Source organism: Canis aureus, chromosome 37 (genome assembly GCF_053574225.1).
Source record: "Canis aureus isolate CA01 chromosome 37, VMU_Caureus_v.1.0, whole genome shotgun sequence".
NCBI classification, from domain to species: Eukaryota; Metazoa; Chordata; class Mammalia; order Carnivora; family Canidae; genus Canis; species Canis aureus.
The window spans coordinates 23,417,653-23,474,670 of NC_135647.1; the positions used below are offsets into that span (position 1 = coordinate 23,417,653).

Here is a 57,018-nt window from a genome sequence, read left to right on the forward strand (position 1 = left end):
CCGCAGGCACCTGACCTCTGCCCCTATCAGCAACGTACCTGGCCCTCGCCCCGCCCCTCACGCACCTGGCCCTCGCCCCGACCAGCAACGCACCTGGTCTCTGCCCCATCAGCAACGCACCTGGCCCTCGCCCCGCCCCGCACGCACCTGGCCCTCGCCCCGACCAGCAACGCACCTGGCCCTCGCCCCGCCACGCACGCACCTGGCCCTCGCCCCGACCAGCAACGCACCTGGCCCTCGCCCCGCCACGCACGCACCTGGCCCTCGCCCGGACCAGCAACGCACCTGGCCCCGCCCCGCCGCAGCTCGGCGACCACGCTGCCCTGGGCTCGCCCCGCCCCTCCCCTCCCCTCCCCGCCCCCGCCCCGCCCCGCCCCGCCCCGCCCCGCCGGCGCCCGAGGCCCGAGGCCCGAGGCCCCAGCCTCCGCCGTCCCTACTGACCGCGGCGCCCACCCACGGAGGTACGTGTCTGTGCGGGACCGCCCCGGCGGGCACCGAGGGGTCCGTCCTCGGCTCCGGGCTGGGAAAGCGTCCACGCGGGTCCGTCCTCCGCTCCGGGGCCGGGCAAGCGTCCACGCGGGTCCGGGCTCTGCCTCGGGCGGGCCAGTGCTGCAGGCGAGGCGGAGCCACCTGGGGCGGAGCCACCGGGGCAGGGGCCTGCGGAGGGGCGGGGGCTGGGGCGTGGCCCGGGGCGGGCGCGCGTGGGGAGGCGGGGCGGTGCCCGAGCCCTGGCTGCGCCGGGTGGCGAGCGGCCGTTTGCTTGGGGCTCGGGTTCCGTGGAGGAGTCCGGCGGCGGCGGCCAGTGGCGCGGGTGGTGAGTGGGGCTGGGCGATGGGGACCGCGCCGAGCCACAGGTGACCTCGCCAGACCCCGCGGGGTGGGGGCTGGGAGAGGGGCCGGGGTGGGTCTGATTCCTGCGCGCGCCCCCCCACCCCCCCGTGGACTTTGCAGGTCAACGTAGGCCTGAGATCCTCGTGAGCATCGTCCCAGGTCCTGTTAGTTCTGTGTTTTTTATTAGATTCCCCTTCAGGGAAAATGTTGCAAGACGTGGTCTCTTCAGGGCTAAGAGGACATGGGAGAGGTTTTAATCATACTTGGGGCTTGTGTGCAACATGAAACTGGCACGTAAGTTACTTTTTCCCCTCTTTCTCCCCATGAAGCTCAGTTTTAGGTTACTTTTTCCCCTCTTTCTCCCCATGAAGCTCAGTTTTAGGTTACTTTTTACCCCCTTTCTCCCCATGAAGCTCAGTTTTACGAAAGAGAAGTATGGGAAATTAATAGTCACATGCTGCTGGGAGTGGATGCGGGGATGCTGGTGGGAACTGGGTCAGTGTCCACAGTTCTGCCTCCTAGGCCTGACGGCAGGAATGGGACCTGCGAAGGCGTCCGGCTTCCCCCCTGTATGGTTTAGGACCCATGTGTGAGATGAGAGGAGATGAGAGGGCAAAGGTGACCTTTGGATCCAAAGGCACTGTGGTTCACAGGAGCGAAGCTGTTATCAGTATTACAGGGGTGTGACTCAGTATTTCATGACTCCTTGGGAGTGATTGTATCCTTTCCTGTAAGTCATCACAGAGAAGGGATACAATATTAGTCAACTTGGCCACATAAACTATTTAAAATTACATGAAACCAGTTCCAATCTAACGCATTTTATTACAAGTCAGCATATTAGGTATAGTTAGCTCCATCTATAACGGTGAAATTAGAATGAGTGGAATCACCATTCTTTCCTGTCTGTATCCTAAGGGCACCCTCTATCACACCAGGTGTTTTAAGATCTGGAGAAAGACCACACACACCTTACATTTCCAAGCTTTGCTGACCTGAGACCAGGCCTACACATCAGAAGAAAGGAAATAGTGTATAATTCTACCCATTTGTTGAATACCCACTGCTTGCCTGACATTAGTTTATTTAATCCTCACAGTAAACTGTAAACAGAAGGAATCATCTCCTGTTTGCAGATTGGAGAACTGCTGTTCAGAAAAGTAAAACACACAAGTACGCACAGTACACCAGAAAACAAAGGTAGGGACAAAGCAGAAGCCCAAGTCTCCATTCAGCCAATCTTTAAATGGTTATTTTTTGTAGGAAATTAAGGCATCCTTAATCCAAGGAGGCAAGAAGCACAAATCGTGGCACTTTAAAAAATTAACACTTGATCCGTTGACTCCAATCAATTGTGAGCATTAATTGCTCAAAGTTAACTGATGATGCAACAGGGAAAAATATGGTGCTAGGAGAGATTTGTTAGACTTGTTTTGAACACACACTCGTACATGAACTCATACAGTTTTTACGTTCATGATTGTTTTTATTTTTTAAAGGTACACTGTTACTGAAACAGGAAATAATTTTGAAATATATAATGTATTTTGCATGTGCATGTATGTGTTGCGTGCCAAGGACATTTTTGGGCATCTTATATAAGCTCAAGTGGTAGGGACTTGGAAAGCCAGGGTCAGGTGTTGAGTTTGCAGTGTGATCTGTGAAATATGCATCCTTGTTATTGGCGTGTTTATCGAATGGATAAGAAATCTTGCACTTCCTTAAAACAAAATAGAAATCCCACACTATAAAAATCTCACTTGATTGTTTATGATTTTCTTTGATATTTGGGATATTGTGGTGAGTGGTAAACTATTTAAAGTTGAGTTTATTTTTCTTTGTTTTTTTTAGGATTAAGATCCCTTTGATCTTTTTATAATTATTAGGAGTTTGTATATCATTACAAAGTGATCATGAAAATTGTTTCATGATTATGTATTAGTGGTATGTAATGAGTGAATTATTATTTTCAAATCCACATTTCAGGACGAGAAGGATTTCAATAAGTAGCATTCAGTGCTTGGGCATTTATTTCACAGTCAAGAGAGGAACTGGATAGTAGCCGAAGAAATAGCTTTTAAACATTAAAATATTATTTTGCTCTATTCACAAAAGTAGTTAGTAAATTCGTGAACATTTGTATTTAGTTCCTTTCTCTCATAAGACCCTGGTAAAAATGACAAAGAGCTTTGAAAGCATTAAAAGCAAAGGATGGGGCAGCCCAGGTGGCTCAGTGGTTTAGCACCTGCCTTCGGCCCAGGGCCTGATCCTGGAGTCCCGGGGTCGAGTCCCACATCAGGCTCCCTGCATGGAGCCTGGGTTTCTGCCTCTCTCTCTATCTCTCTGTGTCTCTCATGAATAAATAAATAAAATCTTAAAACAAAACAAAAACAAAGGACAAGGGAAATGAGAGAGGGAACAAACAGCTAAGAGAGGTCAGAACACCAGGAAATCAGGTCTCTCCCATACAGGGTCTGATGCCCAAACTCAGGGACCCCTAGGCCCTAGGGCTGACGAGGGGGTTACAGATCCAGTAGAAGTTCCCCACCCCTACCCGGCATGCTTCCAGAACACCCCAGCAGCCAGACCAGGGGGTTCCTCCATTTGCTGGACAACAGGAACAAAACCGACTGATCCCTTGATGACATTGCATCAGCCCCCAGCTGACCGCACCCCCCCCCCCCCCATGTAAACAATTTCCAACATTGTTTTGTGTTTTCCTCTGAAATGTAACCGATACCCCAGGATCGCCAGGCCTGTGTAAGAGGCCTCCGTACGAAACAGATGTAGGTGAAATAAAGCCAACACCAGCCACAACCACAGAGAAGACTCCAGAGAAAGAGAGATGGTGTCGGGAGCAGAAGACAACTGGGTGAAACCGTAGTGCTGTTCTCCAAGGAACTGCAACACAAGGCTCTACAGAAGAAACAGTAGAGAACAAGGAGAAGTCCTTGGAAACTAAAAAGATAATGACTGAAATTAGAAAAAAATCAGTAGAATGTTAGAAGATAAGGTCATGAACATCTTATCTTCCAAGAGATGGAACAAGATGTCATCATGATGGAAAATGCAAGAGAGGGAAGATCAGAGCAGCGCTTTCTACCTCTGCAGTAAGCAGCCTTGCTCATCCCAAAGTACCATACAAAGACCTTTTTCTTTTTTTTTTTTTTTAAGATTTTATTTATTCATGAGAGAGACAGAGGAAGAGGCAGAGACACAGGCAGAGGGAGAAGCAGACTCCATGCAGGGACCCCCCGGGTCCCCGGGGTCACACCCTGAGCTGAAGGCAGCCGCTCCACCGCTGAGCCCCCCTGGCGTCCCCAAGTACCTTCTCCTGTGTGTGCCATGACATGAAGACGCTCAGGCAGTAGCTGCTGAGATCAGGCCAAGAGTCCTGGTACCTGACTAATAGGGGGTACAGGAAAGGAGAACAGAATCAGTCTGGAGGGAACTGACAAGCGCCTTGAAAATTTTCCCCAGAGAGGAAGGACGGCTTGGATTGCGGATGGGAAGGTCCCACCACGTTCACAGCAAAATAAATAAACCGGGCCCATCTTCAGGACGCATTGTGACACCTTAGAGGATCCGGGAAGGAAGACCTTGGGGTCCCACACAAAGGAGGTCGCCGGCACAGAGGTCTCTCAGGGAGGAGGGCTGCGTGGTGTGCCCTTGAGCCGTGTGCCCGGGAGGAAAGAGAAGGCTGAAAGGGTTGCGCCCCGATGAAGGTCCGATGGACGCCTGCAGGTGCAGTCATGCGGGAGGAAAGTCAGGTGTTTGCAAACCTGATGGGCCCGTGTCTGTTACAGCAGGTGTAGTAAGGACTTGAGAGGAAACCTGGCTCCAGGCTTTGCCCGGGTGTGGTCCAGACAGCAGCACCCAGGCCCCCGTACTCTTCGGAGATTCAGATTTTGTGCTTTACACGCTTCTCCATTAAGAGAAACCAGGAGAGGGGCAGACACCTCATGTCTTTGGACTGGAAAAAAAAAACCAAGATAGAATGCTAAGAACTAGGATGTTGGCGGTCAGCTTGTCAAGATAAAGTGACCAATGGAAACAGACCCCCCACTGGCCCAGTTATGGCAGTTTGAGCACCAGGAAGAAAACTGAGATCAGGGACACTGGGTGGCTCAGCGGTTGAGCATCTGCCTTCCGCTCAGCGCATGATCCTGGGGTCCCGGGATCGAGTCCCACGTCAGGCTCCCTGCATGAGGCCTGCTTCTCCCTCCGCCTGTGTCTCTGCCTCCCTCTCTGCATCTCTCATGAATGAATGAATAAATATTTAAAAAAAGAAAAAACTGAGATCAGCCAATGCATTGTTTGTAAAAATCCCCGAGTCCATCCATAACTTCCAATGAGGCAGACAAAATGAGCTTTAAAAAGGCACAAAAGAATTTCAGTAATGTTTCAGGAAATGTGCTGTGCGATGATCCATCTGTGATTGTCATGTAAACAGCTCCGTTATCCCAGGTTCCCAGGTTAAACAAGTGCAGTCTAAAGGCCTAAAAATTAAACTTAGAGCCAAGTTATACAACCCAGATGGAGGAAAACTCAAATAATAACTTCATTTTAAGGAAAGATACTTAGGTTATGAGGAACAAGTGTGGTGGTTTGGCAGAGGCCTTGTAAAATCCCAGCAAAGGGGAAGTGGAGCTCAGAACTCCCCCACCTACTGGAATGCGCTTGTCCAGCAGAAGGGTGAGTGCTGAGCTCACAGTGACCAAGAACCAGGCTCCCGGCGTGGGGAGGGGATGGTCCCTTAAAGTTGAGCCCCAGAGAACCATTAAAATGCACATCACTGTCACCTTAGGAAACGTCTAAGAAGATAGGACAAAGATAAAATACATTAAACCCATCGTGTTTGTGCTAGACTTTTTTTTTTTTTTTTTTTAGATTTTATGTATTTGTGTGTGGGGGGGAGAGAAAGAGAAAGAGAATGAGAACAAGCAGAGGGAGGGGCAGAGGGAGAAACAGACTCCCCGCTGAGCAGGGAGCCCAGTGCAGACTCATCTCAGGACCCCGAGCCAAAGGCAGGTGCTTAACCAGCTGAGCCACCCAGGCGCCCCACCTTTGCACGGATATAGAAATGAGTTCTGTAACCACAGCTTTGTGTATTTTTAAACCTGTTTGAAAGTCTTAGGTGGACTTACTGGATTTGTAGGTCTTGATTTATAAGGCTTACGAAGGCCTAAATGTTTACTAAGGTTTGCTTTAAAAATTTTTAAGTTTGCTTTAAAAGATGTCAAAAGCATTTTAAAAATCTGATATATTAAAACATAACCAGTAAATATTTGAGAACAGTAATTTCTTTGCTGTGTGAACAATGTGCTTTGAGAATTTTTTTTTTTAACTAGACTGCTGAAGAATGGACTATTAATTAAAGTATTTTAGTGGGGAATGTTGTTCCCTGTCTGTGAAAATTCGTTTTGAAGGTGAAAGCCCTATACTCACCAGTGAGTTGAGACTGTGGGTGAGGGGAAGGGGACTGATGATTCTGCGTATCTGAGCAATGAAGCAGTGGAAGGATCTGACTGATGTATAGAACATTCCGGGGAAGGTTGGCATTGCTACATAGAAAACTAAAGAAATGAGGGGAAAAAGGCAATATTAACATAAGGAAAAACACCGTTCAGTAAAAGAAAGGAAGTGCAAACCCTGCCCCCTAAAAATGATAGAGGCATGTTGTAGAAAATGTGAAAATGCAGAAAAATAGAAAAAAAAAACATAAAAATTACCATAAAGTTTTAGTGTACAATATTTTCTTCCCATTTCTCTGTCTTTAAATTATGCTTGTGTGTACTTTCCTTCCTAGTTTACATGGGTAACGTTTAAAAGTTACAGTGTTAGATCTTTTTTCTTTTATTTTCTTTTTTAAAAAAAAATATTTGTTCATGAGAGACATAGAGAGAGGCAGAGACACAGGCAGAGGGAGGAGCAGGCTCCATGCAGGGAGCCCGATGTGGGACTCGATCCCGGGACTCCAGGATCACGTCCTGAGCCAAAGGCAGATGCTCAACCGCTGAGCCACCCAGGTGCCCCTAGATCTTTTTTTTCAACTTAATTTTGTACAGCCTGTGACATTAGTATGACTTAAAAAAAAATAATACCTCTATTACTGGGGTGCCTGGGTGGCTCAGTCCGTTAAGTGCCTGCCTTCGGCTCAGGCCACAATTCCAGGGTCCTGGGATCTAGCCCCACGTTGGGCCTCTGCTCAGTGGGGAGTCTGCATCTCCCTGTCCCTCTGCTGCTCCCCCTGCTTCTGCTCTCTCTCTTTCTGGGTCAAATACATAAAATCTTACAAAAACAAAACAAAACAAAAGATTGCCATCAGCACAGGAAGTTGTAGTGGAGGGGTGGTATAGGATCACACATGTCCCCTGTTGTACAGAACAGCAGACCCTTGTTTCCAATCCAGTTATTCTGGACATGTTAATATCCAATTTTCTCAGCACTATTTATTGAAAAGACTCTCTTTTCTCCACTGGATATTCTTGGCTCCCTTGTCAACTCTTAGTTGATTGTATATGCTCAGGTTTATTTCTGGATTCTTGATTCCGTTCCATTGGCCTATTGACAGTTTTTATGCCAGTACCATACTGTTGATGACTGACTTTATAATATAGCTTGAAATCAGGAAGTGTGATATCCTCTGCTTTGTTTTCCCTTGGGATTTCTTTGGCTATTCAGGGCCTTTTGTGGTTCTATATAAATTTTAGGAATTTTTTTTTTTCAGCTTCTGTAAAAAATACCATTGGAATCTCGATAGGGATTGAATTAAATCTGTAGGGGATCCCTGGGTGGCTCAGCGGTTTGGCGCCTGTCTTTGGCCCAGGGCACGGTCCCGGAGTCCCGGGATCGAGTCCCACGTCGGGCTCCTGGCGTGGAGCCTGCTTCTCTCTCCTCCTGTGTCTCTGCCTGCCCCCCCCCCCTTCTCTCTCTCTCTGTGTCTATCGTAGGTAAATAAATAAATAAATCTTAAAAAAAATTGTTGAATTAAATCTGTAGATGGTATTGGTAGTATTCACATTTTAACAGTATTAACTCTTCTAATCCATGAACATGGGATAGCTTTCCATTAATTTGTGTCTTCTTCACAATGTCTTTTGATTTTCAGCAGATATCTTTTGCCTCCTTAGTTAAATTTATTCCTAAGTATTTTTATCATGTTTAATACTATTATAAATGATACCTATTGTTATTTTTCAAGAAATTTTATTGAGAGTGTATGTAAATGCTACTAATTCTTGTATATTAATTTTCTGTTCTGCAACTTTAAGAAGTCATTGATGAGATCCAACAGTTTTTGGTTGAGTCTGTAGGATTTTTTATGCATGTAAAATCATGTCTATATATAGAGATAACTTCACTTTTTCCTTTCTAATTCTGATACCTTTTATTTCTTTTTCTTGCCTGATTGCTCTAGCTAGGACTTTGAGTAGTCTGTTAAATAGGAGTGGTAAGAGTGAGCAGCCTTGTCTTATTCCTGATTTTAGAAGAAAAGCTTTTTATCCTTTCACCATTTGAGTATGAGGTTAGCTGTGGGCTTCTCATATTTGGCCTTTGTTAGGTTGTGACATGTTCCTTCTATGCCTAACTTGTTAAGAGTTTTTTTTCATAACGGGACAGTAAATTTTGTTGAATACCTTTTCTGCGTCTCTTGAGATGATCATATCATTCTTTTCTTTCATTCTGTTAATGTGTTATATCATATTGATTGATGGATTTGCACATGTTGAACCATCCTTGCATCCCAGGGATAAAGCCCGATAAAGCCGGCCTGATCATGGTAAATGATCTTTTTACTGTGCTGCTGAAATCAGTTTGCTAGTATTTTGTTGAGAATTATTACATCTGTATTTGTCAAGGATGTTGGTTTTCTGTAGTTTTCTTTCCTAATGGTGCCTTTTTCTGGTTTTGGTATCAGGATAATGCTGGCCTATAAAATGAGTTTAGGAGTGTTCCCTTCTCTTTGAGTTTGAAAAGTATTGGCACTAATTCTTTTAAAGCTTGGTGAAATTCACCAGTGAAGCTTTATGTTTCTTTGCTTTTCTTTGTTGAGAGATTTCTGATTACTAATTCAGATCTCCTTACTAGTAATTGGTCTATTCAGATTTTTCTATTTCTTCCTGATTCAGGTTTGGTAAGTTTTATGTTTCTAAACTTCTTCCATTTCTGCTATGTTGTCCAATTTATTGGTTGCTCATGGTAACCTTTTATGATCCTTTGAAGTTCTGTGATAGCAGTTGGAATGTCTTTTTTTATTTATAATTTTGTTGATTTTGGGTCCTTTCTTTTTTTCCCTTTGGTTAGTCTAGCTAAGGGTTTGTCAATTTTGTTTGTTTTTTTCAAAGAACTGACTCTTAGTTTGGTTAATCTTTTCTGTTTTTCTTTTCTGTATTTCATTTATTTCTGCTCTAATCTTTATTGTTTCCTTTCTTCTGCTAACTTTGGACTCAGTTTCTTTTCTTTTTCTTGTTCCTCTGGCATAAAGTTAGATTATTTGGGATGTTTCTTCTCAACATAAGCATGTATTGCTATAAAGTACCTTCTTAGAACAACATTTGCTGCATCTAATAAGTTCTGGTATGTTATGTTTTCATTTTCATTTGTCTCAAGAAACAGTTTAATTTCTTCTTTGATCCATTGGTTGTTCAGGAGAGTGTTGTTTAATTTCCATGTATTTGTAGATTTTCCAGTTTTCCTCTATTTATTTCTAGTTCCCTGCTACTATAGTTAGCAAAGATACTTGGTATGATTTCAGTCTTCTTGGATTTGTAAGACTTGTTTTGTGGCCTAACATACAGTATGTCCTAGAATGTTCCATGTGCACTCGAGGAGAATGTGTACTCTGCTGTGGTTTTATATATGTCTGTTAGGTCCATTTGGTCTATAGTGCTGTTCATATCCACTGTTTCTCATGTTGATTTTCTGTGTGGATGATCCACCCATTGTTGAGAGTGGCCTATTAAAGTCTCCAACTATTATTGTATTGCTGTTTATGTTTCCGTTTAGCTCTATTAGTTGTGCTTAGTATATGTAGGTGCTCTGATGTTGGATGCATAAATATTTATAATTGTTATGTCTTCTTGATGTATTGATGCCTTTATCATTATGTAATGACCTCCTTTGTCTTTTTTTTTTTTTCATTTGTAAAGTCTATTTTGTCTAATATAAGTATAGCTACCTCTGTCTTCTTTTTTTTTTTTTTTTTTTTTGGTAATTCTTTGAAATGTTCCTTTCCATCCCTTTACTCTCAGCCTGTGTGTGTTTTTAAGGCTAAAGTGAGTTTCCTATAGTGGGCATATTGTTGGATTCCCCCCCCCCCTTTTTTTTAATCGATTCAACTATTCAGTGTCTTTCATTTGGAGAATTTAGTTCATTTACATTCAAAGTAATTATTGATAGGTAAAGACTTACAACTGCCATTTTGTTAATTGTTTTCTAGTTGTTTTGTAGATCCATTGTTCCTTGTTTTTATCCTTTTACTGTCTTTTTTTGTGTTTTGGGGTCTTTTGATATCATTGTGCTTTTACTTCTTTCTCCTGTTCCTTTGTTTAGGTACTACAAGAGTTTCCCCTGTGGTTACAAGAATTACAGAAAATATCTTAAATTTATAAACCCTATTTCAGACTGATAATAACTTCAATAGAATTCATATAGTTTATGCTTTTACTTCTCCCTCTCACATTATAGATTATTATTGCTGTTACTTACATTTTTTATGTTGTGTAACTAATAACAGGTTATTATAGTTATTTTTTGTTACATTAATCTTTTTTTGTTATTATCTTTTTTTTTTTTTTTTTTTTTTTTTTTTTTTTTTTATGATAGTCACACAGAGAGAGAGAGAGAGAGAGAGGCAGAGACACAGGCAGAGGGAGAAGCAGGCTCCATGCACCGGGAGCCCGATGTGGGATTCGATCCCAGGCCTCTAGGATCGCGCCCTGGGCCAAAGGCAGGCGCTAAACTGCTGCGCCACCCAGGGATCCCTGTTATTATCTTTTAAACTAGGGTTATAAGTGAGTTATGTACCACTATTACTATGTTGTAGAATCTATGACTATATATTTTTCATACCAGTGAGATTTATGCTACCTTTCTGTGTTTTTATGTTAGTGTTCTTTTACTTCTACTCAGAGAATTCCCTTCTGCATTTCTTGGAAGGCAGGTATGGTGGCAGTGAAATCCCTCAGCTTTTGTTTGTGTGGGAAAGGCTTTATCCCTTCTTTGTTTCTGGAGGAGAACTTCACCAGGCATAGAATTCTTAGTTGACAGTTTTTGGGTTTTGGTTGTTGTTGTTATTATTGCTGTTTTTCAAATTTGAATGTCGTCCCATCCTCTCTTGGCCTGAAAAGTTTTTGTTGAGAAATCTGTTTCTGGTCTTACTAGGGTTCTCATAAATATGTAATTTCTCTCTTTTATTGCCACTCTTAAAATTATTTCTTTGTCTTTATCTTTTGACAATTTAATTATGGTGTGTCTCGGTGCAGCCCTAGTCAGATTCATCCTATTTGGGGTCCTTTGGGCCTCATGGATGCAGACATCCATTTCTCTCCCCAGGTTTTGGAAGTTTCCAGCCATTGTTGCTTTAAGTAAACTCTCCGTCCCTTTCTGTTTCTTTTCTCCCTCTGGAATTCTCATGGTGCAAATATTGCTTCTTTTCATTGTGTCCAATAATTCCCATGGACTTTCTTCACTGTTTTTCATTTTCTTGCTCTAACAATAATTTCCAATGTTCTGTCCTCTAGACCAATGATTCTTTTTGTCTGCATGACCAAGTCTACTTTTGTAACTGTTGAGTTCTTTGGTTCAGTTGTTGTACTTTCAACTCTATGATTTCAATTTTTTAGGATTTTTTTTTTAATTTTTTAGGATTTTTTGATGGTTGTTATTTCCTTGCCAGACTTCTCATTTTTTTTTTTTAATTTTTATTTATTTATGATAGTCACACACACAGAGAGAGAGAGAGGCAGAGACACAGGCAGAGGGAGAAGCAGGCTCCATGGAATGGGAGCCCCACGTGGGATTCGATCCTGGGTCTCCAGGATCACGCCCTGGGCCAAAGGCAGGTGCCAAACCGCTGCGCCACCCAGGGATCCCCAGACTTCTCATTTTGATCATGCATTGTTTTCCTGATTTTGATTAGTTGTATGTCTGCACTTTCTTTTAGCTCACTAAACTACTTTAAGAGGATTATCCTGAGTTCTTTTTATGACAGTTCATAAATCTCCATTTCTTTTAGGTCTGCTTTTGGAACTATTTTAGTTTCCTTTGGTGGTCTCATATACCTGATTTTTCATGATCCTTGATTCCTTATGTTGGTATCTATGCATTTAAGTAATTGGGTTCCTCTTCTAGACTTTACAGATTTGTTTTGGCAGAGACAGTTCTTTACCAGTCAGCTCAGTTTGATTTCTGGTTACATCTGCTGCTAATGTCTTTGGGCAGGTGGGGTCTGCTATTATGGTCTATTTTGGGGTGAGGCAACTGTTCGAGCTCTGAAGATGGAGATGGTGAAGTGTGCCACTGGCTGAGCATAGTTAGATAGGACTACTGGCTTGGTTCCCTACCTAAGTGAGGCTATTGGATGGGCTCAGAGTTGCTTAGATTTTCTGGTCGGGCTTACTAGATGGTCAGGACTAAGTACCGTATTCAGTTGTGATTTGGGCTATGAATTAACTTCCCTGCCCTGGCAGGGTAGCAGGCCAGAACCCAGGGCCTATACACAATTCATTGTTTGGGAGACTAAATCAGGCCAGAGTGTGCACTGAGTTCCATACTCAGGTGAGGACACAGGTTTTACTCTGCAGATGGGGAAAGCCACAGGCTGTGCTCTCTATCAAGTGCCTCTGTATGTAGGAATGTTGAATGGGCCACCGAGCTGCTCATGTGCTCTGTTTGGGTTCCCCGATTGGATGGGCTGAAGGCTGTGCTCAGTGATGAGTGGGGCAATGAATTAGATTCCCTCTTCCAGTGCAGTGACAAGAAGCAGCTCTAGACTTGGTAAAGGCTCTTACCAAGTTGTCTTAACTCAAACTGATCCGCACCCCAAATTCCCTGTGGAACAGGACCACTGGCTTTGCTCTGTAACTTCTCAGCTCTGTTCTTCTCTTGGCTCAACACTTCTGGGCTGCACAGCTCCCAGGGGCTGTCTCCAGCCCTTCTGGTCAGATGGGGCCAGAAGACCCTGTCCACAGCAGGTGGGGCTGTGGTTCAGCTCCTTTGCCTGGGTGGGAAAGGAGAAGGCTGCTCTCAGCTACTCTCAGTTTCCCAAATAGGCTGTCTGGTTGGGAGCGTCCTGGAGCTACCCTCAGTCCTCCGTGAGCTTACGCCTCTGCCTCTGTATGGTACTGGGTCTGCTGTGGGGCCAATCAGCTCTGCCTGCCTGCCTCTCAGCTCGAGCTCCACTGGGCCACACAGTGTCAACTCCACGGATTGTCACCAGGCCTTCTGGTCAGATGGGGCTGGAAGGCACTCTCCGCAGCGGGTGGGGCTGTGACTCAGCATCTTGCCTGGGTGTGGGCAAACTGGGCTCTAGGACCAGCAAAACTCCTGGTTTGCGAATCTGAATCATGCAGATCTCCACCCCATGGTGTGCCCGGGTCAGAGTGTACCCCTGACTTAGCTCCACAGATAAAGCCTCTGGTGGGATTGTGCCCTGGACACTGCAGGTATGACCTTGGTTGCCAAGATCCGTGTGCTGGTGGTTCCAAGCCCTGTGCTCTTCTCCGTCGCGGGTGCCCAGGGGTTGAGCCACGCAGAATCCCCTGCAGCCTCTGTAGTGCGAGGTCAGAGTAGGCACTCCTGCAAAACAGGCCCGGTGCTGGGGGGGCTGTTGTCCCCTCCGGGTGCTCTCTTCCCACTGGAGAAACCAGAGGCTCAGGGAAGACCTCTCCACATGGCTGCCCTGTTCTGGGGGATCCGCCTCTCCCAGCTGTCCGATGCAGTCTGTTCTGGTCTCCGCGGGGCAGGGCTGCTTAGCCTCACCCCACGTACCCCATGTTCGAGGAGAGTCTCAGTGCTGCCTTGTTCTTGATGTAGGTTCTTCTTCTGAGGGGGCGTGAAGCCAGGAGCGACCTGTGGGGTCATCTTGGTCTCTGCATGGTATGTGCATCGGTGACTCTGGTTTTATCTTTACTTAAATCCCTAGACGTGCAGTATTTGGTTCGGGCTATATGAATGATTTAATGACATTTTTTTCTTGCTTCCTTAATTTTTTATACAATTCTAAATTGCGCTCTGGAAATATCGGTGTACCGATTTGTAGCATCGTTTACACAGACTAGGAAGGAACTATCTTAGTCACTGTTGGCCAGGTGTCTTTAATCGGCTCTCCACCTCTCCTTTTTGTTTTTGGAAGTCAGTGTCCAGAGAGTGATCTCCAGAGCCTTGCAGACCGGGGTTCCTGCCTCCCCTCTCCTCCTTGGGTAGCCTTGTGACCACAGGGACAAGATAAGAGAGCCAAGGCTCAGTTCCTTTGCTTGTCAAATGCCCATGTTCTCCACCAGCCTTAGAGAGGTTTAAGTCTTTTAGGAAAAGTGCTAATGTAGGTCCCAGTGTGTAGTACAGACTCAAAAAGGGATATTTATTATTTTTTTTCTGAAGTGAAAACTTTTTAATATAGTTCTTAGTTATTGTTTCTGTTTGGGAAGTAAGGGAACCGCTTCTAATATTTTCTCATCAATGATGATGGCTGACAATTCTCGTCATATTAAGGAAATATCAGGAAGTGTCATTTTCCCATTTGTTTCAAGGATGTTTATTATGAGCGGGCAATTCAGTATCTCATGATTAACACACTTTGTGCTCTAAGACTGCCTACGAAGCATCACAGATTTCAGGTTTTCTTTTTTATTTAGCAATTTGTATAGGGCGGGGGTGTAATTTTACCTTTGATAACTATCAGTCATTTGCAACCGAGAAATAGAAGCTGTTAGACTTCACTGTGGGCTTTGAAGAGGGAGCCACGCTCGGGCTCTTGCTTCTGCATTCGTGTGGACCATGGGTAGGCATTGGCGAGGGGAGGGGACACGGATTGTCTGGCACATCCTCTTCCTCATACAGGGAGCGGAAATCCAGTAACACACTCAGAGTCCCAGAGCCAGTCCCAGAGTCCCAGGGCCCAAACCTCGCCTCCCCCCGACTCCCGCCTCTTCCTCTGAGTGTCCTGGCTTGTTCTTCTCCGGGTCAGTATTTGAAACAAGAAGACTGGAGCTACTCTATGTTGAGGAACTACTTATCTTTCAGCTTTCTTTCTTTCTTTCTTTCTTTCTTTCTTTCTTTCTTTCTTTCTTTCTTTATTTCTTTCTTCTTTCTTTTTTTTTTAATTTCTTTTAATCTTTCACCTTTCTTAATTCATGAAGGGGCTGTGCAGCCTGTCAGTAGGGGCGGAGCCACCTGGGGGCAAAGCCAGAGGTGCTTGTCCCCAGGCAAGAAGAAGATTAGTGGTGGCCCACAGACACTTGTCTGGGTCTTGACCTTTCCTCGTATGAGGAATGCTTGGGACTGTGCTCCTTGTCCTGCGGTAGCTCCTCTTACAAGCTCTTCGTTGTTAGACCTGCTTTAACAGTTGTTTCTTCTAAAATTGGTAAGCAGGGAGCATTTGCTGATATAAAATCCAAATAAACAATATAACTTTGCATCAGTTTCGTGTAATGGCTCCTTTTGTGTGTGTTAGTGTCCCCAAATCCCGAAGCTATTTCTGGGTCATCAAAGAATCAGTTGTATTGAGAAGAATCTTAGTCACGCGCATGTTCTATCCTTGTAGCAATTTCCCGCGGGCACAGGGAGTCCGCGCCCCAGCTTTTCTGTATAATGAACAGAATTTGAAAACAAAAGGTCTAAACAAGGACGGTAAATAAAATTGATCAGATGTGTCCCTTACAGTATTATTTATCTGCAGCTCTTGTAACAAATTACCCCGAACTCGTGCGTTTACTCCCTCGGGCTTCTGGAGGCCAGGAGGCCCGCAGGCCCAGCTCTCCCGGAGGAGGCTCGGGAGGAGAGGCCCCCCCCCACCCCCCCAGCTCCGGGCTGCTTTCTCCTGCCGGACCTGCGTGTGTCCTCCCTGGTGGAGGGAGAGGGAGGAGCAGGCTCCCCGATGCGGGGCGATCCCAGGACCCGGAAACCATGACCCGAGCTGGAGGCAGGCCCCTGCCCACCGAGACACCCAGGCGCCAGGACCCTTCCTTCAGTCACGTCTACAGTCTCCGTCGTACAAGGCACAGTCTGCCTGGGGAAGGGGGGGGGGCCTGATACTTGTGCAGATAGAGGAGCCCGCAGACGCTGCTCCCAGGTCTGCCCCCCACCTCTGTGGCTCCTGCCTCCTCACCGGAGCCCCTGGCCTGCTTCAGGCTCGTCCTGGCGCCTTCCTCTAGGGACATCGAGAGCCGCCGTGGAGAGGCCGTCTTGGCCTGAGTTCAGCCGTAGCTATTGGGTTTCTCAGCCTGGATTTATCACTTCACCTCCGTGATAGTAGGTCTTTCTGGAGACCTGCCTGAAGACCCTCGGACCTACCCGGTCCCTGCCTGCCCAGGGTATTCCTGTTCCGGACCCGGCCTAGGTTGCCAGGGTCATGGCCACGGGCCCTCCGTGCCCGACAGGTGCAGCCTGACCCCTGCCCTCGGAGGCCCGTGTCGGAGTGGCGTGGGCATGCACCTGCTGCCATGTGCCCTCGTTGTGAGAACAGGGGCCGAGGCCTGGGCCTGTGGTCAGTGGGAGGTCTGGGGAACACGGCCGTAGTGTGCGCGTCGACCCAAGCAGAGGTTTCAGAGGAGAGGAAACCAGAGGGTCAGAAGTCCTTGGTTTTAAGAGTCTCCTACATCTTTGCCGGTGGTTTGATTTATCTTTTATCTTCAGGCTCCAGGTTATCCTAAAATGGGGTCTTCCCACATTATAAAAACATTCAACCATCCTTTTTGTGCGTGACCTTGTGGTTGGACTGATCATTTTGAATGATTTTTAAATATAGGCCCACACAGCACCCCAAACAGTATAGAAATGGAAGCAAAAGCCAATAACTCCTTTCCTGATCCCACCCGCAGGGAGTAACTGGACTAAGGCATCAAGCGCGTAACCTTCCACGCTTCCTCTGTGCTCGCAGCCAAGCGTACAGGTGTCAGTCCCCCTGCCTTTCTCCCCCACATAACAGGATTGTATTATTAATATCATTATTCAGTTTTGTTTTTTACTTAATATTGGAAAAATGCAAAATAATTTTGAGGGGCCCCTAAAGAAAGAGAGTTTTCTGTACATCCCTATTTCCCCACCGAACCAAAGTGGTAACTGTCGATAACAGAGTGGTATATAGTCAGCGTGGAAGCCCCTATTTATGCAAAACCGATTTTATTTGACTATCCATTTATTTTGGAATGTGATACTGATCTTAAAACCATTCTTTCAGGCTCACCATGGATACTCTTTCGGAGGCAAATGGCACCTTTGCCATAAGTCTTCTGAAAAAGCTGGGTGAAGACGGCTCGAAAAATGTGTTCTTCTCACCCATGAGCATCTCCTCTGCCCTGTCCATGGTCTTCATGGGCGCAAAGGGAAACACTGCAGCCCAGATGTCCCAGGTACGTGCCCGGATGTTTCTGGACAACAGTAGATACTATTAATTTATCGGTTGAGCTGGTCTTGCACTTACACAGCCAAGGTTTGCTCCCGACAGATCCCTCTTCTGGCGTTGCAGGATGGGGACAGAGTTGCCAGGTGACAGGTTGGGCCCGGGTGAACAAGCACCTGGAGCGGTGCCTCGGCTCTGTTAGGGAGGAAGTGGTGTGCTCCATCCCGGAGAATGAGTGATGTCACCACCCTGACGGTGGTTGATGCCTGAGTTTGAGTTTGTGAGTAGGGATACAGTCGCACGGGTCCGTGCTGCGTTGTGTGATAGTCTTTGGATATTGTCAATTGCTTTCAGTTGTTAGAGATTTTTATTTCAATTTTCTCCTATAAGTGTAAGATCCTATTAGAATGGCACCGGTCCGCCAAAATGTCTTCAGTAGCATTTCAGTTGTTTGTTGTTGACTAACCAGTACCCTAAAACTTAGTAGCTTGAGATGACAGTTGACTGGTGCGAGACTCTTGGTGTGTCAGGTGATGCTTCTGCTCTGCTTGGCCCCAGCTGGATCACTGGTGTGGGATCTTGGCTTCTTCCGTGTGGCCTTTGCCACTAGGCCTCCACGGGGTGTCTCCTTGGCAGGGTAGCCTGGCTTCCTTACGGGATGGTACCCAGCTTCCAGGAAGACCAGCTTAAATGCACAAATGTTTATCAAGCCCCTGTTATATCATGTCTGCGAATGTGCCACTGGCTCACACCAGTCATGTGGCCGAGCCCAGAGTCAGCCCAAGACGGGGGCTGCGGGTATGGCTCACTGGGGCCACTGAGGACTGCCATAGTCCACCCTCTGGCCCCTAATGATTCCAAGCCCCCAGCAGGTGAGGTACACTCATGCCATCCCAAGACCCCAGAGTCTCATCCCATCATGGGGCCAGGCTCAGGCTTGAAGTCCACGAGGAACAGGGCTGTGAAGTTCCTTGGTATGGCTCCTGGGTGTGGAGTTTTGGGACACTCTCTTCGAAAATGTTCCATCCAGACTGGATGTCCCAGTCTGCTCGGGCCGCCAGAGCAAGGTAACAGACCGAGTGGCCCAAACAACAGAAAGATATTTCCTCACAGTTCTGGAGGCTGGAAGTCTGAGATCAAGGTGTCAGCAGAGTCGTTTCGTCTAGTTTGGGGTTTCTGTCTCTCTGCTTACACCCCACTTGCTGGCCGACAGCGTCCTTAGGATGCTCAGGAGCATCAACGGCCGCAGAACAAGGCGTCCCACGCTTCGTGGCCGGAAATAACAAAGACTGTTTCTCAGATCCCGTGGTCTGACCCACGTGGCGCCAGCTGAGATCATCACGATCCCGGAGGGCCTCTCACATGTCCGGGGCCTCCATTCTCCGGCAGGTTGTCCCCCACCCCCCACCCCCCGCCGTGTCAGCTCTCCAGGCCTCTCCGTGAGGCTTCGAGGCTTCCACCCGCGGAGCCTGGGCTTCCCCACATCCCGCTGGCCGGGGCCAGGGCAGTGCATGGAGCGGCCCGGCCCGGTGAGGCCCAGGCCCAGAACCGCGTGGCTCCCGCTGCACCCCGCGCGGGGAGAGTGGCCTGCGGTTGCGGAGACGGGGCCTGGTTGCGGCCGACCGCGCAGAGGTGCAGAGGCGACACGCGACACGCACGAGCACACGGCGCGGGGCGGGCAAGGGCAGCGGCCTCCGGGCGGGCTCTGGGCTCCGGCCCGACTCCCCGCGGGAAGTGCTTTCAGTCTTGAGTTGTTTGAAGCTTTTGGGCTGGATCTGTGCGGTTCGAGGCCGAGCGCACTGTCGCGTCCACTCCCCGAATTCAGGGCACGTTCTGTTTTGGGTTTCAGACACTTTCCTTAAGTAAAAGCGGCGGAGGCGGTGATGTCCACCAGGGCTTCCAGGCGCTTCTCAACGAAGTCAACAGCGCCGAGGCGCGGTACTTGCTGAGAACTGCCAACAGGCTCTTCGGGGAGAAGACCTGCGGTTTCCTCTCGGTGAGTCCGCTGAGTCCCGCTCGCCCAGTGAGGGGCCCTGGGGCCAGGGCAGGCGGGTCCTGCGGGTGGCGGAAGCCCGGGCGTCCTCTCGCTGACCTCATGCTCCCTCGAGCCCGGTTTCAATTTTACCTTTTGTGAAATGAACCTTATAACAAATACTGTCCAGATTTTTGGGAAGCTTAAAGGAGCCAATTATAAAAAGAGCTGACATGGACCAGACACAATTCAAGGTGAGTTGGGCCAGGGGCACCTGGCTGGCTCAGTCAGAAGAGCATGGGACTCTGATCTGGGAGTTGGGAGTTCAAGCCCCAGAGGTTGGGTGCAGAGGCTACTTAAAAATAAAACTCTCAAAAAAAAAAAAAAAAAAGATGACTGGACCGAAACAAGTGATCAAAATGAATATTTCTAATTGTCATTTCACACACACTGATAATTTTTTTAATGCACTGCGATACTTGTTCGACTTTTTACATGTGTATTTTTATTGTTTTTCTCTGCTGCAGAATTTTCATAAAGCTATTTGTCTAATTATACTGGTTCTCTTTATTCATAGTGCTTTCATGCTTTTCTTTTTCATTTTTCAAAAACTACTCAAGTAATATGTGAGTATATTTCTGTTAAGTAATGAGTATATTCCTGTTCTATAAAAACATAAGTAAAACGGACAAAGCGAGAGTCCTCACAACCTCTTCCACACCTCATCCCTCCCATTGTAGATTTGGCCTGTATCCCCTGTTCGTGCAGAAATCTGTGTGGTGGGGGTTTTCTCTGCACGACATCATATGCCATAATGTTGTTTTGTGATTTTTTTTTTTTTCACCCAGCACCGTGTCTTAAATTCTCTGGATATCGGGGGTCTACCTCTGTTTAACTGTCATCTGCTATTCCGGAGTCTGGGTGTCCGGAAATGCACAAAGTCCACCACTCCCCCCATCGAGGGGCATTTAGACAGTGAATATTACCATACGTGACCTGTGCCGATGTACGTGCTGCTCCAATGTGGGTTCGTAGGAGGGAGGAAAGGAGTGAAGCTTTGAAGTTGTAGGCAGTATTGCCAGATTGTCCAAAATGCTGTGGCTACTTCCATTCTCTCCAGGGATGTTAGCAGAGCGTTTACTTCCACTCGCCATCATCAATGCTGCGTGTGGTTAACCTCTTACATTTTGACTGTTAGTGAGATCGGACAACTTTCCTTTTTGTATTATTATTTATTTATTTATTTATATGTTTTTTAAGCTTTTATTTTTAAGCAGTCCCTTATACCCAATGTGGGGCTTGAATTTATTTATTTATTTTTCTGTATATTTTTTTTATTGGACTTCGATTTGCCAACATACAGCACAACACCCAGTGCTCATCCTGTCAAGTGCCCCCCTCAGTGCCCATCACCCAGTCACCCCATCCCCCCCGCCCACCTCCCCTTCCACTACCCCTTGTTCGTTTCCTAGGGTTAGGAGTCTCTCATGTTCTGTCGAACAACTTTCCTTATGTTTAATGATAATTTTTTATCTTTTCTAAGTATTTCCTTTGCACACTTTTTATTGGGCTATATATCTTTTTCTTACTGATTTTTGAGTTCTGTGTTTGGGGTATCAATCTTATTCTATCATGATTTTGTTCATTCTTTTCTTTTTTTTAAGATTTTTTAAAAATTTATTTATTCATAGAGACACACACACAGAGAGGCAGAGACACAGGCAGAGGGAGAAGCAGGCACCATGCAGAGAGCCTAACGTGGTACTGGATCCAGGGTCTCCAGGATCACGTCCTAGGCTGCAGGTGGCGCTAAACCGCTGTGCCACCGGGGCTGCCTGTTCATTATTTTCTAAACTTGTTTCAGACTCAAGTTGTCTTAAAATAATTGGAGTAAAGTAAATGTAGTCAAGCATGAGGTCAAACATTGGCAAGATTTGTTCACCACGGTGTCATTTTTTTTTTTTTTTGTCACAGCGTGTCTTATCAGCCTTAGGCAGTTGCCATCTTTCCATAAGCCTTTGGTATAAAGAAGAACAAAATTTCCAGTAAACACAAAGAACGAGTGGTTGGTTATCTTTAATCTTCTATCTTTTAGGGTGGATACTTTAAGAAAAGCATTGGTGTTTCAAATCTCTTTTGTTTTTTTTTTTGTTGTTGTTGTTTTTTAATTTTTTTTAAAATTTTTATTTATTTATGATAGTAACAGAGGGAGAGAGAGAGAGAGGCAGAGACACAGGCAGAGGGAGAAGCAGGCTCCATGCACTGAGAGCCCGACATGGGATTCGATCCGGGGTCTCCAGGATCGCGCCCTGGGCCAAAGGCAGGCGCCAAACCGCGGCGCCACCCAGGGATCCCTCAAATCTCTTTTGATATAGAAATAGAAGATAAAGGGATTACAAATGTTTCTCAGTTATTTCTTATTAATTTACTGTTCCAAGAATCCAATACCAGTCAGTGTATAATGAGATATCCCTTCAGTTTGATTAGTCATTGCTTATCAAGTGGTACCTTAAATAGCAAGAAGTTATTTTTTTTCAAATGTGTTCAGAAGTCGTAGAAATCACCCAGGGGTGTGACACTTTATTTTAATACATGAGGGCCCGGGTTGCCTCCAGAGTATTTTCTTACATTGAAAGACTCAAAAATTTTCAGTGGCTTGGAGCAACAGGACAGCAGCAAAGATGGCAGAGCAGAGACTACACGGGGGCTCAGTGAAATGCGGCCCCTGGACCACCTGGTACAGTGTCTGCAACACGCTGAGACCTCAGTGGCGCTCTAGAGAACTCACTCCCCTGGTCCTCAGGGGAATGCTGCATCCTCACGTACAGGGGAAGACAGGAAAGCTTAGAGAAACTGTGACTTTCTTTGTTTTGTTTTAAAGTCACATGGCTAACAGGTTGCAGGACCTGCGTTGGTAGCTGCTGTGCCACATTACCTCTCCCAATGCTATCTTGAAGCAGAAACGTGAAATCCTGTAATAGAAAACCGGTCCTGAAAAGGGGAGTTAAATACCTAGCCGTAAGCTGTTCAAAAGAAGGATCGAGGAGCCATCCTGTAGCGTGCTGGCCACAAATTAGTTCTTTCAGTCCGTTAACTTTTCTTTTTTTTTTTTTTTTTTTTTTTTAGTCCGTTAACTTTTCTATAAGGTTTTTTGCTTTCATGTGGCATGATGTACGTATCCAATGACATCATCACCATTTCATAGACTGTATTAACAGGACGTGGTTTCGACCTCTTTTTGAAGTCGCTGGCCCTCTAGGGTAAAGCCATCCAGACCCGTAGGCACTAGGCACACGTATCTGTTGCCTTGCCATGGGGGTAATCGAGTCACAGCACAGAACTCAGTTCCTCAGTGGCCCCGGCCATGTGCCAAGTGCTGAACAGCTGTGTGTGGCCCATCTAAAATGTTCCCCGGGGGCGCCTGGCTGGCCTGGCCCGGGAGTGTCAGCCTGTGTGGCCCAGCGCGGCCCAGTGCGGCCCAGCGCAGCCCAGTGCATCTGCACTTGCCTCCCTGGTGTGCTGCTCGGCCCCCAGAGAATCCGGCAGCGCCTGCGGTCTGTTTGGGTCGGACCCCTGCGTCACTTGGGCCACAAGCTAGGGTTAACTGTGGCTGGAGAGTGAGACAGCGGGCTTTCGGTGGGCTCCCCAGGCTCTCCCCATGCTCGCGCCCGGTTGCGCTGCCTGCCTGCCGGTGTGGCTCAGCAGCAGCCGGGGGCCGGGTGGTCACGGTGCGCTCTCTCTCCTAGTCTTTCAAGGATTCCTGCCGAACATTCTACCAAGCCGAGATGGAAGAGCTCGACTTCTTGAGTGCCTGCGAGCAGTCCAGGGAACACATCAACCGCTGGGTGGCCGGAAGGACGGAAGGTGAAGACGCGCGGTGGCTCTGTCCTCAGAGTGTCCCCCCGGCCTCGCCGGCCGCCCCTTCACAAGGCCACCGACACCTAAACAGGGCTGACGCCTCTCTCCGAGGAACGCAGCGCCCAGACTCTGCCTCTGACGTATCACCAGCCTGGGCCCACTTTCTCTAGCTCTTCCCTCTTGTCCTTAACGAGTCTGTGAGGCCTCTCAGTAATCCATACGCCTCTTCTAGAACAATCTGTCCTGGTGGCCCTGGCGTTAACACATAGTCTGTCTTTTCACAAACTCCGTAAAGAGGAGGACAGATCCGGGCCTTCCGCCGCCCGCCGCCCAGCATTGCTTGCGCTGCGCCGACCACCGTGCGTGATTGTGGGGCACCCGGCGGAGTCCTTGTCGTCCTGCGGCTCAGAGTTTGAGCTCTTCTGGGCACTCTCTGCTGCCTCTCAGCTTCCTGATGCTCCCTCAGATTCCTCTCTTTGGTCACGGGCACCACGCATTCCTCTCAGTCTCACTTGTGGCGAGTTCACCACGCACTTCAGGTTTTGCTCAAGTGATGCTATTGCTCTTTTCAGGGCTTTTCTAATAGAGGCTCTGGTGCTGCTGTTGTTTTAAGGACCAGAGTCCTCCTACGTGGTTATATCTGGGGACACCGAACTCCTCTTATCTACCTCACAAGAGGATGGCCCAATTTAAATATTGTGCCTGACGCATGCCTCAGGAAATGTCTTTCCTAAATTTAAAAGCCAGTGAGTCAGCTTACAGCGTTGTATTAGCTTGGGATACACAAGATAGTGCCTCAGCCCCTCCGCACCGTCCTCCGTGCTCCTCAGGGTGAGGGCCCTCCTGAGTCCCCTTCACCTCGCTCACCCCTCCCCTGCCAAGGCCCCCTCTGGTCACCACCAGTTTGTTCTCTAGAGTTAAGAGTGCGTTTCTCCTTTCTTGCTTTGTCTCTTCCTCCCCCCCCTCCTCCCTCGTTTGTTTTGTTACTTAGATTCCACACAAGAGCGAGATCACGGGGTGTTTGCCTCTCTCCAGCCGTGGGGAAGTCCTTTCAGCTCACTGGTTCTTTCATTCTGCTTTTCAGGTAAAATTGTGGACCTGCTGTCTCCAGGTTCAGTTGACCCAGAGACTAATCTGATTCTCGTGAATGCCATCTATTTCAAAGGAAACTGGGATAAACAGTTTAACAAAGAGCAGACCACGGAGAGGCCATTTAAAGTCAGCAAGGTATGGGCAGCCCGGGTGGCTCAGCGGTTTAGCATCGCCTTCAGCCGGGGGGTGTGATCCTGGGGACCCGGGATCGAGTCCCACATCAGGCTCCCCGTGTGGAGGCTGCTTCTCCCTCTGCCTGTGTCTCTGCCTCTCTCTCTCTCTCTCTCTGCATGTCTCTCATGGATAAATAAATAAAATCTTAAAAAAAAAAAATCCAGCAAGGTGAATATTTTGGAATGATGAAGGAGTAACATGCTTCCTGCACAGCCTTGGGTGCCAGCAGCCAGGCTCCCCGGTGTGCCTCCTCATCGGGCTCCCCAGTCCCCTGCCAGACTGTTGCCAGGTGTTCTGTCTTATCACACATCCTGTGTCAGTTGTCAGGCGGAAGGGCTCTCTTGGCTTCCTGAGCGTTTGAGGTTTAAACTGCAGAGTATGATGTATGAGGCTTATTGTATAGCTGGATCCTGCCCATTTGTCCCCGTTTCTCTACATTCCCAGCAGTACCTGTGTGCCCTTCCTTCCCAGCAGCGTCTGGAAGCCCCCCCTGCAGGGATGTCTGTCTGCTATCTTCTTTGGATAATAAGGATAGCAAACACTCAGTTTGGTTTAAAAACAAGCAAACAGGGCAGCCCGGGTGGCTCAGCGGTTTAGCGCTGCCTTCAGCCCAGGGCGTGATCCTGGAGACCCGGGATCAAGTCCCACGTCGGGCTCCCTGCATGGAGCCTGCTTCTCCCTCTGCCTGTGTCTCTGCCTCTCTCTCTCTCTGCCTCTCATGAATAAATAAATAAAATCTTAAAAATTAAAAAAAAAAAAACAAAAACAAGCAAACAGAAGGACATGTATGTAGGGTAGACAGCAAGCAGAGTATCTCCAGCCTTGAAGATACTATCTGCTGGTGGCTTTATATCTTTTCTGTCACTGAATTTAGTGTATTCTTTCCTTTTTTTTTTTTTTTTTTACTTACCTTTCATTTTAGAGTTTTTTGCACATATATCTGAGTAGACAAATTAGACCAGTTGCAGCCTATTCTTGATCGTTGACCATAACTTAGATCTTCTAAGCAGACGTGAGCCTGAACTTCCAGTCTCTCAAGAAATATATTTCCCTTTGAGCTTTATTGTGAAACGAACGGCCCGGGGAGATTATTTCTCTCCTTGAAATTAATTTTTAACAAGGTGTGTCTTAGGGCCTGATTTCATCTCCCCTCTCAGAGGCCTGTGGGCAGGTGGGCAGAGAGTGGGGCTGCCTGGGAAGCAGCTGTCTTCCGTGCCTGGCACACGGCCTTGTGCCCTGGCCACACTCACAGCACTGCCCGCCCCCACCTCCCATGCGGGCGGGAGGAAGGGAAAGGACGAAGGGTGACAGCAAACGCCGCCTCGCCTCCTTCGGGGCTCTGACCTCTTATTCAGAGAGAAACCTGCCTTCTGTATCTCGCAGGCCCCAATTATGTCGTGTGGCTGCTGCTGGCTGCAGGGAGGTGGGGACTTCCAGCTGGCTTCCTAATCTCTCCCGTGGAGAAAGGCAAAAGGAGCGCAGTCGGTGTTGAGCACAGCCGTGCTGATTTATGTATTTTATGCTATAACCACAGGGTCGAGTAGATGGGACACAAACCGTATGGTCCATACAGCTGAAAATATTTTCTGTCTGGCCTGTTAGAGGAAAAGCGTGCTGATGGCTGGCCCTGGAGGTGGACAGGGCGCTGAGGGAGGAGGAGGCAGGTGTGGCTGAGGCCGGTGCAGGCTCACCTTGGAGGGCACAGGTGAAAAGAAACAGAAGTGTCTTCCATTTATGACACCGACTCACGTGCTGCCCCGTCGCAACAGTCATAGGTCTTAGACTCCACACAAGTCAGCGGCCCAGGAGGGCTGTTGGCTGGGATGTGCTCCCCGTCCTTACTGTGCTTTTCCCGCCTCGCTGGGACACACTGGGGACAAATGCATTCTTCTCCCAGTAAGATGTGTTCACTTCGCCTGGTCCTTTGGGTCTCCTGGTGCTTCAGGGGTCCATCCCTTTATTCTGCAGATGCTGGTGGAGGGCCAGGCACGGGGCTGTCGCGGTGTGGGCAAAGCCAGTGCACACCCCTCTCGTCTTCCTGGGGCGAGACAGTGAGCACACGCGGGAAAACCGGAGTCACGGAGGAAGGATGCAGCCCGTGGCTGGGGTGCAGTTTCAGGTTGTGGCCCTCACCGAGCAAGGAGCACAGCGACGCCAGGGCGTGTGCCGTCCAGGTTCTGGGCTCGGGCTCATCGGGCAGACATGGAGCAGGCTGGGTTTGCCCTGGAACCATCGGGGGCCCCTGTGACTAGAGCAGACAGGCAGAGACGGACGGGAGCCGAGGGCACGGGGACGAGCTCTTGTCACCGTCGTAGGCCCCCTAAGGACTAAAGCTTTTTTACTCCCTTGGAGTAGAGGGGGAGCCGCAGAGAGGTGTTCGACCAAAGACTGGCTTGATCCCATTTATGTTAATATTTCGAACGTCTTGCCGATATGGTTTGCTATTGAGTCCGTTGTGGCGTGAAAGTCCAGAGTCAGGGATACTCCACAGAGGTTTTGGCAATGGGATGAATGGCGTTGCCATCACCTGAGATGGGGAAAGTTGTAGATGGAGCAGACTTGGAAGGGACTGTCAGGAGCCCATTGTGACGTGTGACGTTGGAGGTCTCTTTAGTGTCCAAATGCAGGTGCCAGATACGCAGGAAGATCTATGGGTGCGTGACCTATCTGGGCAAGCCTAGAAGGCTAGAAATATAAATTTGGGGATTCTGTTTAAAGTCACATTATTGGGGACACCTGGGTGGCTCAGCGGTGGAGCATCTGCCTTTGGCTCAGGGTGTGACCCCGGGGTCCCGGGATCAAGTCCCACGTCGGGCTCCCTGCATGGAGCCTGCTTCTCCCTCGGCCTGGGTCTCTGCCTCTTGCTCTCTCTCATGAGTAGATAAATAAAATCTTAAAAAAAAAAAATAAAGTCCCAAGATTGAGCTCACCAAGAAGCAGGCGCCGAGTACCCCCAGAGTTTGGATTCGAGGCAAGGAGGGTGGACTAGCAGAAGAGGGGGACCCATGTGGTACCCTGGAAGCCAAGAAAGTGGGTGTAGAACCCGTGGCGGCCACTTCTGGTGATTTGTCCGGCGTGTCCACCGGGTCTTGTTTCAGCTTCACGTTTATCTGTTTCCTTTATAGAATGAGAAGAAGCCTGTGCAAATGATGTTTAAAAAATCTACCTTTCAAATGACCTATATAGGAGAAATATTCACCAAAATTCTGGTGCTTCCCTATGTGGGCAGAGAGCTGAACATGATCATCATGCTTCCAGATGAAAACGTCAGTTTGGAGACGGTAAGGAGCGCCGGGCGCGGTGGCGCGGTGGCGGCAGGGCCCGGGGTGGGGTCGGGGGCTGCGTCTAGGGCTAGCATGACGTCCCCTCCTGCCCCTCGTCCCCTACCGCCCAGAGAGGGCTCCGCGGGGCAGCACCCTCCAGACCTAAAAGGGTGCGACTCCCTTGTCCTAGGTGGAGACAGAACTCACTTACGAGAAGTTCACGGAGTGGACGAGGCCGGACATGCTGGACGAGGAAGAGGTGGAGGTCTTCCTGCCGAGGTTTAAGCTGGAGGAGGAGTACGACATGAAGGCCGTCCTCTGCAGCCTGGGCATGACCGACGCCTTCGAGCAGAGCAAGGCCGACTTCTCGGGGATGTCGTCCAGGGGAGACCTGTACCTGTCCAAGGTGGTGCACAAGTCCTTCGTGGAGGTCAACGAGGAGGGGACGGAGGCCGCGGCCGCCAGCGCGGCCGTCATGATGCTGCGCTGTGCGAGGATCGTGCCCCGGTTCTGCGCCGACCGCCCCTTCCTGTTCTTCATCCAGCACAGCAAGAGCCGCAGCGTCCTGTTCTGCGGCCGCTTCTCGTCCCCGTGAGGAGCGCGCCCGGCGCGCAGCCCTCCCCTCTCCTGCTCATGCCCTCGCCCCGAGGCTGTCGTGCCAGGTGACCCGCGCGACAATCCGAAATAAAAGGCCTAGTTGTGAAACGCTGTGACGCGGGCTCCTGCGCGTGTGTGTTCCGTGCCCCCTGTGCCTCGGACCCGCAGGTGCCCTTCCCGGAGCCCGGGGCCGTGTGGCAGGGCCAGCGGGGGCCACTGGGCGCACCGCCCTGCCGGAGGGCTCTCCTCGGGGCGCAGGGCCAGCTGCCCAGAGGACGGGGACACGGCCTGGAGGAGCTGTAGGGAGGGCTCGCGACCCAGCACAGAGGCCAGGGGAGCGTGAGCCAGGTGGGCACGTGGGGACGTGGGGACACGCACCCCTGCCACGTGCGCACCTGCCTGCCTGCGCTCTCCAGCCCCAGGGTCTGGGGTCGCAGGCTCCTTGAGATGGGCGACATCCGGTTGCTCTGAGCATTATCAGTGGCCCAGGGTGACCAGACGGGGCGTGTTCCCCGTGCAGTGGCGGAAGACACCTTCTGACTTGAGATCGCCGGGGGAGTTGGTTTGACCGCGAGTGTTGGAGAAGACGTGGCCAAGGTTCCTGCGGCCACTCGTGTTGCGTGCGGAAGGTGGTCACCGCGCTCGGTGACCCGGAGCCTCTGTGTGTGAGGCCTGGGGGGAGAGCTGGGCTGTTTCGGGGACCTCACTGGCGTCACTCGCGTTCCCCTTGCCCCGCGGAACCCAAGCCAGTAGCTTAGGTGAGCGGCGAGGCTGGGCCCGGGGGGGCCGCATTGTGAGTGGCTGGAGAGGAGGCGGGGGCCCCTGGGGTGCTGGCTGGGCCCTGGCACCCCCGCCTGCCCACCGCCTGGTGCCGCGCTCAGCACTGGGTTTCCAGGCGTCTGTCCCCCGGGAGCAGCGCCGTCGGGTGGGAAGTCACAAAACCAACCCAGCGTCCCGCCTGCCGGGAGCTGCCCGGGCGAGCAGGTGCAGTGCGCGTGGAATGAACACCCATGCTGCTCCGGAGCTCTCGGGAAGGCCTCGGCGTGGCAGTCAGGGTGCCTCTGAAGGGTCCCCCGATGCACAGTTGTCATGAAAGGCACGTCCCTGAATACTGCTTGGTCCCTTGAGACGGCCCCGAGGGCATTCCCGTTCTGTCTTGCAAGGATCGACCACCAAAAGACCCCGGGGTTCGGTTCTGGGAAGCAGGTGGTTGGTCTCACCTGCTCGCCAACGTTTCCCGGGCGCCCGCGTGGCCCCATCGTGTTTGACGTGGACGCTGTGATCCCCAGGAGTGCCTAGCGGGGGGGCCGTGAAGGCGGAAAGGGCTAAGCCAGGTGAGCGAGCACCTGCAGCCTCCCGGGTGGGGTGGGCGGGCCGTGCTGCTGAGCCGCAGCAGGGTCCGCAGGCCCCACGGCCCCACGCGGGACAGGGGACAGGGCCAGCTGGGCTATGCAAGGTGGGCGAGCACCTGCAGCCTCCCGGGTGGGGTGGGCGGGCGGTGCTGCTGAGCCGCAGCGGGGTCAGCAGGCCCCACGGCCCCACGCGGGACAGGGGACAGGGCTAGCTGGGCTAAGCAAGGTGGGCGAGCACCTGCAGCCTCCCGGGTGGGGTGGGCGGGCGGTGCTGCTGAGCCGCAGCAGGGTCCACAGGCCCCACGGCCCCACGCGGGACAGGGGACAGAGCCAGCTGGGCTATGCAAGGTGGGCGAGCACCTGCAGCCTCCCGGGCAGGGTGGGCGGGCGGTGCTGCTGAGCCGCAGCGGGGTCTGCAGGCCCCACGGCCCCACGCGGGACAGCGGACGGGACAGGGCCAGCTGTGCAGCACAGGGAGCCTGCAGCGGCCCAGCCCTAGGGAAGGCTCGTGTCTCTGCTGCTGTTCTCGCATCTGAGAAAGTGGATCCGGGATCTTTCTAGCCCCGGGAGCACAAGGCCCTGGACCGCGAACACCGGCCATGGGTGGGGAGTGGGGGGCTGCGGGCACGCCCTGGGATTGCACCGTGGCTCTGGGAGGAAAGGCTCCCGAGGGCACATGGCCAGGGCGTGGGGGGGGGCGGGGGGGACGGGCAGCGAGGGGTCGCGCACCTGCCGCCCTTGTAGACACCTGCCACTGGCAGCTCCCCGCACCCCCCCCGACCTTGTGCCCGGCGCCCCTGGCAGGTGGAGACAGAAAGCAGGGCACGGGCATCGGGGCTCCCCGGGGACGCGACCGGAGGCGCTGGGGCTGGGCCGCACCTTGGCCTGAGCTCCCCTCCTCGGGTCGCAGGGCGTCTGAACACCTGCTCCGCGGGGCAGGACTCCGATCCGCGGCTGGTCGTCTGGAGCAGAGATCCGAAAAGCCACGGGCTCCAGGGGAGAGGAAGAGCGGCGGGAAATCTGCACTCTGACGTGTATAAAGCAGGTTCCAGGGGATCCCCGGGGGGCCCAGTGGTTTGGCGCCCGCCTTTGGCCCGGGCAGTGACCCCGGGGTCCTGGGATTGAGTCCTGTGTCGGGCTCCCTACATGGATCTGCTTCTCCCTCTGCCTGGGTCTCTGCCTCTCTCCATGTCTTTCATGAATAAAATAAATAAAGAAAATATTAAAAAAAAAACAAAACAGGTTCCAGGGTTATAGGTGGGTTTTGCTTATTATTATTTGGAGGCATATGTAAGAATTAAAAAAATTTCTACAATGAACTTGTATTTTTATGAAACCAGGCAAATATTATTTAAAAACTATGTACAGGAAAGAAAAGCTTATATTTAAACATTGTGGGATTGTGTTTGTATGGTTGGTGGGGTCCATTCTTTCCTTTTTTTAAAAAAAAATAGTTATCATGCTGTACATTATACCCTAAAGGTTAAATTTTTTTAAAGTTTCTTTCATTTTAAGATTTTAAAAAGGGATCCCTGGGTGGCGCAGCGGTTTGGCGCCTGCCTTTGGCCCTGGGTGCGATCCTGGAGACCCGGGATCGAATCCCATGTCGGGCTCCCTGCATGGAGCCTGCTTCTCCCTCTGCCTGTGTCTCTGCCTCTCTCTCTCTCTCTGTGACTATCATAAATAAATAAAAAAATAAATAAAGATTTTAAAAAACTTTTTATTTTATTTTTGTTTACGATTTTATTTATTTATTCACAAGAGACACAGAGAGAAGGCTGCCCTTAGGCTGTTTTCATGTCTTGGCTGTTGTAAAAAATACCTCAGTGGCCGTGGGATGCAGATCTCTTTGAGAGACTGAGTAATTTCATTTACTTTGGATAAAGTGGAATCACTGGATTTGGTTTAAACAATTTAAAACAATCACTGGATTGGTTTAAACAATCTACAATCCCAGTAACAGTGCACGAGGATTGCCTTTTCTCTACATCCTTGCCGACACTTGGCATTTCTCATCTTTTTGGCAAAAGCTACTCTAACAGTTATGAGTCCATATCTCATTGTGGTTTTGACATTGCATTTCCCCGATGATGAGTGATGCTGAGCATCTTTTCACGTACCTGTTGGCCACCTGTATGTCTTCTTTGGAAAAATGTCTATTCAGTTCCTCTGCCCATTTTTAAATTTGGATTGTTTTTTGGGGTTTTTTTGTTTTTTTGTTTGTTTTTTGCTATATGAGTTTCTATCAGATGTATGATTTGCAAATATCTTCTCCCATTTTATAGGTTACCTTCTCATACATTTTCATACTATTCCATAGGAAACCATTTTTGGTAATGGTTTCCTTTACCATCATGGTACAGAAGTTTTTTGGTTTCAAGTAGTCCTACCTGTTTTTGCTTTTGCTGCCTTTGCTTTTGGTGTAAAATAATAATAATTTTTAAAAAATCATTGCTAAGAGCAATGTCCAGGAATTCATCCCCTATGTTCTCTTCTAGGAGTTTTATGCTTTCAGATCCTACATGTAAGCCTTTAATTCATTTTGAGTCAATTTTTGTGTATAGTATAAGCTAGTGGTCCTCTTTCATTCTTTGCATGTGGATTTCCAGTTTTCCCAACACTGTTGAAGAGGCTCTCCTTTCCCCATTATATAGTCTTGGCTGCTTTGTTGTGAATTAATTGACCATACGTGTGTGGGTTTATTTCTGGATTCTCTGTTCTGTTAATGTGTGTGTGTGTTAATCTCTCCTATCATTAATCGTTGTGTCTTTTTTAAAATCCAATACCATACAGTTTTGATTACTATAATTTGTAATATAGTTGAAAATCAGAAAGTGTGATGTCTCCAACTCTCTTCTTTTTCAAAATAGCTTTGACTATTTGGGGTCTTTTGTGGTTCCACACAAATTTTAGGATTGTTTGTTCCATTTCTCTAAAAAATGCCACTGGAATTTTGATAGGGATTGCTTTGAATCTATATATTGCTTTGAGTAGCATGGTATTTTAACAGTATGAACAATTCTTCCAACCCATGAACACAGAATATTTTTTTATTTATGTGTCTGTTTCAATTTATTTCATTAATGGCTTATAGTTTTCAGTGTACAGGTCTTTCAAGTCTTTGGTTAAATTTATTCCTAGATGTTTTATTCTTTTTGATGCAACTGTAAATGGGGTTGTTTTCTTAATTTCTCTTTCTGAAAAAAAAATTTCTCTTTCTGATAGTTTGTTATTAGTGTATAGAAATATAGCTGATATTTCTATATTGATTTTACATCTGCAACTTTGCTGAATTTGTTTATCATTTGTAACAGTTTTTTGTGTGTGGAGTTCAGGGTTATATATATATAATATAAAATATTATATCATCTGAAATAGAGACAATTTTACTTCTTTCCAATTTGGATGTCTTTTATTTCTTATTCCTTCCTAATTGCTTTGGCTAGGACTTCAAGTACTATGTTGAATAAACATGCTGACTATTGATATCCTTGTAATGTACCTGATATTAGAGGAAAATCTTTCAGTTTTTCACCATTGAGTATGATTTTAGCTGTGGGCTTGTCACAACTGTGGCTTTTATTGTGTTGAGGTAGGTTCCTGTTATACTCACTTTGTTGAAGAGCACTTTTATCATGAATAGATGTTGACTTCTGTCAAATGCTTTTTCTGCATCTATTGTGATGATCATATGATTTTATCTTTTACTTTGTTAATGTGATGTATCAGGTTGATTAATTTGTGAATGTTGCATTCCTAGAAGAAACCCCACTTGATTATGGTGCGTGATCCTTTTAATGTATTGTTGAATTCAGTTTGTAACATTTTGTTGGGGATGTACTTTCCTTTTAAGTCATCATAAATACCTGCAACGTTTTTCCTCTCACATTTCTCCCATCTTATCTTCCTTTTTCCTCAAGTTCTTATATCAATTCATTCTTTCAAAATACTCACAATATCATTGCAAACACAGTTCTGGTTGGGATGACCCTCTCTGAGTTTGGCCATCAATGGTCATGCAGATGGTGGCCAGAGCCAAGTGAAGTACCTATCCTTGGGTGCATTTCACTATCCTTACTTCAGTAAAGTACGTTGACTTCATATTATTCTTTCTGAAGATTTAACACATAATCTGAGGAAAAGAGAATGGAACCATCAGGTAAGGCCTAACTATTTTGTGAATATACTGGGGCCATGTTTTTTATTCATTCCCTCGCTGAGACTGTTTGGATCTTGGCTAACCTCAAGGCTAACCTTGCAGGCAGATGGAAACTGAGTTCAAATTTCCAGCAGTAGAAACTGTATGTAGCAATCAAGGCACAAATCAGCCTTAGCCAAAATATGCGGAAGATGAAACAAAACAAAATAGAACAAAACAAAACAAAAAAAACAATCTCATTAGTGATATAAGGAACTATGGAAAAGTTGAGTTTATCCCAGGAACACAAAGTCAATACAACATGATAAAATTAATGTCATCTGTCTCATCTGCAGAACAAAGGAGCAAAATTATATAGTGACATGAGTAGATGCAGAAATAGCCGTCTAACCCTACAGGAGAAGACAGTGGCTAAGAGATGCAATAATAGGCCCATTTATGGATAGTTTTAATTTCTTAATTAGGTAGACCAAGTACAGAGCCCTTTACATATTAATTTAATTTCCACATCTACCCTTTGAGATAAATATCATTTATATTGTTACTGTTATTTTTAACCTGTAGACAGAGCTTTGGATACATTCTCTTCTCAACGTTAGAAAAGTGCCCCAATATCATTAAAAACCCTTTCTTATCAGAGTCATTTAGATACTTTCTTAGAATGCCTAGGGCAACTATGTCACCAGTTTGCTTGAAATTCACAGGTACCCATGTCACTTTGCTAAAAGGTAGTGAGCTACAAAGGGAAATGAATCATGAAAATAAGTGCCATAACTTCTCTATGAACTTGTAGCTAATAATTTTAAAATATTCCTTTTTAGGGTCACTTGGGTAGCTCGGTTGATTAACTGTCCAACTCTTGGTTTTTAGCTCAGGTCATGATCTCAGCGTTCTGGAATCCAGCCCATGCTCAGCGGGGAATCTCCTTGAGGATTCTCTTTCTCCTTCTCCCTCCGACCCCCCCTCTCCCCCCCACTCTCTGAGTGATATCTCTCTCTCTCAAATAAATAGATCTTAAAAAAACATCTTTTTTAGAAGTAACATTTCCTTTCCCCCACCATTCTTGGAGGAAACAATCAACACGGCTGGGCTCAGATTAAGACAACAATTCACACAGTTTTCTGAAAAGATAGAATTATTTTTTCAGGATATAAAACATAATGTAACACCTATACACATCTCTATAACATGAAATCAAATATACTTGCTAGGTATGTAGTGTGTCCAAACTGGGACACCTGAAAATGAAAGAGGTAGTGAAAATAATTGATTGTTTTATTTTTAGAAATTGATTTACTGACTGCCTACCTGGTTTTTATTAAAGTGGACCAAAAAATAATTCTTGTCAAAATGGTCTTTAAAAATATTTTTTCAAAAGATTAAATTTAACATATAAATTAAAGCAAAGTTTTAAAAAATATATATTATCTAAATCTTTACTTTTTTACGTATGTTTTTAAGTTTATTTTTAAGTAATCTCTACACCCAACATGGGCCTTGAACTTACAACCCCAAGATCAAGGGTCTCATGCTCCACCAACTGAGCTAGCCAGGTACCCCTGATTATCTGAGTGTTTAAAAAATAAGCAGAATAATTGTTCTTGCTACCTATTAATATACTTTAATTTGCTTCTTAGCTGAATCTGCTGAAATGTCACTAGTATTTATCTCAAAAATTTATTTTTCAATACGATCTTATTAAAATTTTCTAACAATTTTTCATTCATTGTATTATTCACGAATTTGAAATTATTGTCGTCTCAGTTAGCCATCATCAGTGGCTCTTGTCTCTTGACCAGCATTCATGGATTCTGAGGCACGTGGCCTGTGCAGCCACCGTCTCGAAGGGCCCACACTTGGTTTAATGCTCTCTTATGATTGTCTTGAACCTCAATGTTTTGATCAGAAGGTCCTTCATTTGCATTTTGCACTGGATCCTGCAAATCATGCAGCCAGACCTGCTGTAGAATGCAGCATTTTTTTTTAATTGAGAAAACACTCGTTTTTTGAGGTGCTGAGAGACCTAAGTAAGCTCAGAGCAAGTTCTGAAAAATAAAGATCTCAATTCTATTTTTTCATATTAAAATTGATAAAGGACCTTTTCAACCTTTACTGTTTTGGGGCCCTGCTCCAGGGCTCCCAGGGAATCGATACCTTAACTTTTACAAGGGTCAGAATGACTTAACCACGCTGCAAAGCACGCACTCTATTTCTGCCCAGAGCACACGCTGTTCCTCTGCTTCATCAGCAAATAACCTAAAAGAAACACTTCAAACTAAAGAGTGAAAAGCTCCTTAAATTCCCTTACCTCAAAGCCTGCGACCTTGCACATACTAAAAGCACAAGACCAAGTTTGTTATTTTTTGGAATGTCTGAAGTCCTGATGATCTGTAACTCTTGATATAACAACAACAACAAAAAACAAAAACAAAACAACAACAACAACAAACAAACAAAAAAAAACAGGTACAACTCTGTATTCCTCAATCCTTCTGAGGAGCACTTTCTTCTTTGTGAAGATTGGGTATCCTGGGCAGCTGTCCTCACTTAAGCATAAATAAAATTCTCTACTTTTCCTTTTTAAGGAAACTAAAAGATTTGCTCATTTTGCGTTGACAGAATGTATAAATGTGTAACTATTTTAGTGGGAATATTTCCATAGCTACAGTCTTTTTGCCTCCACACAGCATGTGTTTCTTTTCCAAATACTTGGATGGGACAAAACTTACCAAATCATTTATCAATATAACTCTTGTTTTTCCAAATATGTATGCTACAAAATTTTTGACCTCAGTTTCATTGGATTCTGATGTAGACTATAAATTTATCCAGTTATATATTTTTAAGTGTAAATGCTCTTTTCTTTAAAGACTTTATTTATTTATTCATGAGAGACACACAAACTGAGAGGCAGAGGGAGAAGCAGGCTCCCTGCAGGGAGCCCGACGTGGGACTGGATCCCCGGACTCTGGGATCACGCCCTGGGCTGAAGGCAGACGCTCAACCCCTGAGCCACCCAGCGGCTATCCATCCATGAATTAAATGGAGAACTTAAACTGATTTTCTATTTGAAGGCTTAATGAAACTGGCTTTAGGAATATGTAATTTTTCTTCTGCGAATGGAGCTGACACTTTTCACGAATTGCTTTGCTTTTTGAAAATGACAAACTAATTTACAGTAACAGTCATTTGATCAAATGAAAAGTCTGCTTCACAAAGCCACACGTCCATGTACCCCTGCAGCTGGACCCATTAGACTGTTACCTGTGGGTAGCATCTTCTTGAAATAATTACTACCTGGGGATGCCTGGGTGGCTCAGTGGGTTAAGCCTCTGACTCTTGATTTCAGCACAGGTCGTGATCTCAGGGTCATGGGATTGAGCCCCGTGCCAGGTTCTGCGCTCAGTGGGGAGTCAGTTTGGGATTCTCTCCCTCTCCCCCTCCCCCACTTGCTCTCATGCTCTCTCTCTCTCAAATAAAATCTGTAAATCTTTTTTAAAAAAATAACTACTACATTTTAGGGACACCTTAGTGGCTCAGTCGGTTCAGTCTCCAACTCTTGATTTCGGCTCAGGTCATGATCTCAGGATCATGAGATTGAGCCCTGCATCAGGCTCCATGCTCAGCAGGGAGTCTGCTTGAGATTCTCTCTCTCTCTCTCTCCCCTGGCCCCTCCCCCTGCTCACTTTCTCTCTCTCTCCAATAAATAAATCATTAAAAAAATTTATCTTTTGAAGGAAATGTTGGTATTTTCTTATAGATAGCATCTTCTGGTCTTCACATGATTAGAGATCACACTATGCTACCCACGATGGTGGGCGGTAAACACCATTTTGTGCACATCACACTCTCTATTTCTTGAGATATGAAAACCCAGTACTTAATTTTTGGGCCCATTTTGCTAAAATGATTTGCAAAATAAAGAAGTATAATCTCACAATAAGTAAGTGTCTGTAGATTTTCACTCTATGATGGACAATATCGCTGTTGCCAGAGAATTTCAACTTTTTTTTTTCCCTCTAATCTCTATAATTGGAATTTTTTTTTTATAATTGGATTTTCTATAATACACCGTAACTGGATAGGCCAGCCTCTATTTCCCTGTGCATACTTTACATACGTCTAAACTATAATTTTCTGTGTTTCCAATTGCACCCACCAGATGGCGGCTTCCCATATGCCTCACAGGAACCACAGCACAATCAAGGGGCAGCTGAAGTACCAAATACTTCTCCCACCAACACTGGCCCAGAAGAACTTACCTGTCCCTAGCTGCTGTGACCCAGCGCATCACCTTGTCAACAGACATACTGTGGTTATATCAGTGAGTGAGTTCCTTATACATGCATACCTTGGAAGTATTGTGGTTTTGGGGCCAGGCCACCGCACTATGCAAATATTGCAATAAGGCAAGTCAAATGAATGTTTTGTCTCCCAGTGCATATAAGAGTTACATTTACACTATAGTCTATGAAGTGTGCAGTAACAGCATTATATTTAAAAAATGTACAAGCCTTACTTTAAAAATACTTTATTGCTGAAACTGCTAACCATCATCTGGGCTTTTAGTGAGTAATCTTTTTGCCGGTGGAGGGTCTTGCCTCCTTCCTGATGGCAGTTGCTGGGTCAGGGTGGTGGTTGCTGAAGTTTGGGGTGGCTGCAGCTGTACCTTAAGATAATGAAACTTGCTGCATTGATTGACTCTTGCTTTCATGAGCAGTTTCTCTGTAGCGCGTGATGCTGTTTGATAGAATTGGAGTCTATCCTCTCAAACCCTGCTGCTGCTTGATCAAGCAAGTCATGTCATATTATAACCCATTGTTGTCATTTCAGCAGTCTTCACAGCATCTTCCCTGGGAGTAGGTGCCACGTCCGGAATCCACTTCCTTGGCTCCTCTGTAAGAAGCAACTCCACATTCTTTTCGCTTTTATCGTCAGACGGCAGCAGTTCAGTCCCATCTTCAGGCTGCACTTGTAACTCTAGTTCTCTTGCTGTTTCCACATCTGCAGTTCCTTCCTCCGCTGGAATCCTGAAGCCCTCAAAGTCATCCATGAGGGTGGGAATCAACTTCTTCCAAACTCCTGTTCATGTTCATATTTTGACCTTCTGTGAATCATGAATGTTGTGAATCTGTTCCAGAAGGTTTTCCACTGGGACTCCTGAGTGGCTCAGCGGTTGAGCGTCTGCCTTTGGCTCAGGGCATAATCCCAGGGTCCTGGGATTGAGTCTCATATCAGGCTCCCTGCGTGGAGCCTGCTCCTCCCTCTGCCTGTGTCTCTGCCTCTCTCTGTGTGTCTCTCATGAATAAATAAAAAGAGAAGGTTTTCCATTGACTTCACCCAGATGCATCAGAGAAATCATTGCTATGGCAGCTCTAGCCTTACAAAAGGTATTTCTTAACTAATAAGACTTGAAAATTGAAATGACTCCTTGATCTATAGGCTTCAGAATGGATGTTGTGTTAGCAGGTGTGGAGACAATATTCGTCTTATTGTACCTCTCTGTTGGAGCTCTTGGGTGGCCAGGTACATTGTCAATAAGCAGGAATATTTTTTTTTATTTTTAATTTATTTATGATAGTCACACACACACACACACAGAGGCAGAGACATAGGCAGAGGGAGAAGCAGGCTCCAAGCACCAGGAGCCCGACGTGGGATTCGATCCTGGGTCTCCAGGATCGCGCCCTGGGCCAAAGGCAGGCGCTAAACCACTGCGCCACCCAGGGATCCCAAGCCGGAATATTTTGAAAGGAATCATTCTTTTGGAGCATTAAGTCTCAATAGTGGGCTTTAAATATTCAGTTAACTGTATTTGCAACAGATGTGCTGTCATCCAAGCTATAAAAGTTCCGTTTATAGAGCACAGAGTGGACTTAGCATGATTCTGGAATGGCAAGTGAGTATTGGCTTCAACTTCAAGCCACCAGCTGCATTAGCCCCCAAGGAGAGCACCAGCCTGTCTATGAAGCTTTGAAAGCTCCATTGGCTTCTCCTGTCTAGCAGTGAAGAAGGTCATAGATGGCATCTTCTTCCAGTAGAAGCTTATTTTGTCTACATTGAAAATACGTCATTTAGTGCAGCCAACTTCATAAATGACCTTAGTTGGATCTTCCAGATAGTTTGCTGCAGCTTCCACGCTGCACTTGATGTCATGGAGATGGCGTCTTGCCGTAAACCTCATGAACCAACCTCCGCTAGCTTCAGACTTTCCTCCTGCAGCTTCCTCCCCTCTCTCAGCCTTCACAGAATTGAAGAGAGTTAGGGACTTGGTCTGGGTGAGGCTTTGGTTTAAGGGACTGCTGTGGCTGGTTTGGTCCTCTCTCCAGACCACTAAAACTTTCTCCATTTCAGCAATTGGGCTGTTTCACATTCTTACCATTCATGTGTTCACTGGAGCAGCACTTCTAATTTTCTTCAAGAATTTTTCCTTTGCTTTCACAACTTGGCTGTTTGCCACAAGAGGCCTCTTGACTTTCAACATGCCGTCCTCACTAAGCCTAATCATTTCTAGCTTTTGATTTAAAGTGAGAGATGTGCAACTCTTTCTTTCACTTGCACGTTGATTCATTGGTGTTGAGTCTCGGGGAATAGGAAGGCCGGAGGAGAGGAGGAGAGATGGAATGAAGTAGGCAGGAACCATAAAACATTTATCCATTACGTCTCCGTCTTATATGGGTGTGGTTTGTGGTGCCCCCAAACAATTACTATATAACATCAAAGATCACTGAGCATAGATCCTCATCACACACATAATGACAAAGTTCGAAATCTTACAAGAGTCGCCAAAACGTGAGACGTAGACATAAAATAAACAAATTCTGTTGGAAAATGGTATCCGTAGACTTGCCTGATGCAGGGTTGACACTAACCTTCAATCTGTAAAGACAAAAACAAAAACAAAAAAAAAACCCAAAACAAAAAAACAACCAGTATCTACAAAACTCAATAAAGGGAAGTGCACTCAAGCAAAGCTCCATAAAATGAAGTCTGTGCGAGTGATGTGCGTGGAAAGGAAGGGCCTGACGGGGGTCAGGAAAAGAGAAACAGACTCACTGGTTGCCTTTCGGATTTGCCCCCAGGCTATAGTGAGCAGCGGGAACGGTGCATTGCCATGTCGGTCCCCAATTTACTGTCTCTCAGCTCCAACTCCCCCTTTCACTGACACCCTGAAACCCTGTCAATATTACTACTTCACCAGATGGCCCCGTGTTGGGCTCATCAGAAGGGGGCACGAAAGAGACAGTCTGCCTTCAGCTCAGGTGGTGATCGGGGTCCTGGGATCAAGTCCCCGCAGGGAGCCTGCTTCTCCCTTTGCCTGTGCCTCTGCCTCTTTCTCTGTGTCTCTCATGAATAAATAAATAAAAATCTTAAAAAAAAAGCATCACATGAATTTCATGACAGTAATTTCCTCCCAATGAAGAGAGAATTTTGCTTCTAGATGGCTGCAGCACCAACTCCTCCCTGGGTCTCTAGCCTGCCCACCTTGCCCTGCAGATTTTGGACCTGCCATCCTTGTAATCACATGGGGAATGATTGAGAATCAGAGAACTCTCCCTCAGTGGTCCATGGTTCCCAACCTTTGCCCCACTCTGGAATCCATCCCACTGCCTGGGTTCCTGCTCAAGCAATCCTCACTGCATTGATTTGGGGTTCAGAATGGCCATAGGATTTTATTTATTTATTTATTTATTTATTTATTTGAAGCAGAACAAGCAAACACTACTTGGAAATATCTGGGGAAGCTTCTTGGAGGAGGCACTGTTTGAGCGTCATTTTGACAGAGAAGGTAGGGGTCCAGGCGCCCCATGTGTTCATGGAGAGGATGGAGGGACGTGCACGCGGGATATGGAGGGACTACAGAAGGTTTCCCACAGCTTGGAAGGAGCAAAGACTTAGCCAAGACTTTAAAAGGCTTACACTCTTTGATTGACAGTTTGGACTTGATCTTTTGGATGAGAGGGTGTTAAGAAGGGTTTTCTTTTTTTTTTATAATAAATTTATTTTTTTATTGGTGTTCAATTTGCCAACATACAGAATAACACCCAGTGCTCATCCCGTCAAGTGCCCCCCTCAGTGCCCGTCACCCAGTCACCCCCACCCCCCGCCCTCCTCCCCTTCCACCACCCCTAGTTCATTTCCCAGAGTTAGGAGTCTTCATGTTCTGTCTCCCTTTCTGATATTTCCCACACATTTCTTCTCCCTTCAAGAAGGGTTTTCAACTGAGCTGTAACACGATCAGATTTGAATGATTATTTGGGCTTCAGTGTGGAGATCAGGTGAAGGAGAGGAGCGAGGAGAGCCTCACCCAAGCGTGGAGGTGACGAGGAGGCGGTGGACAGGAAGGCTGCTCGGATGATAGAAGTGACAGGACCTTTGATCATTTAGCTTTGGGAGTGGGGCAAAGGGCTCGCCCCAGGTTTCTGGGAGGTGTCCAATAGTGCAGAGCCTGGGAATGCCTACAGCTCATGAGACAGGCTAGAGACATGGGTGTAATCAGGGCTTCAGAGTTTGCGTATCTCTTTCTGACACTCAGTCCTTTATTTCCAGAAACATCTAGAGGTGTGAGGTGAGGCTGTGTGGGCCGGAAGAGGCCCAGGGGAGGCTGAACCCTGCTCTGCCGGGGGCTTGCCCATGGCCAACACACCAGCCTTCCAGAAACTGCAGGCTTCCAGTACACGCTGCAGCTAAAGGCTCCCTGGAGGCACTGTGAGCTGAGGACAGTCGAGGAACTTTAACATTTAACATGACCTATTGTGTGTAGGGTTTGCTGTGCGAACTATACCACTATTGTACTTTCCTGGTTGACATTTCGCACATGGAGACTTGAAATAATTTGTACTGGTTTGGGCTGTTCTATATTTAGAGAGTGGCTTTCACACTTATTTATTTTTTTAAATGTGAGACACTCCCTCTTAAACAACTATTTTCGGAGGAAGCTTAACATAAAGCATCTAACAGTGGAGACTCTCTTATCCCAGTGGTGATGCCGCTGCTACTCCGTCTCACCTACCCAGCCCTACTCTCTTCCTGATGCGCCCCTAAGAGGCTCACAAGACTTTTCTTAAAGCTTAATGGAGAAACCTCCACACAGATTTCCAGAGTGGCTGCACCAGGTCACATTCCCACCAACAGTGTAGGAGGGTTCCCCTTTCTCCGCATCCTCTCCAACATTTGTGGTTTCCTGCCTTGTTAATGTTCCCCATTCTCACTGGTGTGAGGTGGGATCTCATTGTGGTTTTGATTTGTATTTCCCTGACGGCCAGTGATGCAGGGCATTTTCTCATGTGCATGTTGGCCATGTCTAGGTCTTCCTCTGTGAGATTTCTCTTCATGTCTTTTGCCCATTTCATGATTGGATTGTTTGTTTCTTTTTTTTTTTTTTTTTTTTTTATTTATGATAGGCACACAGTGAGAGAGAGAGAGGCAGAGACATAGGCAGAGGGAGAAGCAGGCTCCATGCACCAGGAGCCCGATGTGGGATTCGATCCCGGGTCTCCAGGATCGCGCCCTGGGCCAAAGGCAGGCGCCAAACCGCTGCGCCACCCAGGGATCCCCAAGATTGTTTGTTTCTTTGCTGTTGAGTTTAATAAGTTCTTTATAGATCTTGGAAACTAGCCCTTTATCTGATATGTCATTTGCAAATATCTTCTCCCATTCTGTAGGTTGTCTTGTAGTTTTGTTGACTGTATCCTTTGCTGTGCAGAAGCTTCTTATCTTGATGAAGTCCCAACAGTTCATTTTTGCTTTTGTTTCTTTTGCCTTCGTGGATGTATCTTGCAAGAACTTGCTGTAGCCGAGTTCAAAAAGGGTGTTGCCAAAAAAAAAAAAAAAAAAGGAGGTGTTGCCTGTGTTTTCCTCTAGGATTTTGCTGTGTGGGGGTTCTATAGATCTAAATATAGATCTGCCCTAAGACCCAGCAATTGCACTGCTGGGGATTTACCCCAAAGATACAGATGCAGTGAGACGCCGGGACACCTGCACCCCGATGTCTCTAGCAGCAATGTCCACAATAGCCACACTGTGGAAGGAGCCTCGGTGTCCATCGACAGATGAATGGATAAAGCTGTGGTCTATGTATACACTGGGATATTCCTCAGCCTTTAGACACGACAAATACCCATCATTTGCTTCGCCGTGGATGGACCTGGAGGGTATGATGCTGAGTGAAGTAAGTCATTCGGAGAAGGACAATCATCATATGGTCTCATTCATTCGGGGAATATAAAAAATAATGAAAGGGAATAAAGGGAGAAGGAGAGAAAATGAGTGGGAAATATCAGAAAGGGAGACAGAACATGAGAGACTCCGAACTCTGGGAAAGGAACAAGGGGTATGGAAGGGGAGGTGGGCGGGGGGTGGGGGTGACTGGGTGATGGGCACTGAGGGGGGGGCACTTGACGGGATGAGCACTGGGAGTTATTCTGTATGTTGGCAAATTGAACACCAATAAAAAATAAATTTATATTAAAAAAAAAGCTTAATGGAGCACATTTGCAAAACTGCAGAGTGAGGCACTTTGTAGCCCTCCCCTCCCCGAAACAGGAAGGTGAAAGGTCAGACGACAACCCATCTGCCGGGGGAATGAGTCTGTAACGCGGCGGTGGATCCTCAAAGTGCCCACCCGATGGCGCTGGTTCGTACTTGCCGCCTGTCCCGTGGGCCCTGCGGGCACCCCCTCGGCCCAGGTTCAGCCACTCTAGTGGAACAGGGTGTATCTCTTTGGAGTCCCCCAGGTTCAAAGTAAAGTTTGTCTTTTCTATGTTGCTCACGTTTTAGAGCAGAGACCGCCTCAAGCCAAGCCTCCAGGCTGGGTGAGTTCTGGCGGCCGTTCTCATGGCACCGTGACCAAAATTTTGTTTTTACAGAGAATAACAGTACTGATTCCTAGAACCTTGTTTACAAATTAGCTTGGAGACGCACTGAATGGAGAGGTGGGAGCGGGCGGCTCTGGGGTGATTGGGGCCCTGGAATCCAGGTGCCCTGCTGGCTGCCTGCGGCGACCTCTGGCAGCAGGTGAGCTCACCTTAGGAGGGATACCTGCGCCCGTCCCCGCGCTGTCGGCGGCCCAGGCGTGCTCGTGCTCCCGCGGGGCTGGCACCAGAAGCTGCGGCTCCTGCTGGGGCTACGGGAAGCCGATGCTGGAGGGGTCTGCGGGCAGCCGTCAGGAGCCCAGGCCGCCACGATCGGCCGCTTTGTGAACAAACCAGTGTATTATCTTCCTGTTGTCACTGTAACATTACCATAAAGGTAGCGGCTGGTGGCAACTGAAGTTTATGACCTTATAGTTCTACAGATCGCAAGTCCAAGACAGGTCAGCAGGGCTGCTTTCTTCTGGGCGATCTGGGGGATAATTTTTTTTTTTTTTTTTTTTTGCCTTTTCTAGCTCCTAAAAGCTGCCAACATCAGTGGGGTCTTTAGCTCTGTCTTATGTGGCTTATGGCCCCACATCAGTCTGGTCTTTAGCTCTGTCCTCGTATCTCTGATCCTGACCTGCCCGCTTCTCTCTCGTGACTACGTTGTCCACCCAGATAATTCAGGATAATCTCCCCATCTCAAGGCCCTTAACTTGATCACATCTCCGAAGTCCCTTTTACCATGTAAGGTCATGGGTTTTGGGGATTGGGATGTGGACACCTCTGGGGGGCTATGATTCTGCTGACCACAGCCAGGGTCCACTGACAAGGTGACTCAAGGAGGACTTGGTGTGCTTCGGGGTTACACTTAGATCTAGACTTGCCCTGAAGATGCTTTAGGTCACAGACTTGCCTGTGTTGCTAATGGTACTTTTGCCATCTGCTCATTGAGAATGTGGGGAAAGTCCAGAATTGTGATGCTCATCAGCTTTGGCTTTCTCTTTCAACATTCCTTTGACTGTTGGGTCTTTCCTGACAAAGCAAAAGAATGGGAGAAGGTATTTCCAAATGATGTATCAGATAAAGGGCTAGTACCCAAGATCTATAAAGAGCTTATCAAACTTAACATCGCAGAAACAAAAAATCCAATTGAGAAATGGACAGAAGCCATGAACAGATATTTCCCTAAAGAAGATACACATATGGCCAACAGACACATGAAAAAATGTTCCATATCACTTGGCATCAGGGAAATACAAATCAAAACCACGATGAGATCCCACCTCACACCCATCAGAACAGCTAAAATTAACAAGTCAGGAAACAGCAGATGTTGGCGAGGATGCAGAGAAAGGGGAACCGTCTTGCCCTGTTGGTGGCAACGCAAGCTGGTGCAGCCACTCTGGAAAACAGAATGGAGGTTCCTCAAAAAGTTAAAAATAGAGCTACTCTATGACCTAGCTATTGCACTACTGGGGATTTATACAAAAGATATAAATGTAGTGATCTGAAGGGGCACCTGCACCCCGATGTTCATAGCAGCAATGTCCACAATAGCCAAACTGGAAGGAGCCAAGATGCCCTTCAATAGATGAATGAATAAAGAAGATGTGGTCTATAGATACAGGAGAATACTACTCAGCCACCAAAACAAGAAGAAAGAAGGAAAAGAAAAGAAAGAAAGAAAGAAAGAAAGAAAGAAAGAAAGAAAGAAAGAAAGAAAGAAAGAAAGAAAGAAAGAAAGAAAGAAAGAAAGAAAGAAAGAAAGAAAGAAAGAAAGAAAGAAAGAAAGATCTTACTATTTGCAATGATGTGGATGGAACTAGAGGGTTCCGTGCTTAGCATGTTCACTTATGCTAAGTGAAATCAATCAGAGAAAGACGATTGTATGATTCATTCATGTGTGGAATTTAAGAAACAGAACAGACGACCATAGGGGAAGGGAGGGAAAAAGAAGATTAGACGAAATCAGAGACGGTGACAAACCATGAGAGACCCTTAACTCTAAGAAACAGAGTAGTTGGAAGGGCCCTGGGTGGGGGGCTGGGGGCACGTGGTGTAATGAGCACTGGGTGTTCTATGCAACTGATGAATCACTAAACTCTCTGAAACTAATAATATGCTATATGTTAATTAATTGAATTTAAATAAAACAAAATTAAATTTTAAAAAAGAAGAATGTGGGGGGGGAAAGGAGCACTCAGGACATGTGTTTTTCTTGGCCCTGAGCATCTGCTCTGTCCTGGCCTCGGTCTTCATGACAATGAAAGGAAGCCCTGCTACCCAGAAGTCCCAGGTTTGCATGCTCGTCTCACAGGAAGAACAAAGCCATGTTTTTTTTCTGCGATTCTCTCGAGTTGATCTTTTTGGGCCTTCACACGAGCTGATGAATGCCAGCGTGGCCCGTCGGTAGCAGGAGGGGCACCATGGTGATGGGGAAAGGGCCGACATGGGTAGAAAGGTTAAACTGTGTAGGACACAGAATCTCCCATAGTGTTCATGGGGGAAATCAAGTGATTATGTTATTTTATCCAGACAAAAGCGTCAGTAATATTATAGCATAATTGTATTTTTGAAGAGTAAAACTACAATTCTTTTTCAACAAAAAGGCAAAGGATTTAAATTCTGTTCTATTTTAAACTTCTGTTAAAAACATATTTAAAATTGACCTGCAGTTATCGCCTACGGCCATGCCCCCCTGAACACCTCCGACCCGTCTGATCTGGGAAGCTAAGCAGGGTCGGGCCTGCTTGGTACTTGGATGGGAGACACGCAGTCATCTACTTCTGTAAATTGGCCATTTTTAGTGTGTGATTACGGATAGTGAAAGAATACAACACAAATGAGAACTTACATCTTCTGGAGTTATTTCGAGGCGATGTATAGTCTTCTCCAAAGTGGGTTATGTGTGACTTTCTGTACCAGCGAAGTGGGTAATGCTTTCAAGAAGTAGCTCTTTGCCTCTTCGTATTTTAGGTTTCTGTGATGATCTGGTCAAAGTGCCCCAGAGCATTGCAATATGCATAACATTTTGCGTGTAACGTCAGGTTATATGTTGAGGTTTCCCTGAGATTCCTTCTTCCACTTCACTAGGGGAGGGAGGCTTCGGGCGGGGGTGGGAGATACAGGGACAGCTTTAGTTGCCATTCTGACTCGACATTTAATCATAGCCTCATCTGGAGGACTTCTGTAAAATTACTAGTTAGACATTTTTGTTTTTATGCCTGTTCTTTCTCATGTTCCCTGAGGGCACATTAGATTAAATCCCAAAGACTTCTTTTTTTCTTTTCTTTTTTTTTTCTGCCTCCTGTTATCATACTTATCTGATATGAATAGAGTTACTACACTGGTTTTCAGCTGGGGACAATTGTGTCCCCTTGGAAGACATGTGACGAGATCTGGAGTCCCTGTGGGTTGTCATAACGGACGCGGTGCTACTGGCACCTAGTCGGTAGATGCCATGGATGCTGCTAGACATCCTAAAATGCACAGAAAGCCCCTATACCGAGGGATCATCCGGCCCCAAATGTCGAAAATGATGTGGTTGACATTGTTGACTGTGCCAGACAATGGAATCATGTAGGAGCCCACATGATCTTTAGTACAGAGATTTATTTGGAAGTCACTCTTTGGGGAATTAGAGGGCAATGGTAAAAGCAGTTGGTGTTGTTCTCCGTTAGCAGATACGGGGCCACAAAATGGAGATGCTCACCAAGGTTTCCACTCATTTCTCAATGACATTGACCAACAAGGCAAGCAGAGCTTTCTCAGAGCTACTTAGAGCCTTTGGAAAGAAATTGTGCAATTTCCTTTCTGTAAATAGTGTTCACACATTGATGAAAAGAGAAATAGAAGAGAAACTACAGAAGAGCAGAGAATGAAGTAGAGATCCTCTTTGATGGACAGTGGGGTTTTGCCCCAATAAACCCATCATCGAGGGAAAATACCCAAAGCTGAAAGTACATTTAACTTATTTAACCTAAAAGTGATACCTAACCCAACAAACATTGTATCTTAGCCTCGCCTACCTTAAAAGTGCTCAGGATACTCTGTGCTTAGACCCCAGTTGCGCAAAATCATCAAACACAAAGTTTTGTGTTTGACACTATTTTAGTGTCAAACTAAGTGTCGTCTTAGTGTCCACGATTTCATGCAATTTTTTAAATGCTGTACTAAAAGTGAAAAACAGAACGGTCGTATGGGTACACAGTGGTTGTAAGCACATCGGTTGTTGACCTTGATGATCACGTGGGTCCCTGGGAGCTACGGCTACCGCCCAGCATCATGAGAAAGGATCGTCCCACGTGTTGCTAGTCTTGAAAAGTTCAAAATTCAAAGTATAGTTTCTACTGAATGCACGTCATGCCTGCACCAACATAAAGAAAAAAGGAATCATAAGCTGAAGCCTAGTAACTTGGGGATCTCCTGTATGATTCTACTGCCTTAAAAATGTGCTTAGAAATATACCTTTGTGATTATAATTTTGAGTTTTAATATGGCTTCTGAATTATGTCTTTCTTTTTCATTTCTCTCTCTGTGGGGTCACTCTCAGCATATCTATCCCCCTGCACCCAAACCCGCTCCTCCCCCTTGGCTCCCTCTCCCCCACTGTACTGTCAAAGGCAGAAGCTCAGCCATCCTGAGTCCTCCCAGTCTTACTTCTGGTGCTTAGGCTGGTTTCCCTTCCAAATCTCTTAAATTTACCCCCCTTTTCCGAGTCACACTGCTGTTGCCTGGGTTCAGAGTCTCACTGTATCTTCTCCACTATTACTTTATTTTTATTTTTATTTTCCACTATTACTTTAATTGCCTCTTAACTGGTCCTCCAAGTCCAGCCTGATCCTTTCCTCTGTCTCATAAATCCACACTACTGACAAAATAGTCTTTCTAAATAAAAATCTTGTTGTTAAACTGAGATTTACATCGAGGTGGCTTCCGTAGAATTCCTTAGTCCAGAAAACCGTTCTTTAACGCAGTAAGTGAAGCAAACCAACCAACAAACAAAAAATCCACCATGTAATATGTACAAGGTGATGATATTGTGAGGTTCATGAGCTGGTGGAGCGATCCTGGCCGTCTGTCCGGTTGGCAGTGCCAAGGTTTCTTCTGGAAGTCACGAATACATCCTTACCCTTGTGCCGGCAGCCCGAGGAGGTTGCCGGCTCTGGGCCTCAGCCTCCTAGCGGATGCTCCTGGGTCCTTTGGCTCGCTGGGTCTTCCAGGGTTAGCGTGGGCGATTCCAGGAAACATCTGGTTTACCGGGAGTTCATTTTTGAACATTGGTTTCATTTTTCAATATTGGAGAATATCGTGGACGCAAGGAATCACCCACCACCCTCCGTGGTTTCTCTTCTACTCTATTTCCTCTTTCTTCTATAAAAGCTGAACTATTTGAAAACACATGATGAGTTGAGGAAGGGAGCCAATTGCCAAGCTCTTTATATCTGAAATCAAGTAATCATGGGAGAGTTGTCTCCAGGTTTTAGTGTATTGGGTACAGATCCTTCCCTATTTGGTCTCAAACTTATTTTGCAATGATCATTCCCCACCGTCACATTCCCCCTACACCCACCCTGACACACACACACACACACACACACACGCATCCCTCCAGACCCTTCCAATCCATTCCCAGAAGACCTTCCTTGCTCTCTGATCTCTGGTTACCACGATGATCCAGATGTAAAAGACTGTTTCCCTCTTTGTCCCGTAGGAGAGCTATAATATTCTCAAATGATCACAGCCCCACTATGACGTGTCTCAGTCATTCAACACATATGTTTCAGACACTGTGGTTCATACCATTGACACAAAAACGAGTGTAGGAGTGTGAGGCCATCCAAAGCTTACAGTCCAGTGAGAGAGACAGAAAAGTCAATGGAGTCCACATGGAGTATGCGTGTGGGACAGGGACGATCTTGGGGTTTGAGGAGCATGGCCACCACCATCCAGTTCCACATGACACCTGGAAAGTACCTCTCTGTACTTTCGGCCTCTCTCATCAGACTGGAAGTCAGCTCAGGTCAGATATTGTGTCTTCAACTTGGTGCCAAGGACCTAGTACAGTGACAGGCAGGGCGTAGGCGGTTTTACTTTTTTTGTTAATTGAGTTAATGAGTCTTGAAATGCAGCATAACCTGTGCAAGTATTTATGGCAGAAACATGCTAAGAGGGGAAATTTTTTTTTTCTTTTAAATTGTGGAAACTTGTGCAGAATAGAGCCCAACTCAGGATTTGCTCTTTGTAAGGAATCCTGTGAGAGGTCCATTGCTAATGACACAGCGGAGTCACAGAAAAGATAGGAAACTGGGTCACACAGTGGTGGTATGAGACGCCGGCTTTGGGGGTCTTCAAGTCAGGAAGGAAGGAGGGCTCCAGCCTGGCTGAGGCACGGTCTCCCAGGGGTTAGCACCGGCCCCAGTTATCAGAGGACTATTTTGGGGGCCAGCAACACTCTTTCGTGATTTGTCTTGGGACCATCAGGTCATGTAATAGTGATTTTCAAAAAACACTTAAATCTCCTCTCTTCTGAAGTGTAGGAAAATCTCTGAAAAACACTTCCTCTTTGGGGCCCTATTTGTCTTTTATGTGGATTATGTGGATTTCCCAGATCGGGAAATATTTTTCAGATACTGTTACTTTTCTTAAAGTAATGACATGGGAAAGATTTTGGTGGAAAAAGATAAATAACTTATTTCAAAACCTCTCAGTTCTTGGGGCACCTGGGTGGCTCAGTCCATTGGGCATCCAGCTCCTGATTTTGGCTTGGGTAACGAGCTCCGGGTCCTCAAATGAACCCTGCAACGGGTTTTGTGTTCAACTGGGAGTCTGTTGGAAGATTCTTTCTCTCCCTCTGCCCTTCTCCCTGCTGGCTCTCTCTCTAGAATAAATAAATGAATCTTGAGAAAAAAAAAAAACAATTTTCAATTCTGAATCTGTTGCTGAATGGATTTCATGTCCCCTGTGTATCTTTTACTGGCAGCAAGGGAGAAAAAGCCTAAAGCCACTTTTGTAGTGAGCGCTCTGTTTTTTTCATCAAATCCATCTTCTGCCCTTGGTGATATGATTTGGATTGGAGGTAAGTGTCCTCTAAGCCCTGGAGCGCAGAGGCAGCCAGCGCACACGTATCGTGCTAACGTGCCCTACATTTACTCAGACACCTTCCTGCATTGTGAGTGATAACGATGCCTTATTTGTGGTCTTAAGATTTCTGGTTCTACAATTCTGAGCTCAAAAAAAAAAGTGTCACTGGATGTTAAGACTAAACACTTTCCTACACTCTCCTTTGAATGTGATGATGGTGGGAGCAATGGCTTGGATTTGGCCTCCATCAACCTCGTATGCATATTGCTCAAAGATATAAAAATATAAAATATATTTGAATATATTTTAAGACTTTATAGTTACATTTATATGACATAACTGGGCAACTCTTCAGGATGAAAGGATCACTCCTTGTGGCCAACTATATTTCTTCTAACCAGAACCTTCTCTGCACAGGCCTGAATATCAGCTGATGATCCTCGTAACTTAGAGAAATACTTTTTAATTAGATCTTTAGAGGTGTTTCTTTTTTTTTTTTAGAGGTGTTTCTTTATGCAGCTTCTCAAGAGAGAAACAAAAGCACAACTCCTTCCAAAACTAGTATAGAAAGTTTATGTCTCTGTGTTTGCTGATCTATTCTTTCTTACCTGGTAATATTTGATCTGTAGGAACAAAAACGCTCCATAATCGACACTGGGATGTACTGATGAAGACTTTATATGCATCAGCATAAAGAGACAGAAGCAAAAACTCTCTTATCTGTCCCCGAGGGGTTCTTCTAGTTAGATGCGTTACTCGGGGGCAAGCTGTGTTCATGTTTCAGTAATTTAATTTTGACTTCCTGTGTTTTTAGGGTATATATGACATCTAAGCAAGCTAAATTTAAAACAGTGAAACGGTATACAGATAGGTGCAAAACCCAGACCTCAGGCCGCTCTGTGCTGGGTAAGCCCCAGGCGATGAGTCAGAGTGTCGGTGGATTCCAGCCTGAGCTCATTTCTTTAAATCCATTCACTAGATAGCATTCCAGGAATTTCCAACTTTGAGTTATCACAAGTAGTGCTGGGTGAACACCCACTGCATGACTTTTGGTGAACATGTGTATGCATCTCTCTCTCTTCTCTTAAGATTTTATTTATTTATTAATGAGAGATGCAGAGAGAGGCAGAGACACAGGCAGAGGGAGAAGCAGGGAGCCCGATGAGGGACTCGATCCTGGGACCCCGGTATCATGACCTGAGCCTAACGCAGATGCTCAACCACTGAGCCACCCAGACTTCTCTGTCTGTCTGTCTGTCTGTCTCTCTCTCTCTCTCTTTTTTTTTTTTTTTGTTTACGTAATCTCTACACCCATCTTGGGGCTTGAACTCAGGACCCCAAGATCAAGAATGAAATGTTCTACTGACTGAGCCAGCCAGGCGCCCCCTATGTTTGCATTTCTACTGGGTATACAAGAGTGGAATTGCGGTATGGACAAGTTTTGATGAAGCAAAGAAGAAGGTGTGCCAAAAATATAAGGAAAGTGCCAAAAATATAAGGAATTATTCTTTATTCTGAAGGGAAAGGCTTGTTGAAAGCCCAATAATTATTGAACGAGAGTCTTGAGAGAGAGGGTTGGGATTGGTGCAGACAGTGTTTCCCAAACATTAATGTGTATACAAACTGTTATGGGCTGAACTGTGTTCCCCAAAGGTCATATATTGAAGCCCTTAATGTGACCATATTTGGAGACGGGGTCTTTAAACAAGTGTTTAAGTAAAAAGGAGGTCATTGGGGTGAGCCTTAATCCCTTATGACTGATATGACTGATGTCCGTATAGGAGGAGGAAGCTTGGACACAGGCAGATACAGAGGAAGAGCTATGTGGAGACCCAGAAGGAAGATCATCGTCTACAAGCCCAGGAGAGAGGCCTCAGAAGAAACCAAACCTGTTGACACCTTGGGCTTGGATTTCAAGCCTCCAGAACTGTGAGAAAATAGGTGCCTGTTGTTTAAGGCCCTCAGCGCGTGCCACTTTGGCGCAGCGGTTTAGCCATCCCGTTTAGGCGCAGCCTCTGCTCTGCAGGGCTGCGTGTGGCCAGTTTCCGCTTCTAACAGGATTGCGTGTAACACAGAGGCTGCGGGTCCGCCGGGCACACTGGAGTGGCGAGGATCTGAAGCAGAGGCCACGACCCGCCTGAGCCAGGAGGAGAACCTCTTTCTCTGAGACAAAGGAAGAGAGTTCGGGAGGCGGGAGGTATAGGATCAATGTTGCTGCAAGGGACTCCGCAAACCCCAAGGGGATGTGTAGTGTTGGGGTTGGGGGAGGTGGGAGCCCGAATAATGATGGCTGATTCCCACGGTGTGAGGGTGTGAACGCTCTCCCCGCTCTCCCCACCCCACAGCTGACTTCCTGCCGAGAGTCTCACCCCGGCCTGCAAAGCTCCTGGGAATTTACGAGTGGCCTCTGGCCACAGGGAGGAGCCAGCTCCAGCTGCCAGCTGCCCTGGAAGCCCGGGCCTCGGCCTGCTGTCCCTGATTTCCTGGGGCCAGGAAGCGCTCCCCTTTTGGGGCCTGGTGGGGGGGCGGTGAGAGCTGTCGGGCTACTTGAAGAAAATTCGCACAGCCTGGGCCTCCAGGATGTCCCCGGAGCCGACGGCGGAGAAGCAGACGAAGCCCCTGCTGTCCTCCCTTCCTCCCAGGCCCGGGACCAGAAGCCGACTCCGGAGCTGCGCCCGAGGACAGGCCCAGAGGCCTGAAGCTGCACCCGACCCGGTCGGCTCTGGCTCTCCGCTCTCAGGAAGCCCGCCGGCCGCCCTTCCTGGGGAGATAATCCTTGATTTCCTTCTCTTGGGCAGTCAGAGGTCAGAGGTCAGAGCTTTGTCTCCCCTTCAGTCAGAATGTCCTTTGACTCACAATAATGTGTGTTGCATGAATCTACATGTGACAGTTAGTTATGAGGATTTGGAAATTGAATATTTTAAAGGAGTTTAGGGAAAATAGTTCTTTTTTGAAAACCTAACGGGGGTGGGGGGGGGCAGTTGTACCTGGGCGGCTCAGTCGGTTAAGCTCTGACTCTTGATTTGGGTTCAGGTCAGGATCTCGGGTAGTGGGACCCGCTCTGCTTCCAGCAGGGAGTCTGCCCGAGACTCTCTCCCCTTTGCCCTTCCTGCTCCTGTTGTCTCTCTTGCCCTCTCTTTCTCTAAAATAAATAAGTCTTTAAAAAAGAAAAGAAAGGAAACCTCAGCTGTAGTTTTCTAGCTGTTTTACTCTTGGGTCCCTAGGACAGGGAAAACACAAGATTTTGGGAAGAGTCTGGGGTATTTATAAGGAAAATATCTGTGCGCTGCCTTGGACCCGACCTTTCCACCTTGTTGCACAAGGGGTGGGGATGGTGAGTGTGCCCCTGGACACAGGATGTCGCCTGGATTTTACGGCTGGAAAAAGTGCAGACATCTGCGAAGTTCAGAACCTGGGCAAATCCAGGAAAGCTCCTGAGGGACGTGCAAGTGTCCCTCCCCAGATCAAAGCAGAGGGGCGGCCACACGCACCACCTGCCTTCGGGTCACCCCTCCCTGTCCCTTCCGGCACTGGGAAGCCAGCAGCGCTGGACTCTTCTGTCCAGAGGAAGGTGCTGTGGCCGTCCCCGCAGGCCAGGCCGGGCTGAGAAGGCGCTGCTCGCGGTGACCACCGTGGGGCTGACCCCCCCACCCCAGACAGGCCTGGATGGCCTCCTCCCGGGCCGGCTCATTATTTGTGGGTGTCCTAGGGGCACCTCCAGGGATCTACGGACCAATCATCCGCTCTTCGTCCTGGGGTCACCTCGGAGCTTGCCACCCACCCCTGCCCACCTCGCCTGGAAATGCCAGGGCCCAGCCCCCGCGGCTCGCAAAGCTGCAGATCTTGACGCCTTCCCCCTGCAGCCATCCGGGCGCTGTCCCTTCAACAACAAGACAGGGTGTCTCGCGTCCTGCTCAGGGTCACCCAGAGAGCCCCACGTGCTGTGCAGGCGTCTCAGTGAGTCCCTGTAGTCACAGGCAGATAGAAGCCCAGGGGCTTAGCAGGAGCTTCAGGGCAGGACGTGGGGCTCCGCACACATGCCTGCAAGCCTCTCCATCGCCACCCCCTGGAAGCACCCCCAAAGCTCTGCCTGGCTCTCCTGAAGCCCCCAGAGAAACCCTCCCCAGGGCACCAACGCCTGGGAACCGCGGCCCCGTGTGGCCCCGTGTGGCCCAAGCGCATCCCTTGCTTAAGACAGGACCTCCCTACGTAAGATCTTTTTTTTTTTTTTTTTTTGATTACAGAAGAGTATGTGTTGTGGCAGAAATTTAGAAACTATAGGAAATACAAAGCAAACTTAAGCAGTCTGCAAATTCACACCCAGCGATCTCCGCTGTGGATGGTGAGTTCCAGGTCGTGGTGGGTGGAGGCGGGATCCACCCGAGACAAGCCTTGGACGTAAATTCCCTCTGCTTCCTGCAACTGCCACCCACCTGGGCTGGCCTTCTTCCCTGGGGCTCTCCTCTCCGAGCAGGAGGCTGCTTTCGACTGTACCAGGGAAACTCCGGGCGGGGCGGGGCGGGGTGTGGTGTGGTTAAACCAACACATGGATGGAAATATAAACCTATAATCATTTTCCCACAGGTTAGTCATAGACCTCTGCTGCCCTTTCTTACTCTCGACCTTCCTCAACGTAATTATCTTCCCACATCATCAACGTCAGTACTCGTACACCTCCACTGTATGATTGTCCGTATCTCTTGTGATCTATTTACTTGTAGACAATTTGGGTAATTGAAATTATTTATATTATATACTGTACCGTTATGAATATCCTGATTATTTGCTAACATCCTTAATGTTCTAAAGGAAATCCTCCTAAACCTAGTACTGTTGAGATAAAAGTTGGACGCATTTTGAGGCTCCTCCCAAACTGGTCTCCAAAAAGTAATGATTTATGTTCCCACTTATGCTACTGCTCACCGCTGCCTGATTTATTCTTTATGACTTGGACTGAACCATGGTTGTCCCTGGTCCAAATTTGGATTCACAGTTCATCAGCCTGTTACCTGAGCCATCTATTTATAGATTTTATATTATAGTTTATATATGTATTTTTATTATATATATATTTTATATTATAATACATATTTTATATTATACATTATAATTATACATCAATATAATTATGTAATATCTAATATTTAATATACTTAATATATAATATATTAATTATATATAATTAAGTATATATTAATATATAATTATATTGTGTAATTA

General features: G+C 47.0%; 1 protein-coding gene and 1 long non-coding RNA gene across 4 annotated transcripts; one reads left to right on the top strand and one right to left on the bottom strand.

Annotated features, from left to right (window-relative positions):
- Nucleotides 1-300: 300 nt before the first annotated feature.
- On the top strand, nt 301-28,456 carry SERPINB6 (serpin family B member 6). Of its 3 annotated transcripts, none has more exons than XM_077886432.1 (7): nt 301-461; nt 17,231-17,402; nt 19,242-19,388; nt 23,111-23,228; nt 24,307-24,449; nt 27,614-27,769; nt 27,942-28,456. In XM_077886432.1, the coding sequence occupies exons 2-7, from the start codon at nt 17,238-17,240 to the stop codon at nt 28,344-28,346; spliced, it is 1,134 nt and encodes a 377-aa protein (XP_077742558.1). In that variant the 5' UTR covers nt 301-461; nt 17,231-17,237; the 3' UTR covers nt 28,347-28,456. The 3 variants fall into 3 exon arrangements, with proteins under 3 accessions (XP_077742558.1, XP_077742557.1, XP_077742559.1); XM_077886431.1 differs by lacking the exon at nt 301-461 and adding an exon at nt 705-814; XM_077886433.1 differs by lacking the exon at nt 301-461 and adding an exon at nt 13,347-13,499.
- Nucleotides 28,457-48,868: 20,412 nt separating this feature from the next.
- LOC144306628 (uncharacterized) lies at nt 48,869-50,965 on the bottom strand. Its single transcript, XR_013373724.1, has 2 exons — nt 49,847-50,965; nt 48,869-49,081 (listed from the first exon to the last, which is right to left on the bottom strand). It is a non-coding gene; the product is annotated as an uncharacterized LOC144306628 (long non-coding RNA).
- Between the last annotated feature and the right edge of the window lie 6,053 nt (nt 50,966-57,018).

Bases quoted from the DNA above. Each gene is read 5' to 3' on its own strand.
- SERPINB6 (XM_077886432.1), top strand. From the start codon at position 17,238: ATGGATACTCTTTCGGAGGCAAATGGCACCTTTGCCATAAGTCTTCTG. The intron at 17,403-19,241 runs GTACGTGCCCGG...TTTGGGTTTCAG, and splicing joins CTGCAGCCCAGATGTCCCAG to ACACTTTCCTTAAGTAAAAG. The intron at 23,229-24,306 runs GTGAAGACGCGC...TCTGCTTTTCAG, and splicing joins GGTGGCCGGAAGGACGGAAG to GTAAAATTGTGGACCTGCTG.